The sequence below is a fragment of the Astatotilapia calliptera genome, unplaced genomic scaffold (assembly GCF_900246225.1).
Source record: "Astatotilapia calliptera unplaced genomic scaffold, fAstCal1.2 U_scaffold_9, whole genome shotgun sequence".
In the NCBI taxonomy this organism is placed as follows: domain Eukaryota; kingdom Metazoa; phylum Chordata; class Actinopteri; order Cichliformes; family Cichlidae; genus Astatotilapia; species Astatotilapia calliptera.
Window position 1 is genome coordinate 643,389 of NW_020535833.1, and position 72,089 is coordinate 715,477.

Sequence of the window (72,089 nt, forward strand, 5' to 3'; positions counted from 1 at the left end):
GTAATGGTGTTGTGGTTCTTTTTTGGTTTTTTTTGTTTTGTTTTGTTTGTTTTTCCATAACTTGTGTATCTGCAAATATCTGCAAACCTTCTGTATTTTTCATGTGAAAGAAACTATACTGTGGTGGGGCTTGCTAATTTCTTGTTTTTGATTTATGTATGTTTTGTTTTGTTTTGCTTTACTTTTGTTTCATATGTTGTTTGTTTAATTTAAGACTAAAAAAAATAATTAAATGAATGAGAGGTAAAACTTGAGGGTGTAGGGACAAATAAGTAAATACTTCTGCCAACTCCTTTTCAAACAAATAATGGAATGATATTTTGTAATGATTGTGAAGGCACGTTTGAAATGTTTGAAATAAAAATGAACTGAACTGAAATAAGAGTGTTAGTGAAATGCAGGCATCTTAAAATGTTTAATAAAGGAACTTTTGTTGTGAGAAATGTAAAAGCTGTTTTAGCAGCTCTTCTCTCTTTGTTTGGCTGGAGTCAGAGTATTTCTTTAACAGGAGGACTTTCTTTACACTCAACTCAGCGCAGACACACCGAGGAACCAGGACGGATATAAAACCCAGGATAGAGAGTTTCAGTGAATGTGGTGTTGAAGGTGTGGAGGTGGATCAAAGTGTCAGAGGAGACTCTGTAAAAGGACAAAGTGCCAGCAGGAGAGTCCACATACACTGCTACTCTGTTAGAGACAGAGGAGGAGGAGGAGGAGATGGGGGTGGACGCGAATTCGGTATCGTGGCAGACACAAACAGGACCATCATTAGTGCAGTACAACCTCCAGGATTTATCATTTTGTCCAAACATACAGTCATTACTGCCTCCTTTCCTTTTGATGCTTCTATAACTCACTGATATATTAACGTCTCCTCTCCACTCGACCTCCCAATAACAGCGACCAGTCAGACCATTTTTACACAGCAGCTGTCTCCAGTGATCAAATCTGTCTGGATGATCAGGATAAGACTGAACCTCCTCCACATGTGTCACCTTCCTGTTGTTGTCAGACAGTTTGAGGTTTGTGTGTACTGTGTTTGTGTCGATTGTGAGTTGACAGGAATCTGATGGAGAGAACAAACACAATCCAGCTGCAGTTATTGATCCATCATCTGTTCATTGATTGACACTTTGATGATGACTCCTGACATCAGAGATGTAAATGAGCGATGTGACAGTTTGAAGATGGTTGAATGTGTGCTGCTTTGTTTTTATGAATCACATTAAAAACACACTTACACTTCCTCAGACCTCCACGTCTCAACCATCGGTCTCCAGCAGGCTCCACCCTGAAAGGAGGAGGAGGGTCAGACCAGCACAGTCTCTTTCAGCATGCACACATAGACATTACACAAACTCATACACAAACTATTAGACACTGATAAAGGAACAGTCCAAGATTTTCACAAATACACTTCAATCCATAAGTGGATCAAACTGCTGATGATTTAGACTAATCCTGGATCTGTCAGTACACACTGTATTGAATGAAATATGACTGATTCAAACTGTGACCTTCATTATTTTTATATTCCTGTTTATATTCTGTTTAGCTGGAAAGGACACCTCCCTGCCATTGCAAATATTTGTGAAAGTTGCTAAAATGCTAAAAAAAAATTGCAAAACTTAGCACTTTACGTTACACATAACATCGTTAAATGTCGCCCTTTCTATCTCTCTCGGGAATTCACTGCGGTCATTGCCTACACTGTTTATATTCCGACTTATTCTGACACACTGCCTTATGTGCCTTATGTGAGCTACATGGGGCTGCCTGCTTACAAACAAAGGCTAAAGCAGCAACCACCAATCAGGAGGGAGGTCGCTCGCTGGACGGACCAATCAGTGACCGCGCTGCAGGACGCACTGGATGACGCAGACTGGGGTCGTGTCCAAATTCATGGGCTGCATCCTCCTGAGGCCGCATTTGTAGACCGATTACGTCACAGCGACGCGCCGAAGGCTGTCCAAATTCGTAGACTCCTCCGAATGCAGCCGACAAATGCGTCCTCCTTTTCCCCGAATTTGAAGGATGGGTCGGGTGTGTCCTTCGTGGCCTACCATATCCCAGAATTCATAGTGCGGCCCAGCCAAACTCCAGTTTCCAACAATGGCGGCCGCTACTAAGTTTTAAAATTACTCATACTAATCTTTCTGAGTCACAAAATAAACTTTTAACATATTTTCAGGCGAGAAAGTAGCTGTGTAAACATCAAATATCTGCTCGGTTTATCAAGATATCGCATATTTGCAAAAGTGCTTCGACGTTTTCGGAGACGTCTGCTACCCACCAGCTCGATAGCTAGCCAGGAGCTCGAGGGTTACTGATGCGGCTGAGAACGGCACAACTCCCGGCACATCATTTTCAGATCACCGCGGACTTTCGCTGCTCGGGTTAAACGTAATATATAAGTCACTTAGACAACCTAAAAATGTTATTGTTGGGCTTTTTTCAGTGTTTTGTTTGTTCGTGAGTAAATCGGTTTGGCTGAGATTAAAGTTATTAGATTAGATTAGATAAAATAAAACTTTATTAATCCCCCGGGTGGGTTCCTTTTTGGTTTTTACACAGCTGACTAAACGTCAAACAGAAAACTGATTAAACAGAAGTATGAGACAGTTGAGAATTTACGCCAGTGTCCTGTTATATTTTAGATAGCAAGGAGCAGACGGCTGAGTTTATTAAACTCCACCGAGACAGCGGTGACGCTAATCAGAAGGCTAGACCGTCCAATTTCACGGCCGTTTACTTCCGGCCTACCCGACCTTCTGAGGACCCAGCCCACGTAGACCGCGAAGGCCGGGTCCTCAGGAGGATGCAGCCCATGAATTTGGACACGACCTGGGACATGTTTCGGCACAGCTCTAATGACATCAACATGTTTACGGAAGCGGTTGGGGGATTTATCGGGAAACTAGCGGACAACACAGGAGAAAGATCTATCATCCGAACGTTTCCCAACCAGAAGCCGTGGGTGGATAAAAACATCCGCAACGCTCTGAGATCACGCAGCGCTGCCTACAATGAAGGGCTCGTCTCCGGTAATATGGACCTATACAAGGCTGCAGTTTTATGCTCGCTTCGACGCCGCAGCAATTAAAACAACAAACGGCTGCGCGTCAATGCATTCATCATCACAGAGCATGCCGGGAGGAACACCTTCAGGAGGGTGAACACCAGGAAGGCAGCAGGACCAGATGCAATCCCTGGCCGGGTCCTTAGAGCCTGCGCTGACCAGCTAGCATGGAGATCTTCAACCTCTCCCTGGCCCAAGCTATGGTTCCCACGTGCTTCAAACAGTCCATCATTGTCCCTGTTCCAAAGAAACAACAGCCCGCTTGCCACAATGACTACCGTCCAGTAGTACTGACTTCAATTGTAATGAAGTGTTTTGAAAGACTGATGAGAGATCACATCACTTCTTCACTTCCTGCCACCATCGACTCACTTCAGTTTGCTTACCGGACTAATCGTTCCACAGACGATGCCATATCTCACCTGCTCCACACATCCCTGAGTCACCTGGACACTGGCAGAGGGAATTATGTCAGGATGCTGTTCGTGGACTACAGTTCAGGATTCAACACAATAATTCCCTCTAAGCTTTTCACCAAGTTGACGGATCTAGGACTCAGCTCATCACTGTGTCAGTGGATCCTCAACTTCCTCACAGACAGACCCCAATCGGTGAGGGTGGGAAAACAAGTCTCCCCCTCCATCTCACTCAGCACTGGAGTGCCTCAGGGCTGTGTTTTAAGCCCCCTGCTGTACTCACTGTACACTTATGACTGTGTAGCCACATCAGACACCACCTCCATTGTCAAGTTTGCTGACGACACTGTTGTTGTGGGCCTGATCTCCGACAACATTGAGACGGCCTACCTGGAGGAGATTAGGAACCTGGAGACCTGGTGCCAGGAGAATAACCTCCTCCTAAACGTCAGTAAGACTAAGGAGCTGATCGTGGACTTCACTACAAAGCAGGCGAGGAATTACAAACCCCTCATCATCAGTGGCACGCCAGTGGAGAGAGTAGACAGTTTCCGATACCTGGGTGTCCAGATCACTCAGAACCTGTCAAGGTCCTGTCACATCAACACCCTGGTTAAGAGAGCCCGTCAGCGTCTCTTCTTCCTCAGAAGACTTAGAGACTTCCATCTGCCACTGAGGGTGCTCAACTTTTACTCCTGAACCATCAATAGCGTCCTGATGGGAAACATCTGCACCTGGTTTGGGAACAGCACCAAGCAGGACAGACGAGATGTGCAAAGAGTGGTGTGCTCGGCCGAACACATCATTCAATCAGGGCTCCCTGAACTGCTGTCCATCTACACCAAGCGGTGCAAGACCAAAGCTAGGAAGATTATGATGGACCTCTCCCATCCCAACAATGGACTCTTCTCACTGTTGAGGTCTGGGAAGCGCTTCCGCTCCCTTAAGGCCAAAATAGAGAGAATGAGGAGGAGCTTCTTTCCCCAGGCTATTCGGGCCAGGTGTAGGACTGGACTCTCCCACACACATCACATCACCAAACTCACTCTGGTTTTTCTTCATGCACACTTCCTATAATTTATAATCTCTTACTGCAATTTGCACATTTTTACTGTAAATCTGTAAAAAGTTAAATCTGTAAATTTTTTAATAACCTGTAAATTGTAAATACTGTAAAACCACTGTCATTTAACCCTTTAAGACCTACCATAGAACCAAGTCCACCAGATCTTATATTATATTTTTACATGCTGTAGTGCCATTTTTGGGAGCATTTCAAGTTGCTATACATCAATACAACCATTATAACCCAAATTTTAATAATATGTGTGCATTAAGTGCATAGTAACTACTTAAATTGCAAAAAAGTGCAATAAACTACAAAAAAAAAATTTGAAAATCGTTTTTGTTTTTTTAACATATATTTCTAGTTAGAGAAATTTAAGAGGCTTATCCCTCAAAACTGTAAATACAAAAAAGTTGCACAAAGTAGTTTCCCACCACAAGAAATTTATTTTGAGTGTTTTCATAGTTTTATTTTTGAAATACACCAATTTTATATACTGCAAAAAAAATGAAAATAAATATTGTAATGCAAATTTGGAAAAAAACGGCATATGCATCAAAATAAACAATTTCCAGCAGTGCAATATGAGTCCTAAGCATCCCAGAAATGATACAGAAAGTCATAAAGTCACAGATAACTTTTAAAAACACGAGTATAGGCTTATGAGGCCCTGAAGTTAAAAAAAACCCTACATTTCCGTGAAAATGACCGTCACTTCCGGTTTCGGGCAGGTAATGGCGGACATGCTATAGTTTGCGCTGACGTCTATTCCAACGTAGGAAGTGTTACGAATCGGATCGGCAAAGCCTGTTTCTGGAATATTATGTTTTTGTTACTGCAAGCGCTTTTTATGCAGTTTTTGCAAAGCTATATGTGGAAGGAAATCGTGACCGAGGACAAGCTGATGGCATAAGATGTAAGTACAACTCCTCCGGTTTCATATGCAAAAAAGATTATTGCGCTAGCTCACGTGGTTGCAGTGCTACCAGGATTTAAAAATAGTTACGCAAAACGGAGCGTGCCCGCTCTGACCGGTTTTAAAGGGCTGGGGTCCAGGGTATAATTGGCTACTTTTGATTTCACCTCTATATTTCACCTTTAAAATGTTTTTCTTGCCTTGTTTGGTATCATTATTTTCAGCACAACCTCAAATACCTGAAATTCGAGTCATTTTTTAATTTTGGTATACTATATTAGCACAGTTGATCTAAATTCAGACAAAAAATTCAAAACCCGAGTAGAAAAAAGTTATATTTTTTACTGTAAAACCCATAAACATGTTTAATGAATCATTTTCATAACTTGAAGTAGAAATTGTACATTTCTAAAAATTATGCACAAGTTTTGCAAACAACAAAGTTATATGGTACTATTTACCTAAAAATGCAGCCAAGGCCACAGGCGTTTTTTTTATATAACCATTTAAATCTATTTACAGAACAATCAGGTGTGCTGCATCAAATAAGAAGGCACACAAATCATTTGTGCCAGTCCAAAAAATGTAGTTTGTGTTCAGTATAAGACAGAGGAGAACACCACAGGCCTAAACCCTGGAGGTCTGACAGCAGGAGGTGCATCAGTCCAGTTTTCAATGCGGGAACAGTGTTTACACTGGAATCTGCCTTTGACAGCTTTATTTGGAGAAAATGTGAAATTCAGCAGTCTAACTGACACACAATACAAAACAATAACTACACAACACACTAACTACAGCCTCCAAACACGCTAAACGTCACTAATGTCTCACGTATGAAAACTCGCTCTCTCTCTGTCTTTCGCTCGCCCGCTTTCTGTCGCGGGTGTCACTCCTAAAAACTTCCCCTTCTCCCTAAACAACCAAATGTCACATGTTGCCATATCATTTTTTTTGATTGGCTGACATGGTAAACTCTAACACCAATAGGGTAGGGGTGTTAAGTGGAGTGTTTGCTAGCACTGTCTGTAGAAAACGCTGTTTTTACCATTCTTCCCGCTGTAAACACCACTGTTTTGTTCAGAAAAAAACATCGCGTGTATTTTTTATCATAACTCTGGTTTTACGTGGCCGATCGACACAATTCAAAAACTGGTATATAGTTTAAAGTCTGCACTTTCGACCCAAGTTGAAATGGAGACTGACTTACTGTAGCTGTGTCATCTTAAATTGGTCATGTGATTTTGACACGCCGGCGCATCCGGCGACACCAGAGGGTTAAAATGCACAGTAGAAAAGCACTGAGCAGCACATTTTCACCACACATGAGTGGAAAGAGAGAGGCATGGGGGTCTCCACACCCCTGTTCTCTTTTCGCCATTGGGGCCGGGGCACCGGTAGGAGGTTGGGCCATCTAGTTGGGGTCTGGGATGCTGGGCCTCCCTGCTGCTGCAGGACGGGGGATGGTCTGATTGTCCCCACCCCAGGGTAAAGGGTAATATCTCCTGGGTCTTGGGGCAGATTGCCCCTCTGGGGGTGATGGTACCTGGAGCTGGGGTATAGCTGACTGGGGTCAGCTGGTGGGTAACAGGCATCTCCGAAAATGTTAGAGTACTTTTGCATATATGTGATGTGTTGATAAATCGAGCAGATATTTGAAGTTTAAACAGCAACATTCTCGCCTGAAAATATCTTAAAAGTTTAGGTCTGCAGATGTCTGTGAGCACACAAAGCAGAGATCTGAGCAAGAGCAAATGCCAACAACTCAGCAAGGGGGTCTGTTATTGTGTGTGTATATGGATAATCGCAAACACTGAAATACATTTCTTGCACGCAGAAATGAATTTTGTCCGCTCAATTCAATTCAGTTCAATTCAATTCAATTTTATTTATTTTATTTTATTTTATTTATTTATTTATTTATTTTTATTTAGGCCAAATCACAACAACAGTCGCCTCAAGGCCAATTAAACTTTTGTTCACTCAAAATAATTTTCTCCTCAACATAGAAAGGAAATATTTCCAGCTCTTCCTCCTCTATCAGACATTCTCTCCATACCTGAGAGAAGCCAGTCTCCAGCGTGGATCCTTCTGTCCAGCCAACAGCAACCTCTTTCCTGAGTTTCCTGGATGATTGTAGCTCAGGTCCAGCTCTCTCAGATGGGAGGGGTTGGAGCTCAGAGCTGAGGCCATATAAGTACAGCCTTCCTCTGTGATCAGACAGCCTGACAGACTGCAGGCACAAAAAAAGAAAATAAAGCAGGCACATGGGGGGGAGGGGGAGGGGGCTAGTACATACTGCTAGTGACATATTAAAAATTAAATTTGCAGGTAATTAAAGAGAAAAGCACATGTAGATTAATTTAATGTAATAAATTTTTAATTTGCAACTAGAAAAGTTACATTTCCTGCAAAAATGCAGTGTGAATGCTGTGTAGTGGAAATCGTCTTCCAAAAACAGATGAAGAAGTATCTGCTGAAAGGAGGTATAGAAGCTAAACTGAGAGCGAGAAAGTTTGCAGTTCACACAATTGGCATTTTACATAGATGCTCCGTATCTCATTGTACAACTGTATAGTGACAGTAAACCCATTCTATTCCATTCTATTTATTAATTTATTTTGTTTGTTTAGTTTTCCAAAGTTATTTTTGTATTATTTATTTATTTGTTTATTTATTTATTTTAATTTAAGAAAGTCAAAAAGGATGGATGCGGAAATGTTTAAAATTCTCATCATGTATTCTGCCTAAAACAAACAATTTCATCAGGGAGTAAGGGTTAACATGAATAAATCAAACTCCAATATATATACATATTCTGTAAATAGCTACAGAATACAGAAAAGGAATCATACTGGAAAGTTTTGTTGATGGAAGTAAATAGTTTTGACTTATTGGACAAGATAAAAGTATAATTTGGAGAAACCATGCTATGTACTTCCTTTTAGCCTTTGCTGTTATCTCACAGTGTACCTTCCTTTCATTTTTCTAGGTTTATTGCATAACTTTTGAGTCACTGGTGATGTCCCATGTTTAACTTTTAGACTTGGACTTCCCGTTAAATAAAAGGTCCATTTGCTTCCGCTTATCCTTTTCAGGGTCACTGCCATAGGGCAGGGTACACCCTTGACAGGTCTATCTCAGGGCTTACACATAGAGACAAACAACCATTTGCACTCAAAATTCACACCTGTGGCCCATTTAGAATGACCAATTAACCCCATTAACTGCATGTCTTTGGACTGTGGGATGAAGCCCGTAGTACCCGGAAAGAATAATGGAAGCAGGCAGAACATTCAAACTCCACACAGAAAGGACCCGGTGAGGTGATGGAATTGATCTCAGGACCCGCTAACCACTGTGCCCATGCTGCTGTAAATAAAAGGTTTTAAGTACATTCACTGTAATTCTGTATGAAACACTTTTTACCAATGAAAAGAAACTATGTTATGAATCCAAAATACCTGAAATGTCTCAACAGACCATTGCTTAAAAAGCATGTTATACACACAGGTTAATGCTCAATTATTATTTTAACAATGATATGAAAATGAACAAATACAAAAAATAATTCAGAGACTAATACACCTGAATATGAATAAAATGTCAATCTAGAATTAAACAATATTTTCTTTCAGCAACAGTATAATCCAGATTATGAATATTTTATTACCAACCCCCTTATAGTCCCACGTATTAGATATTTTGTCCTCTGCATTTAACCCATTCACTCATTGATGCAATGGGCAGCTACTAATCCAGCACCTGGGGAGCAGTGTGTAGACACGGTACCTTGCTCGAGGGTACCTCAAGGTAGCTGTTTGGTGGATTTGAACCCCCGACCTTCTAATCATGGGGCGGCCACTCAAACTACTAAGTTATACGTGTCATAGATAATACATTCATAAATGAATAACAAAAAAATAAACCTCACCTGATAGTTTCCAGGGTACAGTTTGGACTCTTCAATCCATCAGACAACAGCTTTATTCCCGAGTCTTTCAGGTCATTGTTACTCAGGTCCAGTTCTCCGAGACTCGAAGACTGGCAGCTGAGAACTGAGCACAGAGCTTCACAGCTTCTCTCTGAGAGGTTACAGCCAGACAGTCTGAAAATCAATTATATTTGTGATCAAATTAAATGTCTTATTTTCAATTTACCACAAACAAAAAACAAACAATTCCATGTCTACTTCATAAATAAGCATACAACTTGTAATTCATTATCACCATTAATTATCACATACTGTACCCTGATGCATTCATCCTTTGTTGGAAACAAACTGCTTTAGCTTCTTCCAAGAATTTTTATTATTGTCTTTATATATATATTAGTTTTTGGAGAGTAAAAGAAAAGCTCTGTGTTGACTTTGATAATGGTTACATCCACAAACTTTTTAGATATGCTAAGACTTCCTGCTGCTATAAACTGTATATTGCAGAAATATTTCAACAACAAAAATGTGCATAGATGTTTACTTACAGAGCTTTGTTGGAGGCTTTGACCACTGGCAGCAGACTCAGAAGAGCCTCCTCTGAAGCAGAGTATTTCTTCAGGTCAAACACATCCAGATCTTTTTGTGATGACAGTAAGATGAAGACCAGAGCTGACCACTGAGCAGGAGACAGTTCATCTGTGGAGAGACTTCCTGATCTCAGAGACTGTTGGATCTCCTCCACTAGAGAATGATCATTCAGTTCATTCAGACAGTGGAACAGATTAATGCTTTTCTCTGCAGACAGATTCTCACTGAGCTTCTCCTTGATGTACTGGACTGTTTCCTGATTGGCCTGGGAGCTACTTCCTGTCTGTGTCAGCAGGCCTTGTAGGAGAATTTGATTGGTCTGCAGTGAAAGACCCAGGAGGAAGCGGAGGAACAAGTCCAGGTGTCCATTTGGACTCTGTAAAGCCTTGTTCAGAGCACTCTGGTACAAGTATTTCTCTGCCAATTCTTTTCTTTCAGACTTCTGGGAGGTTGTTTGTTGTTCTTCCAGCAGATTGAGTCCAGACTTGATGAAGGTCAGATGGACATGAAGAGCAGCCAGAAACTCCTGAACACTCAGATGGATGAAGCAGTACACCTTGTCTTGGTACAGTCCTCCCTCCTCTTTAAAGATCTGTGTGAACACTCCTGAGTACACCGAGGCTGCTTTGATATCGATGCCACACTCTGTCAGGTCTGATTCATAGAAGATCAGGTTTCCTTTCTGCAGATGATCAAAAGCCAGCTTTCCCAGGGACTCAATCATCTTCCTGCTCTCTGGACTCCAATGTGGATCTGTCTCAGCTCCTCCATCATACTTGACCTTCTTCACTTTGGCCTGAACCACCAAGAAGTGGATGTACATTTCAGTCAGGGTCTTGGGCAGCTGTCCTTCCTTTCTGGTTTTCAGCACATCCTCCAGAACTGTAGCAGTGATCCAGCAGAAGACTGGGATGTGACACATGATGTGGAGGCTTCGTGATGTCTTGATGTGGCAGATGATGGTGCTGATCTGCTTCTTCTCTGCAAATCTCTTCCTGAAGTACTCCTCCTTCTGTGGGCCAGTGAACCCTCTGACTTCTGTCACCATGCTGACACAGTCAATAGGAATCTGATTGGCTGCTGCAGGTCGTGTGGTTATCCAAAGACGAGCAGAAGGAAGCAGGTTCCCCCTGATGAGGTTTATCAGCAGCACATCCACTGAGCTGGACTTTCTAGGGTCAGTTAGGATTGTAGTTTTGTGGAAGTCCAGAGGAAGTCGGCACTCATCCAGACCATCAAAGATGAACAGAATCTGGAAGTCTTCAAAGCTGTAGATTCCTGCTTCTTTGGTTTCAGTAAAGAAATAATGAACAAGTTCCACCAAGGTGAACCTTTCCTCTTTCAGCACATTCAGCTCTCTGAAAGTGAATGGAAATATGAATTGGATGTCCTGGTTGGCTTTGTCTTCAGCCCAATCGAGGGTGTATTTCTGTGTTAAGACTGTTTTCCCAATGCCAGCCACTCCCTTTGTCAGCACTGTTCTGATTGGTTCATCTCTTCCAGGTGAAGCTTTAAAGATGTCTTCTTGTGTGATTATTGCTTCTAGACTGTCTGTTTTAATGGATGCTGTTTCAATCTGTCTGACCTCATGTTCATCATTGACCTTTGCTGTTCCTCCCTCTGTGATGTAGAGCTCTGTGTAGATCTGATTCAGAAAGGTTGGGTTTCCTGCTTTAGCGATCCCCTCAAACACACACTGGAACTTCTTCTTCAGTGCAGATTTAAATTCATGCTGTTGCCACCGTAAGTTCCTAGTGAAGGTTCCTGAGTGACCCAGTACACACACACACACACACACACACACACACACACACACACACACACACACACACACACAAAAGAAGGAGTTATGAAGTGCGCATATTTCAAATCTATTTTTGTCTTTTTCTTCAGACATTGTTGAACTTTTTAGCAGCATAAATATTTAGAGAGTAATTCTCACTTCTCAGCAAAAGTTCAGCGAACTTATTCTCCTTCATTCTCTTCAGGAAGTCCACTGTAATAGTCACAAATGCGTCTCTGCTGCTCTTACTCTGTTCTTCATCCACCCTCTGTAATATATCCTCATCCTCACATTGACTCTTAAAACACTGTAGATCATCTGGATTTAGATCTGTCTGGATCTTCTTAAACTCGTTCTTCACAAAAGTGATGATTTTGTCCTCCAGTATCTGGAACACAATATTTTATGAATGACACAAACACAAAAATATTATTTATCATTCCCCGCAGTCGACAATACTACTGTTCTTGTACTAGCTCTGGTTGTATTCCCAATGGATTATTATAGTTTATCCTTTCTAGATTATAGAGACATTTGTTTGATAGACTTCAGCTGGTGCAAAATACAGCTGCTTCTGTCATTAATAGAACCCATTAGTGCTGTCCTTCAACCACTTCACTGGCTTCCTGTGAAAAATCACACTGATTTTAGATTCAGCTTCTTACTTCAAAGTCTCTCCATAAAGTCACACCATCAGGATTTTCTATACAGGCGCTGTGGAGAGCATCCTCACACAGAACATGACATCGTGGTTTGGGAACAGCTGTGTGAAGGACCAAAAAGCTCTCCAGAGAGTGATCCGTACAGCAGAACGCTGCTGCAGGATTGCTCTCCCCCCGCTTCAGGACACCTACACCAGGAGATGCCGGACTAGAGCAGCGCAGATACTGAAGGACCCGTCCCATCCTGGCAACAAACTGTTCCAACTTCTGCAATCAGGTAGAAGGTTCCGCATCTTCCGGGCAAGGACAGAGAGACTCAAGAGGAGCTTCTATCCCCAAGCCATCCGTGCCCTAAACACACACACCCGCCCTCTCACATCATCTATAATTGACTGAGACAGGACTCTCTTCCAGACACTAAACCAAGGCACAATGTACATTCCAAATTCCTTTAATTTTAAATATGTTTATATTGTCTATCCTGTAAAATAGTCAGATGTCTATTCATATTAATGTACAGAATTCACCTGCTTGCTGCTACTACTGCACATTCACCCAGTGTATATACTATATATATATATATTTATAATGTTCTTCCTCTACACCCCCCCCCAAATTTTTGCACATGTCGAGGAGCGTGTCAGGCCACATTTCACTGTGTGTTATACTTGTATAACTATGCATGTGACAAATAAAGAACCTTGAACCTTGAACCTTGAACCTCCATATCTGATCTTCCTCATATCACCACTCCTTCCCGTTCTCAAAGATCATCCTCTTTGGTTACTTTTATTTTTTCCATCTGCTCATATTACCCTTAAGTGCTTTCGGCTGAGTGTCCACTGGAACTTACTCCCACACCACATTCACAACATTAGTTTTTGCACTGAAGTTGCCTTAAAACACGTCTTTTTAAACTTGCCTTTTCTGATTCATTTTATGTTGTATTCACTGCAATACAATCTAATACTATTTAATGTTTTGTAGTATGTTCTCTTTCAAGTGTTATTAGCGATACTGTGATTGGTTTATTTAATTGCTTGTAAGGCTTACTCGATTGATTGAAAGGCGCTTTTAAATAAAATGTTATTTTATTGCATTCATTATTTTTGGCCTGCTGAGCTCCAAAAGTGTAGGCTTTGTTTTTTTTTTCTAAAATACTGAGACATACTTGATATTTGCTGATGTATTTGCAGTTTAGTGGAGGCAGAAATCTGACCACAACATTCTCTTCAAAGGAAAGCTCGCTCTACCTTCTGAGCCAGAACCCAGCATGGAGATGACTGTGAACAGAATAGATGTAAAAATAGTTGTTGTACATGTACATACCATAAATATAGAGTCCAGGTCTGGGTAGACTGACCACTGGGAACCTTTGAGCTCTGCTGGTCCACTCTGTGGAGATATCATAAAGAGTCAGAATAATAACATAACATTATAAATTAAAATGCAACCTGCTGGTCCTGTGAACTAAAAACATAAAATACATTAAAAAAAAACATAAAGAAAAAACATTCCAATTAGGGCTGGGCCAAATCATACCGTTCACGGTAATACCAGTATAATGTTGGGCAATGATAAGAAAATGAAATATCGCGATAGAATATGGGTAAAACGTGCATGCGCAGTGCCTTTTTTTTCATAAGCACATGGCGGAAAAAGCATGGTGGCAACAGAGAATGAGAAGGGTGAAAGTGGATCGTTGAATGAAACGGATGAATCAGAATTGGTGTCTAAAAATGCTGCAACTTCAGTGGTGTGGAACTGGTTTAGCGTTCGTCCGTCAGATACACAACAAAGCACTATTTTTGGTAGAGCATGCTAGCGGGCCGTTGTTATTACCGTTTTTTTCTGAAAATACGGTACATTTAAAATCAATCCTTTGATTTTTTCTGAAAATCGACAGAGCCCCTTATAATCCCATGTGCCTTATGTATGAATTCTGGTTGTGTTTACTGACCTCGAAACGATTTTATGTCATACGAAAATCGAAAATCTGTCAAATGTTTTAGTACGACTTTGCTAAGCTACAAACCCACACCGCTTGATGGATTGTGGAAGCATTACGGCTATCGTAGGCAGGAGCCTCGCGGAGTGATACGTACTGTGCTTCAACATAATATTACCGTATTGTGTGTGTATAACCTCTTTTTAAGTTTTGTGGATATTATACATGGTTATGCTGAGGATATGTCGGCCAGTTTCCACTGGAAATGCCTTTTGGTTAAACTGTCAGCAAGGAATTTGCATTTGCACTGTTAATTTTTATATAACTTTAATGCACATAAAAAACAGCTGCTCGTTTAAGTGAAAATAAATTGGCTTTTTTTGCACTAATAAAGTTGTGAAGTTGTAAAGTATTTTGTCTTGTGTCAATTATATCGTCAGTTATATCGGTATCGCAAATTTTCAAATGTATATCATGATAAATATTTTTGGTCATATCGCCCTGCTCTAATTCCAATTTGGTAATGCCTGGCACTCTGATGATATCATATCTGACAGAAAGCCATCATGTCAGTTCTCTTATCTTTTTTTTTTTTTTTTATATTCTTTATTTCTACAATATTACTTCACAAAGGTGATTACAGGCATTAATTAACACAGTTTACAAGAGAAAAACAAAACAAAACGAGAAGGAAGAAAGAAAGACAGGAAAAAAATAAAAATAAAAAAAAATTTAAAAAAAAAGGGGGAAAAATTATATATATATAAAATAAAAGGAGAAAACTCAGTCAGGAGTGAGCAATTAACTAGATTGGTGGTTTCAAGCTTTAAAAAGAAAATTCGGTTTATGGGTATTGACGTATTGGACCCACTTATCCCAACACCAGTTCTGCGGTATACAGCCAAAAAAAAAAATTGTCTTCATATCCTGAGGGAATGTACAGTTAAAAATGCCTTGTAATATACCATGAATGTCTTTCCAGTAAGTCCGTAGCCCAGGACAGTCCCACATAATATGGGTGTGATGTGCTCGTTGGTGTCCACAGTTTCTCCAGCACACGGGAGGATTCCCATCATAGTGAGCCTTTTTACACGGAGTGATAAAGAACCTTATCAGAGTTTTCCATCCGAACTCCCTCCAGCTTTTGGAGGAAGTACTCCTCCATTGCCATTCCCACATCTGAGTCCATTCATCCCTAGAAATACACATCCCTCCCTCCTTTTCCCATAACATCTTCACATAATCAGTTGAGTGTGGAAGCTTATTTATAAGAAAATTATACCAAAAAGAAATGAGTCTTGTATCAACATCCCCACTGTACGCCTGTCTAAATAAAGTTGCCAGTTCCACATTAGTGTTTGACATCAGACCGATTGTTGTCTTTATATAGTGTCTTATTTGCAAGTATCGATAAAAATCCTGTTTTTCTAGATTGTGTCTCTGTTTCAGCGTGTCAAAACTAATAAGATTCCCATCCTTTATCAAACTATCAAATGTAGATAACCCTTTAGCAGGCCAACTTTTGAAACGTGAGTCCAATTTATTCGGGGCAAAGTCAGAATCATATCCATACCATTTGAATAAAGCCAAATCCTGTTCAAGTTTGAATTCTTTCACGACTTTTCTCCATATATTAAGTGTGCACGACACCCAGGGGTTATGAATCTTGTCAATATATTTTCGAATATTCGAGTCCATCAGGACAGCTTGTATTGGGGAGGAAAACATATTCTCCTCTATAGTCTTCCAGTGTGCTTGGTAGCTTGTATCACACCAATTAACCACCGTCTTCAACTGAGCAGCCCGATAATAATTTTTTAGTGACGGCAACCCCCATCCTCCCACCTTCTTATATAATTGTAAAGTTTTAAAACAAACCCTCGGCCGCTTCCCCCCCCCCCCCATATAAACCGCGATATTATTTTATCCCATTCATTGAAACGACTTGGATCAATGGATATTGGTAGTGTTTGGAATAAATATAATATTCTTGGCAAAATGTTCATTTTAATAGATTCAACTCGTGAGTGTAAAGAAAGAAAGGGGATCATGTTCCATCGCCCAATATCGCCCACTATTCTCCTTTGTAGAGAACCAAAATTCTCCTCAGATAGTTTAGTTAAATCCTTGGGAATAACAACTCCTAGATTTTTCAATGATTGTGCTTGCCAATTCATTGGATATTGAACAACCAAGTGAGCTGGGGGGTTGTAGTTATAGCTGAGAATTTGAGTTTTAGACATATTAATTTTATATCCAGAGAGTTTCCCAAATTTTTGACACAGATTCATCAGCAAAGGCAAGGAGTTAGTGGGCTGATCTAAGTAGATCAATATGTCGTCCGCATAACAAGCGAGCTTGTGTTCCTGTCCTGCAATAGTGATTCCCTTAATGTCTTTATTTTGTCTAATTGATTGTGCCAAGGGTTCTAAGTACAATGCAAACAGGAGCGGGGACCAAGCACAGCCTTGTTTATTTCCTCTCTGCAGAACAGCTATTTGAGAGAGAACCATTAACTTTAATTCTTGCGGTGGGGTTAGTGTATAATGCCCTCACCATATCAACAATTCCCTTATGTAAGCTGAATTTATCCAAGACTTTATATAGAAAGTCCCAATTTACGGAATCAAAGGCTTTTTCTGCATCAATACTCATAAGCATGGCTGTACTCTTAGATGTCTGTATCTGATGTATTACATGAAGAGTTCTACGTATATTATCCTGGGTCTGTCGTCGTCTTATAAACCCTGTTTGATCATTGCTAATCAAGTCAGGTAAAAATTCTTCCATTCTCCTGGCCATTATCGAGGTAAACAATCTATAATCTATGTTAAGGACAGAAATAGGTCTATATGAGCCACACTCCATTTTGTCTTTCCCTTCTTTCGGAATAGCCGAAATAATTGCCTCCTTCCAACTTGGTGGAATTTGCGCTGTTTTTAACACCCAGTTAAAAGTAGTAAGTAGTGTAGGGATCAAGTCCTGTTTGAATTCCCGATACCACTCCGCGGTGTAACCATCGGAGCCTGGTGACTTATTTGATTTCAGCCTATTGATGGCATTCATAAGTTCAGCTTCCGTCACCTCCGCTATCATCATTTTATTTTGTTCCTCGTTAAAGCTTGGTAGGCATAAAGGGTTCAGGAAGTTGTCCATTTCGTGTTCAGCCCCCCCTGGGACTCTCGCATATGTTTTATAGAATGATACAAAAGCGTTCTGTATCTTGCAAGGATGAGTCATTATATTCCCCTTCTCTGGGTGTTTGATTTTAGTTACAGTATTCTCCGCTATCTTCTTCTTAAGCTTCCATGCTAAAATTTTCATTGATTGCGATCCTCCATCATAATGTTTCTGTTTCAAGTATAACAATTTTCTCTTTATCGTTTGTATACTCTGCATATTTATTTTATTTCGAATCATTGTTAATTTCTGCAAGGTGCCCGCTGAAGGCTTATGTTTGTGCTCACTTTCTAATTGTTTTTGAATCGCTTGTAATTCTTCCATTTTTTTCTCTCTTGCTTTTTTTTGGAAGGAGGCAAAGGCTATAATCTTCCCCCTCATAACAGCTTTTAATGCATCCCATAGTATCGGGGGTAACACCTCCCCATTATCATTAATTTCAAGGTAGTCTTTGAGCTCTGCCTTTATTACTTTCCTAAATTCCACATCTTTAAGCAGGGATGAATTCAATCTCCAAATTGAAATTTTGGGGTGTACGTTCATATCAATCGTTAGGTACAGCGGTGCGTGATCACTTATATCAATCAAGCCCATCTTGCATGTTAAGATTTTATCCCTATCTCTTCCAAACATTAAAAAATAATCTATCCTCGTGTAGAGTGAGTGTGGTGAGTGTGTTCTCTTATCTTAACATTCTCTTGTTATTATAATATTCTCTTGATATCTGACAATGGGTTAACACCCTAACAACATGCAACTCCAGTCACTGTATGAATCCAAACTCGGATAATAAAAGCTGAACAGTGATTTTCTGTTTTATAAAAATACTGTTAACAAAAAAAATGGCTATTAAAAAATATGAAAAGCATTCAGTATTTTCAAAGAATTTGCCATAAAACTATGAAATCTCAGACCGTTCTCACTCCCGAATTATAACATACCGACGATTTGTCACATGCCGAGGCGTCCCATGGCAACGCGAAAGGTAACCTTCTGCATTCCTATGATAGGCGCTGGGTTGTGGATGGAATCCAATAGAATGACACTCCTGGTAGTAACACACATCAGCCGTGTATTCTGGCCCTAACCCTAACCGAACAATAACCTTATCTCTAACCTTAACCATAACCTTAATCATGTTAGACAGTGTTTTCCAAAGTGATTCATGATGAGAAAGTAAAATAAATGTGCATGTGCAGATTCAGTCCAAATAGTTCTCATGTTTCCTCATTTTTCCGAACACGTAACATAGAAACATGTTGGGTGGCCAAAAGCATAACATACCGACGATTTGTCAAATAGCGTGTTATGTTATGTGTTGGGAGTGAGAATGTGTTGGAGAACTTGTCAAAGACAGCAAGAGCAGCACCACTGATTTCAGTGTTTTTTTTTTGTATGTCTGGAATGTCACGGCAAACCACTTCTTAAACAGAACTGGCTGCTTTTATATTATTTTTTTGCATTTCTGCACACAGACATCAGCAGGGTACCTGATCACAAGCAGGACGTAGGTGTTTATAATCCGTATCTTGTTCATATCACTCAGTTGACTCCTCAGGACTTGCCTGACCCTTTGCAGGTACTTGGTGGTTGCAACTGTCCTGGTGGCCTCTTCATGGTTCCCATTTGTCTGGGGGATCCCCAGGTACTTGTAGCTGTCTTCAATCTCTACAATGTTACCCTCCAGTAGTTCGATTTCTTCAATTCTGACTACCTTCCCTCACTTTGTTGTCATCCAACTATACTTCTTCAGTCCCAACAACTGTCAGTGTTGGGAAGGTTACTTTTAAAATGTATTCCATTATCCAGAATACAGAATACATGCCCCAAAATGTATTCTGTAACGTATTCCGTTACGTTACTCAATGACAGTAACGTATTCTGAATACTTTGGATTACTTAATATATTATCATGCTTTTTACAACAACGTGAATGTACTATTGCTGTGTGATTTATTACTATTACTGAAGGTCCGCGACTCCGAACTGTAGTAAAGGGACCTCTGACTAATACGGCGGGGTCCCTGTCGGCTCGTAGCCGACAACTAGCTTTACTTTGTTGTGTGGGTCAACTTTTCTTGCGAGAGACAGAGAGAGGCGTTGAAAGGCTGCTCCAACGGAACTTATTGTTTTCGGAGGAAAACACGAACACGGTGTACAGTCGAGTCTTAATAGCTTACTTACAACTGGGCTCATCAGGCTCTCTTCTTGGCTGAAGTGGTTATTATTATATTTACATGCTTCCAGCTCCCGTTTTTCCTCGATGACAACTCGTACCTTTCCACTTCCCTTTTTCTCCCTCCTCGTGCTCACAGACCCATAACGTGTATGGCAGTCCATTCTCCCTGCAACACGGACTACACTGCCCATGATGCTACATTCTTTAGAGCTATGCTTGTAGCATTCTGCCTGTTAGCTTAGCACAACAACAACAACAACGAAAAGGCGCTCTCTCACCCAGGAAACACACAGTCGCAGAGAGAGAGAGAGCGTCACCCTGTAACCATGGCAACCGTAACGCTGCCGCCTGGAACAAAAGAACGTAGCTGTCAAACAAAACCCAAACAGTCCTGACCCGCGACAATATGAAACAGGAAAGTACCGCAGTGTAATCCATTTATTTCAACAAAGTAACTGTATTCTGAATACCACCTGTTTAAACGGTAACTGTAACGGAATACAGTTACTCATATTTTGTATTTTAAATACGTAACGGCGGTACATGTATTCCGTTACTCCCCAACACTGACAACTGTAAATGTATATCAGGTAGCTTGAAATCCACTGAGGGGTTACACAGACAGGCTGGAACTGAGAGGTTACAGTCTACAGGTCTACAGCAGTGTGGAAAGTTCCTCCCTACACCTTTTGAAGCAAAGCACAAAGGAGACACCTGCTGGAGCAGCTGGAGTCCTACAGACACTCAGCTACTTCACAACAGAAACACCTCCTACAACATCCATTCTTTACACTCTGACTGCTGTGTTTGTGGAAACAGTCCAACACACACAAAAAGAGCTGAGCTGACATTAAACATGATGGAGGATTTGTTCACAAACACTGAGTCAAAACAACATTTAGACACAAATTACCTCTGGGGGAGGACACACTGATTTGAAGTCAATATGATCATGCTTTGACTGGTCACTGTGTAAGGACACACAGCTGGTTGGAGGTCCAGGTTGGTTCCTGTGAATCATGATGAAGCAGTGATGTGAGTGCTGCGCTGTGACATGGAGAAGAGTCATGGACAGTTAGAGATGGTCATCTTACCTCTGAGCTTTGGTTTGACTCTGATGTTCCCCACACAGAGTAGTTTTAGAGGGAGGGACTCCCTCCTCTCTGTCCTCACATTGATTCATGCTGCTGAATTCACATCCACATCAGCTCACACACACTTTCTACTTTCACCTGCAGAGGAAATACAAATCATTCATGTGCACATCAACTGAAATCCTCCTTTCCATTATTTGTGGTGTCCAAATATCAGCTGCTTCTTTTCTGCTTCATCTCACTGTCAGCTGGATGCAGTCAGACAGCAGTGTGAGGCAGAGGAAGCTGCCATCAGCTGCTCTACTTCTACTATCAGTCCACTAAATGGAGCCATGAAGCACACACGACACATTCACTGATAATAAGAAAAATAAGAAGTGACAGTTTAATTCTGTAATTTCAGGACAATTGGGGACAGCAAAGCAAAGGAAGGAGGGGGAGGCAGGTTTTAACAATAACAGCAGTTTGTTTTCATTTTCCGTTGACTGTGTAGCTTTTATTTAAAGATGAGGTTAAGTTTAGGGGTTACAGGTCTTTCTCCAGTACTGCCTCCCTTCTCCACAGAAGCTGGAGGTGGCAGAGTTAAAGACTAAGATTTTCATTGGGAGTGACTGACAGAATTAAAAATGGGTATATCAGACAAAAACAGCTGAGGTCAAACACTTAGGACAGACAGTGAGACTGTTGTCTGGGCTTTGGTTCAAATCATGTCTGTGTAAACAGAAATCAATAACTCTTATTTGGTATTATCACATAAAATAAGATTCTAATTTTTAATATTAAACCTTACTAAAACATATTTAAAAATACTACATCCATGTTATTTATTTCAAACATGTTTTCAGTAATTTAATATACACTCAACAAAAATATAAACGCAACACCTTTGTTACTGCTCCCATTCCCCATGGGATGGACGTAGAGACCTAAAATTCATTCCAGATACACAATATAACCATCCCTCCCAAACAGTGGTCACAAATCAGTCCAAATGTGTGGTAGTGGGCACATCTGCCATATTGAGATAATCCATCCCACCTCACAGGTGTGCCACATCAGGATGCTGATCTGACATCATGAGTAGTGCACAGGTGTACCTCAGACTGCCCACAACAAATATATATACCTGCACTGTAATTATAAAGATCCTAAACCTCCAACAGTTGCTGACACTATAACTGGTTATGGTCAAACAGATGTGTCAGTCTGACAGCAGTTACTGTGGTGCAGCAGCTCCTTTCCACCTACTCCACAGACTAATGGAGACAGGAAAATCACTCTGGATTCAACTGATGAACAGATCAGATCAGTTTACAGCCATGGAGCTGACACGTGTCACTTTTACTAAATCCTGAAATCTCATGAATGAAGAATTCCACTAACAACTTTTCCCTCATGTACAGTATGTCACCAAAGTGAGTACACCCCTCACATGTTTGTAAATATTTTATTATATTGTTTCATGAGACAACATTGAAGATATGACACTTTGATACGATGTAAAGTAGTCAGTGTACAGCTTGTATAACACAGCCATTATTGCCTAGACCGCTAGAAACAAAAGTGAGTACAATAGAAAGACCTCGAGGGTGAGAACTTTAAATTAACACTGTGGCAGGTACATACGCATATTTAAATGATCTCAGTCACTAACAGACAAATGAAGGAAGACATCTGTGGTGGCTGAAACCCCCACCTGACACATATCCACAGCCAGCAGTTATAGTTTTTTTTTTTTTAATGTCTAATTAGCTTTTACTTGTATTTCTTTTTCACTTTGTGTTTTTAATTCAATTTAGTTTCAGTTAGTTTGCTTGTTTCAGTTTATATTTCATGTTTTATTCATTATTGTATTTATGGTGTATGTCAGAGGCTAGACTGATTTAGATTAATGCCGATTTTATAACAAAACTGAACACTAACAGGACATTTCACAATAACTTTTGTGTGTTTTGTAACACTTCTTCCTGTTGGAGTGGAGCCAGCAGTTTGTGACGCAGTATTTTAAAGACTGACATATTGAATCTATATCTAACACACATCTACAGAAAATATTCATTTACAAATTCCGCTGCTGTCCCTGTAATATAAACACCGGGAACTCAGAGGTTCAAGCTCAGGACACATTCAGTGTGTTTAGTCTGATTCCCGGTCTCTGATCAGACGCACAGAGGTAAAATACTGGTGGACACACTTGGGCTCGTCGGAAAACATTACACACTGACTTAAGTGGAGAGACTGGAAATAAAAACAGAACAAACAAAAAGCTGAACAAACAGTAAAGTTCCTAAAAACAAACTGTTAAAGGAGGAAACAAAGTGAACTTACAGTTTTTTTCACACACACGCACACCAACAGCAAACTCCACTCCACGAAGTTCAGCAAAGTGAAAGTAAACTTTGAGCAGGAAGGAAACACCGAATGCGGCGTTTGAGGACACTCGGGACAAACACTGTGTGCTGCGTTCCAGCAAACCTCGGAAACTCCCTCTGGCAGGTCTTAATTTATTTCTGCTGGTTTTCCTGTTTGAAATAAACGTGTGTTATCACTTTGTTGTTCTTCTTCCGGCAGCGTTTGAATATTTCAGCACTAAACTGATGTTTCTTCAAAGCTCATTTCAACATGTTGAAGTCATGAATGAAAGTGCAGACTGTGGGTATGAGCCAAAGAGAACGTTTATGTTTTGTTTATTTGTTATGGTGGCACAGGTGTTTAGATTTTCCTGCACCTCAGGTGATTGCATGGGGGGTGTGGTCGCATGTTATTTACCTGACAGAGAGCGTCAGGTGTATTTATTTACCTGAAATAAATACACAAAACACAAGATTGGAGACGAGTCACAGTTTAAAAAGCAACTCAGTCAGCAGTGGCTTTAATTGTGGATGGAAGTTGCAACACTGAGAGTGGATCACATGATGTTAAAGGTGTGTCAGGTGACATGTACAGTATCGTATATATATATATATATGTATATATATATATATACATACATACATACATACATATACATACATATACACACACATATCTAGATTGTCCCTGATATGATAACTGCTCAAACATTGATGATTATATCTGAAGAATTATTACTGATGGCAACAAAGTTTGAATGGAGTTCTCTGTCTAAGCTGATTTGTCGCCCTTTGGAGGTCAAAACACAAACTGCATGATTTCACTGTTAACCACCAGAGTGACATGAAGTGTTTTTAAATGATGAAATATGATGCTGGTTTATCACAGATGTTCAGGCTTCATGTTGACATGAATCAAAGCGAAAACAGAAAAAATGTAATGAATCAGGTGTTGTAGAAGATGGAGAAACAGGTTGGAGAGCGGATGTTGCTCGTTCTTTGAGCCTGAGATCAAACATGTCGTGTTGTTCACAAGAAACCATGGAAACAAAGATGCTCAAAAGTTCTTTGAAAACAAAGTAAGAAAATGAGTGTGAGAGAATCAGTCAGTCACCACTGAGAAACTGAGCACTCCACCATCTGCTCCAAATACACTCACTCCAAACAGGCCAACTTTTATATCCAGTCTAGGCTCTGGTCTCCTGCAGCCTCTCCTTTAAAATTCTGAGGCTTTCAGGCTGTGTCCCAATCCAGCGACCGCACACTTTGTAGTACGCGCACTTCATGGACTATGTACGGCGGGTACAACGAAGTACAAGAAGTGCGGAAGTGAGATGCTTGTGAAATGGGACAGTGTAGCCTTGGTTGCGTTGCCTAGCAACCATGATACTAACCGCGAGAAACGTTTCATACAGCATTGTTTGACAGAAATGAAGGAGAAAAAATGTTTTTTGTTCATTCATTTTTATGACATCACTTTGATTAGTTGAGTATCTGAGGCTGAGACCGCGGGACTGTAAAAACATGAGTGCTGGGCTTCATTTCTGTGCTGAACAGTCATTTTAAGATTATTTAGTAAATAACAATTAGCTAATGTTGGTCATGAGACTAAAGTCATCTCACTTTGGTAATGTAAATATATGGCCAATATTACAGTTATTATATTAAACATTATTAGTTATTACAGCAGTGAGCTTGAACTGTCACGGTTCTGGGTCATTCTGACCCAGCTTCTTCAGTTCTTTATATTTTGGTATGTTTCTATAGTGTTGATTATTATTCTAGATTAAGTGCAGTGTCTTCTGCCTCCTCACAAGTTGTTTCTGGTTTCCTGTTTTACTTTGGAGGTTCGTGTCTGGCGTCAGTGTGTTCGGTTTACTATTCCCCTGTCTCGTCAGTTGTGATTTCTCCCAGGTGTGTTCCCTTCCTGTGCCTCATCCCTTGATTACTGCCGTGTGTATATTAGCCCTGTGTTACCTGTGTTCACTGTCGCATCGTTAATGTCTACTCACCTTCATTCTGTACTCTGTTTTCCGTCCGTGTGTATCTGCCTGTTAGTTTGTATTTTCCCAGTTTAGTTGGTCCGCTGTTTACTGGCAACCTGCTAATAAAGCGGTTACTTTGAGTTCCACTTCGCCTCACTGAAACCTGCATTTTGGGTCCTTCTCTCCTTGCCTGCCGGTACTCGAACATGACATGAACTCTGTCAAATACTGAGCTTCAGTAAAGATTCAAGTTGTAGTTATTTATATTTCCTATCACCTTAAATCTTTACTCAAAGACAAGTATCTTTGACAGTGTGTGTATTATATATAAGAAACAAATATTGCTCGGTTAAGGGGCGATCGTGGCTCAAGAGTTGGCAGTTCATCTTGTAATCAGAAGGTTGCCGTTTGAGCCCCGGCTCGGACAGTCTCGGTCGTTGTGTCCTTGGGCAAGACACTTCACCCCGCTGCCTACTGGTGGTGGGCAGAGGGCCCAGTGGTGCCAGTGTCTGGCAGCCTCGCCTCTGTCAGTGTGCCCCAGGGTGGCTGTGGCTACAATGTAGCTTACCATCACCAGTGTGTGAATGGGTGGATGACTGAATATAGTGTAAAGCGTGTTGGGGTCCTTAAGGACTAAGTGAAGCGCTATAGAAATACAGGCCATTTATCATTTTACCATTTAATATGTTGGCATTATTACATTTGGCTCAATGCTTACATATATGTGTAAAAAAAAAAAAAAAAAAAAAAAAAATGTACGAGCTGTGATAACTGTTTCTGACAGAATGAAGAGTAGACTGATATATTAAATATTCCTTTATTGGGTATTAAACAATTACAGCAATATGATGCAACAAACACAGCAGTGCTACTAATCCAAAATACTCAAAGCTTCATATAACTGAAACAAACATTTATTTTTAAGTCTCACCTGGGCTCCTGCTGCACTTCTTCATATGCTTGCTTGCCAGCCTGCTCGCCTGCCTGCCTTCCAGTCTGCCCTACACCCAGACTCTGTTAACTCTTACTCCCCTCCTCAGAGCTTTCAAACCCGGACCTGCAAGTAAGGAAAATAACTCACCAGCAATCGTTTCTCAGTCACCAGCTCCTTACCTAGATGTTATTTCTGTCTTAGTCTGTGGCAGAATCTTCTTTCACCCGTGACCCAGTTTCCTAGGACCCCCACTTCCTCACCATTTTGCCAAAAGAAAGGACGTTGCCTAATAATTATGCACACCTGATATAGGGTGTTGATGTCATTAGACCACACCCCTTCTCATTACAGAGATTCACATCACCTAATATGCTTAATTGGTAGTAGGCTTTCGAGCCTATACAGCTTTGAGTAAGACAACATGCATGAAGAGGCAAAATGGGTCAAAAGGACTTGACAGGCTCAGAAAAGTCAAAAATAGTGAGATATCTTGCAGAGGGATGCAGCAGTCTCAAAACTGCAAAGCTTCTGAAGCGTGATCATCGAACAATCAAGCGTTTCATTCAAAATAGTCAACAGGGTCGCAAGAAGCGTGTGGAAAAACCAAGGCGCAAAATAACTGCCCATAAACTGAGAAAAGTCAAGCGTGCAGCTGCCAAGATGCCACTTGCCACCAGTTTGGCCATATTTCAGAGCTGCAACATCACTGGAGTGCCCAAAAGTAGTGATGGGCAGATGAAGCCTCATGAAGCACTGAAGCTTTTCATCCAATTGGTTCACCCCAACGCGAAGCTTCTTGAAGCTTCATTTGCTCTAGCAGGACACCTACTGGACGTAAAAATATTAGTTGGCATGAATTGGAAGAGTGTGGCATTTTGCACACAGCCTGTAAATGTCAACAACAAAAGGAGTGTGTAAAACATCTATATTGTAGTGATGGCAGTATACTGTGTATATTTATGCTGGCAGTATGGAAAATGATTATTTGGAAATGCCTAAAATGGAAATGATCATATACTGTGAGGTGAGGTGTGGACAGTGGTTGCGCTTTTGTAACATTGAGGCAAGGACAGTGATTAGTGTTTAGGGGACACATCATTGGTTTTTATTTAAAAACAACAGTTTCTCCACTGTGGCAGGTCGTAGGCGATTTCTTTTTTTGGACAATATTTCCCCTGCCTTTGAAAACACTCGCTCACAGGGCACAGATGAGGCAGGAGTACACAGGTATGTCAGTGCTAACTTATATAACTGAGGGTAGACATATTTCTGTCTCTCCCAGTATTTAAGGGGGTCCTCCAGCCTTCCAATATTTGGCTCCATCAGGTACCGTTGGACCTCAATATTTGCGTCTGCTGTCACATTTTGTGTCTGTGTCTGCCTGACACTCTCATCCAGGCGACGCCACAGGTTGTTACCTAAACAAAAAGGAGAGTCTTATGAGATACTACCAATTCAATTTACAATTCAATGTTATGTCTATAGTGCCAAATAACAACAACAGTCGCCTCAAGGCTCATTATATTGTACAGTAGATCATACAATAATAGATACAGTGGAAAACCCAACATTCAGTTTATATAAATGCAACTAAAATGCAATAACAATGGTACCGTGGGAAACAGCCTCAACAGATTGTGACGTTGATGGCTGTGGTGGTGGTGGTGCAGAGGAAGAGGTGGTGGTGGAGGCCCTCATTACAGAAGCACATTCTGCTTTCAGTCTTTTTTCTGCTTCGCTAGCTCTTGCAGGGTTGAGAAACCCGAGTTTTCTGAACCTTGGGTCCAGCAGTGTCGCAAGGATATATTTTTATATATTTGTATATTTTTATATATTTTATTTATTGTTTACTCTATTTAATTTGTAAAATATGTGCACACACACACACACACACACACACACACACACACACACACACACACACACACAGGAAAATATTTAGTATGCGCATCCAGAAATGCATATACTATTATATATTGTACATATATTTATTAGTTTCAGATGTAGCCATTCTTGTATTTTGCTTGTTTACATTATTGCATTTTGCACAACTCTGTTGCTTGTGAGGCTCGCACACAAGAATTTCACTCACATGTGCTGTACCAATGTACCTGCACATGTGATGTGACAATAAAAGTGATTTGATTTGATTTGAACATAATGCTCATGGTCTGTATTTTATCTAGCCTCTCTCTCAATAGCATCCTAAGCTTCTGAGCCAGGGAAGATCCAATGGATGGTGGTTTTTCCATTTGTTCATTGAGGCAATGATCCAGCATAGTGAGCAAAGGTATGACCTTTGACCCAGACACCCTTTTTTCCTGAGAGAGCTCAGTGGTTGCATCGTTAAATGGTGCTAGGACAACCAGACACTCTGAAATTATACCAAATTCCTCAGATGACATAGGTGGGATGTCTGTTGTGAGACTTGCCAAAGCAGCACCCACTGGCTCCCTTTGCTCGAAAAGTCTTTGCAGCATATTGTAAGTGCTGTTCCAGCGGGTTTCCACCTCCTGTAGTAGTTTGAGTTGAGTCTTCCTTAGTTGTTCCTGCACGACTGAAAGCCTCTCCTTACAAAATACAATTTAAAAAAGCATACATTAGATTGTCAAGGGACCAGAACTATACACATAAGTAGCATCAAAGAAACTGTAATTAAGCCACTTAAGAACTTACCTTTGCAGAGGTACTGCTCCTGAAATATCCCACGATCTTCCTGGACTTGGCTCGGATGTCAGAGAGCTCAGGGGTCTGGTCAAGGGCCTTCTTCACCACTAAGTTCAGGGTGTGAGCTATGCATATGGCATGTTTAAGTCTTAGCTCCCTTGCACAAGCCCCCATATTGGCAGCCCCATCTGTTACTAGGCATGTGACTTTGTCAGTAATTGCCCATTCTGCCATGAGTGAGCTTTTCACCTGTGCAGTGTTTTCTGCAGTGTGTGCATTAGGAAAATATTGCACTCCTAAAACAACGGTGTTTAATGTGCTGGACTCATCAACAAAATGGCAGGTGACTGCAAGATAGGCCTCTGTGTTGATGGAGGTCCACATATCTGATGTCAGACTCACAGCTGCTGCCTTCTCAACGCTGGCCTTAGCGTTCTCCTTCATCTCCTGGTACCTGGCCTCTACCATGACTTTCAGGGCCTAAAGGAAAGTAAAACACATTTTGTTCTAAAGTACGACGTGGCTGTGAAGCAGTGTGTAGTGTAGCTACACACTGAGGCTTTGAGCCTCAGTCCTGCCTGTTCACATTTAACTCTGTAGAAACTAAATTTTCACTGCTTTATGACCTTTTTAGTGGGGAGAACATAACTAGGATTTAATGACTTAACAAATCTTTTAAATCCTTTGTCCTCCACAATGCTAAATGGCTGGGAGTCCTCAATCACCATGGTAACCAGGTCTTCATCTATTTGAGATTGTTCTCCTGAGGAAAGACAATAAAGACAAAGTACAAATATAAATATCACACACGTCACTTATTGCATTGTATGATATTGTTATATCATTTAGTAACATTACTGCATGCTATATTATCATGGCATTTGATGGCTCACCTGGTCTTGCTCCACAATCGGTGTTCCCCTTATTCTCATGCATAGCTCTGTAGTGCCTAAGCATGGATGAGGTGTTGTTGTTATATCCCAGCTCCCTGGCACATAGCAAACACCTCACCTTGTACAAAAGTACAGACAGCTTAACATAGGTTTTATTGCACCATCAGTATTATGAAAATACATCTTATGTGGAAATTTACATACCTTGTTGGGAGATATAAGCTCAAAATGTTCCCACACAGGGGAGGATATCCTTCTCTTCGTAGCTGGCTCCATTCTCTCCTGACTTTCTCTCCTCACTCTCCTAAACCTCCAAACTCTCTCCAAACTGTGTCTAACTCTCACTAACCGCAACTCTCCATCAAACGCCCACATTTTGAATGGGGTCTGAGGGGTTTATATCGCTGTCATAGCTCGCGGCAAAGTTCGAACCGCTTCCTGAACCAGTCACGTGGTACAGCCGGGCAGCGAGGCTTCGGATGTCATCATTTTCAGCTCCTCCCATAAATGAAGCAAGCCTCGATACGCGCTTCGCGGAAACGCCCCCTCCATTACTCGACACACGCTTCGAAGCCTCGATACAGAACGTCACATCACTACCCAAAAGCACAAGGTGTGCAATACTCAGAGACATGGCCAAGGTAAGAAAGGCTGAAAGACGACCACCACTGAACAAGACACACAAGCTGAAACGTCAAGACTGGGCCAAGAAATATCTCAAGACTGATTTTTCTAAGGTTTTATGGACTGATGAAATGAGAGTGAGTCTTGATGGGCCAGATGGATGGGCCCGTGGCTGGATTGGTAAAGGGCAGAGAGCTCCAGTCCGACTCAGACGCCAGCAAGGTGGAGGTGGAGTACTGGTTTGGGCTGGTATCATCAAAGATGAGCTTGTGGGGCCTTTTCGGGTTGAGGATGGAGTCAAGCTCAACTCCCAGTCCTACTGCCAGTTTCTGGAAGACACCTTCTTCAAGCAGTGGTACAGGAAGAAGTCTGCATCCTTCAAGAAAAACATGATTTCCATGCAGGACAATGCTCCATCACACGCGTCCAAGTACTCCACAGCGTGGCTGGCAAGAAAGGGTATAAAAGAAGAAAAACTAATGACATGGCCTCCTTGTTCACCTGATCTGAACCCCATTGAGAACCTGTGGTCCATCATCAAATGTGAGATTTACAAGGAGGGAAAACAGTACACCTCTCTGAACAGTGTCTGGGAGGCTGTGGTTGCTGCTGCACGCAATGTTGATGGTGAACAGATCAAAACACTGACAGAATCCATGGATGGCAGGCTTTTGAGTGTCCTTGCAAAGAAAGGTGGCTATATTGGTCGCTGATTTGTTTTTGTTTTGTTTTTGAATGTCAGAAATGTATATTTGTGAATGTGGAGATGTTATATTGGTTTCACTGGTAAAAATAAATAATTGAAATGGGTATATATTTGTTTTTTGTTAAGTTGCCTAATAATTATGCACAGTAATAGTCACCTGCACACACAGATATCCCCCCAAAATAGCTAAAACTAAAAACAAACTAAAAACTACTTCCAAGCACATTCAGCTTTGATATTAATCAGTTTTTTGGGTTCATTGAGAACATGGTTGTTGTTCAATAATAAAATTATTCCTCAAAAATACAACTTCTGCACTCCCTGTAAACACAACACCATCGTGATACTCTATGTGTATATAACAGTAAATATTAAATATTATTATGCAGCACGTAAGATTTACAGCGCAAAGTGTGCTTTGAGGTAGGAGCCAAAAAGGGTGCATTATGTGTCTGTGAGCACCCGTGTGCACACCTGTGTGCATGACCGTGCTTGTATTTAAAAGGTTCCTTCATGTAATGATCTGCTAGAGGGTGTGGGGAGGATCTCATCTCTCTCAGAGGAACTCATCTGGACGACCAACTGCTCCAAGTTAGTCAAGAAGGCTCACCATGTGCCTCTTCTTCCTGAGGACTCTGAGGAAGAACCACTTGTCCTCAGACATCCTGGTGAACTTCTACCACTGCACCATCGAGAGCATCCTGACCAACTGTATAACAGTCCGGAAGGCGTTGCAGAGGGTTGTGAAAACCGCCCAGCGCATCGCTGGAGCACCACTTCCTGCCATACAAGACATCTACAGGAAGCGGTGTCTGAAAAGGAAAATCATCAAAGACCCCAGTCACCCATCACATGGACTCTTCACCCTCCTGCCCTCAGAGAGGCGCTACAGGAGCCTCCGGACTAAGACCACCAGGTACCGGAACAGCTTCTTCCCCACAGCTGTCAGACTCCTAAACTCTGCCTCCTGACATCTGACCCACATTAAACTCATGGACTGAAAATACACACAATGGACAAAAACAACAAATGGCCAACTGTACCCTCTGAACCACCACTCACAACCACTAGCACTTTATATAACCTCAGCAGAAATTATCCATATGATCTAAACTGCACTACTATAAATTCTGTATAGACAATCATTCTGTACAATACAATAATTATAGTTCTACAACTGTTTACAATTGTTTGCAGCTGTTTATAACTGTTTATTAATACTCACAATTTTATATCTACAATCTGTATAGTTTTCATATTTTAACCATATTTATATCCTGTTCATAGCTTGTACACTCACTGCAGCCAGTACATACTTATAGTTATAGAATATTCATAACATGCCTTCATACCGTGTACATTGTAACATACCTATAATAGATCCATATTTTGTAATATATCTATATTATGGCTAAAGCACTTTCTGGATGGATGCAAACTGCATTTGTTTGCCTTGTACTTGTGACATGTGCAATGAAAATAAAGTTGAATTCTATTCTATACTATTCTATTCAGTTGGAGGTTTGTCAGAGTGAGGCTGAGGTTTCTAGTTGAATTTAGTCCAAAACAAACAAACCACCACTGATGGGACTAAGAAGCAGTCCAACAGCTATTGATGGTTTTCACTCTCAAGACTGATCTTCATGTGTTCATATTCAGACTCACTGCTTGGTGGAATTCAATTTGCTGATGATGATGTGGTCATGGTGGCTTCACTGAGTGATGTCCTGGAGTGCGTTGCAGTCTGTCATGAGGTACGTCTGAGCTCAAGGCCATGATGTTCTTTTGGAGGCACAGTTTCATTTGAACAAAAAGGTGAAGTTTTATTTTATCAGCTAACAGACGCTGAGTAACTCCAGTCAGGAAGTACAGCTGAACAGTAACCATGTCCACAGCCTGTTTTCACTGCTTATTCTCAACACGTTTAAATGAAGATACCGTAATTGTCGGGCTATAAGCCGCTACTTTTTGCACAAGCTTTGAACCCTGCGGCTTTTAGTCAGGTGCGGCTTTTCTATAGATTGTCCATGATTTTTGTGATATCGTAAGACGATTTGTTTTGTTTGTTCCGCTGTTGTACGGCACTACGTTTCCTGGCGGAAGGATCGGGGTTCAAGAGTGGTATGTTGGTCACATGTCCATCCGCCAGGCAACATAGTGCCGTACAAGTAGCGCGAAAAACAAACTTCAAAGTAGCGCTATGCGTTCAGCGGGAGTCGTGGATGACGAGCGGCGATAAACTTGCGAAAAGCAAGTTGTGCTCAACTCTACCGGTGGATTCTGACAGCGTGGAAAAGTGTGCAAACATCCACGATCACCAACGGATTTCGAAGGGCTGGACTGCTGCATGATGAAGAGGAGGACACCGCCACGGCCCTTCAGAGGGTGTTCGACTCTGACACTGACAATGACAATGAGGATTATCTTTGGTTTTGAAAGTGACAACGAAGGAGAGAAGCGGAGAGTGGATGACGAAGCCATCCTGAGCCTGTTCGTTTCCGACACTGGAGAAGAGGACTTTGGTGGTTTTAGTGCGCAGGAAGATGGTGGTGAATGACTGACTTTTCTTCTTGTTAAAGCCGTGTCACTGCACCTGAGCCTAAAAGGTAGTCTGAATCTATTTTTCTGGTGTGCTGTAGGTTATTGTTATGTACTACATTTGTTACTCATTTATGAAGCACAGCACATGTGCAAATATGTACCCATAACTTGATTTTCAAAATATTAATAAAAGGGGTGTGTCTCCAAACAGCCATCTCTTTCCTGACAATTCCCTTTGTGCATATTCTCTTACATATGATAAGTCAATATTGAAACACCTGCGGCTTTTGGTCAGGTGCGGCTAATGTATGTACAAAACAGGATTTTCCCCTGATTTTAGCTTGTGCGGCTAATATTCAGGTGCGCTTTGTAGTCCGGGAAATACGGTAATCTTTATAAACAGTTAAATACAGGCATTTCATTAGGAGCCAGTATGGTGTAGTAATAATAATAATAATAATAATAATAATAACAACAACAACAATAACTGTGGAAGCATCTGCTTGTATCCATGTTAGTATTTAAAGTCCAACATCTCCCTATAGTGGCCACATATAAATCATGTGTGAGGATGGTGTTAATGTAAAATTCCAGTCAGTCATCAGTGTGTCTCTGCACAGCTGTAATTAAAATGTGTTCAGAGGGCCTCAGTGTCTGAATGGTTCAGTTCCATAGCAGCAGGATGAGGGAGAGAGAAGATATACCCTACAGCAAAACGTGATTTCTGGCCCGCCTGTCAAATGATTTATGACAGGGAAGTAATGAAAATGTACTAAACAGATAGTCATAATTTTTATGACTCATAACATTATTATAGTTCATAGTAGGGTGATAACAATATGATAATGAAAATAGGATGAATAATATGTTTGAGATATCCATCTTCTTCAGCTTATCGTTTCAGGGTTGCAGTCAGTTTAAGCAAAAAAAAGTTTACGTTTTAGACAGAAAAATTCAACTTCTTTTAGGCAACGGTTTGTGGTTGTGTGTGTTAAACGATAATAAAAGGGATATTTGTAATTAAACAGGTGCTTTTGGCTCAAGCTGCAACTTGGAGCTCCTCCCTGAACCAATTTAAAATAGAACTGGCCCAACCCTTTAATAATGAGAAAACCTATAACCAATATGATAATTAAGAGATAGGGAGGCTCTCGCTTTGATCAGTGAGAGACCAACCATTTTTTGTGTTTTTCCACCTGAAACACTACGAGATATTTTGTGATGAACTGACAAAGAGCCAGTTTTACCCTCGAATACAGAAGACTGCATTTGGATTGAACAGCACAACACAGGAGAGCAGCAGACACAAGTGATTGTGAATTACAAGAAGACATTTGACAACAGGTCTGAGATTACTTTGTATTAGGGGTGGGCGGTATAAACGGCAAACGGTAGAAACGATATAAATTTGCCCAACGCTATACTGCTCTACAGCGATAGCGCATGTTGATGGTGTCATCAAGCTGCGCCTGTTTTGGTCGAAAGCATGGCAGCGGCTGCAAACAACATCTGCAAATTATGCTGGGCGACAGTAATAGCAAAGACACGAAGCACTTTTGGAATATAGGGAAAGCCAAAAACTGCGCTTCCTCCACTTCCATACCATTGATTCATTGATGTTGAATTCTCTCGCAGCTGCCCAACTTCAGTAACCCTACAAAAGTCAAGGCTGTTTAGTTTCCTGTCTTCTTTTATGTTGGAAGTGATAGCAGAGCTGTACATTTTAATTTGTTTCAAAAATCTCTCAGTCAGCCCGTGGTATGTCATGTTTAGGTGGAAACTAGCGAGCTAACTTCTTGCTAACTTCTAACTCCGTTAAATTTAAAAAAAATAATAAATTCTGTTTTCATGGATGCCTGGATGTTAAATTTAATTGTTACACCTGGTAAGGCAGCAACGCTGATCATTTTATTAAAGATGAAAGAATTTAGACAGTTTTTAACTCTCAGTGTTCATTTGAGTTTGGGACCTGAAGCAGACGGAGTTTTGAACCCAGATTAAGGCTCCTGACTACGGCAGCCATAATGCAATCCATCAAGCGGTGCGGCTTCATAGCTTATCAAAGTCGAACTAAAACATTTTTTGACAGATTTCTGCACCGTGTACTACATAAAATCGGTTCTTGGTTAGTAAGCACAACCATAATTCATACATAAGGCACACTGTCGATTTTTGAGAAAATTAAAGGATTTTAAGTGTGCCTTTTAGTGTGGAAAATACGTTATACAGAAGAAAAGAATATATCGCGACATATATCGTTACCACATGTGCTTCAAATTAATCAAATTAATCCCAACAACATCCCAACAATGGACTCTTCTCACTGTTGAGGTCTGGGAAGCGCTTCCGCTCCCTTAAGGCCAAAACAGAGAGAATGAGGAGGAGCTTCTTCCCCCAGGCTATTCGGGCCCTGAACCAGGTGTAGGACTGGACTCTCCCAAACACGTCACCACACGCACCACCACACATTTCCTATAATCCTATAATTTATAATCTTTATAATCTTTATAATCTCTTCTGCTATTTGCACATTCTTTACTGTAAATTCCTAAGTTAATTTGTAAATTCTGTAGTAAACTGTAAATTGTAAATATTGTAAAACTTTTCTTCTGTCATTTAATGGTCGGGCATTGTACAGCTACAAGCATTTCACCCCCATGTCATACTGTGTATGGTTGTGTGTGTGTGACAAATAAAATTTGAATTTGAAATTATACCGCAATATGGATTTTAGACCATATCGCCCAGCCCTACTTTGTATTAATTTGTCTGACTGTCACGATCCTGGGCCATTTTGACCCAGCGTTTTGATTTTTATTTTGTTTTTATGTTTAAGTCCTTTTGGTTTTTTGCACATCAGAAAAATAAGAACACCAAGGAGGATACAAAAAATTAGGATTGCTGCCAGTACATAATGCCCTTGAGTTAGTCCTGCTTCCTTCCCTCCTTCCTCTGTATCTCCTCCTGTCTGACCTGACATGAACCCTGATTTTGTGTTTTTTTACATATTCTGTAGATCAAACAACCAAAAACAGCAAGAAGCACAGCAGAAACTGACAGACCAACGACCAGTCCAACAGCTCCATCCTCTGTGTGTCCTCCTGTCTGACCTGCAGGTGAGAAACAGGTGTGAGGTGTGAGCTGTCAGGTAGGTGATGAGTGAAGAACAGAACAGAATCCATTTCCTCTTCAAACTGCTGTCAGACATTATCTACTGCACTCTGATCACATCACTCAGACCAGCTGCTTTCTACAAAGTCTCATCAACAACATCTTTAGAAACAAACATCAACAACCAGGAAGCAGCTTCACCTCTGATCACACACACACTCAACTCTACTCACTCACCTGGAGGATCAACACTCAGGTTGATGATGCTGATGATGGATTTCCAAGGGTGTTTCTCATTCATGAAGACACGACATTGGTATGTTCCAGTGTCATTAATCGTCACATCCTTCAGAATCAAAGACACGTCTCCATCCTTCATCTGTCTGTCCTGCAGATCCACCCGGTTCATAAAAGATGGATGCTGGAAATATGTAACAATCCCCTTCTCCCAATACAAAAGGACAGACTGTGTCTCCAGATCACGTCTGCTCCACTCTACAGCTGGTATCAGGAGGGTGTTTGGAGCTCGACATGGAAGAATGACATTCTGTCCAGACTCAGCTGTGATGTTGACAACTTTCTGGTCTGAAATGACAAAAAGAAGAAGAGAGGTTAAAGAAGTGTTTTACTACAGCAGTCAAGCAGAGAGTGACTTGTGGTTCCAAACTTTGAAGCCATCATGAGAACCTTATCCCACCAATGATGTGGTGGTCCAGCTTTTTTAGATCCAATAAAAATCCATTCACTCAAAAAGATCCTCTGGAAAAGAGTACAATTCTTTGAACAGAGTTTATTAAACAGTGCCATATCAACAGCAGAACAGTACATGTACAGCAAAATAATAGCAGAAAGCAAAGCGAAGTGAACCTCGGGGTGAAGAGCCTGTAAGCACAAACAGCAGAGACACACAAAATGCCAGATAGAGGGAAAAAAAAAGGGGAAAAAAAAAGGGGGAAAAAAAAAAAAAAAAAAAAAAAAAAGAGCTGGTTGGGGCATATCTGACCCTCCATTATATATGATCAGTGACCTCTCCTCCTGCTGCTAGGTAACTTTCCATTCCTTGTTTTGTACTCGCACCATATTAATTTTGAACTAATAAGTATTTTCTCAGGTCTACAAAGGTCAATATTATCTCATTATCGATCTAATGTTTGTCAATACTTTTCCCCAATCATTTGTCAATTTGCATTTTGTTCTTCTTTCATCTCCGACACTTGTGTTACATAACTTTCTGGCACTACTCCATAACTGTCTGAGCGCTGTTCCCACCATCCATCATTCTTAATTGGGTCCCTTTGACAGTTTTATGGCCAAAGTAAGTAAGTAAGTAAGTAAAATTTATTTATATAGCGCTTTTCACAGATAAAAATCACAAAGTGCTTTACAACACAGAAAATGGGAATATAAAAACAATATAACAGTAAATAAAACAATGTAAAACAATAAAACTATAAAAACAGCATAAGAAGAAATTAATCAAATGCTTTTCTAAATAAAAACGTCTTCAGCTGTTTCTTAAAAGAATCAATGGAGTCCGTGCAGCGAAGAGACAGTGGGAGAGAATTCCACAACCGTGGTGCCACAGTCTGAAAGGCCCGATCACCACGAGTTTTAAAACGAGTGCGTGGTACCACCAGCAGTCTCTGATCTAATGACCTTAAAACCCAAGAAGATGTATGTGGTTTCAGCAGGTCAGATAAATATTGAGGAGCCTGACCATGCAGGGCCCTAAAGGTTAGAACTAAAATTTTAAACTGAAACCTAAAATTTACAGGCAACCAGTGAAGGGAGGCCAAGACTGGAGTGATATGCGATCTTCTCTTGGTGCCTGTTAAGAGACGTGCTGCAGCATTCTGCACAGTCTGAAGACGATTTAAGGCTGATTTGTTAAAACAAGTAAAAAGGCCATTACAATAGTCTAAACGAGAAGAAATAAAAGCATGAATAATAAAAGTGAGTCCAAAAGATATCAAACCGACTGCAGAACAAAAACAATTAATCCTCCTGACAACTTTATTGAGTTTGTTGCCAGGGGTATACTACTATATCCATTAAGGAAGGGTTTTTCCACAACTTTGGGCAACAGAGAAAGGCAAAAAGTGGCCCAGGTGCACTCTCAGCCAGGCCAGTTTTGTTTACCATAACAAACTTGGCCACACACACACGGCAGGTTTTATTTTATTCTCTGTTGATAAAAAATAAAATATTAATAAAAATGACCACAAAAAACAATTTCAAGTGAAAAATAAACACTTCTGTTAAATTATTGCAGTGTGTCCACATTGTAAACAAACAAAATAACTGAAGTATTTTGCACTGCCTCCAGCTTATTTACAGACAGACAGACAGACAGACAGACAGACAGACACTGAACTATTTGGGACTCTCTCCAGCTTTCAGATTGAAAAGAAACCCCACTAAGAATATAATAAATAAAAATTAGGTTTCAGAATAAACAAAACAAAACTATCTGGCACTGTCTACAGGTTTCAGATTCACATAACATTAATGAACCACCTATTGCAGTGTCCACATTTTAATCAAACAAAACAACTTCAGTCAGCAAGCGATGGTGTTACCTCTGAACTAAGCTGTTTTTGAGAGGCAGGTTCTTTTTGATGAAAAGAATAACCTCTGCAAGATCAGCTGTGAGCCCGTTTCTGCTTTCATTCACAATGTGTAACACTGAGCTGAACAGCCTTTCACTATCTACACTTGTGCATGGTGCCGAAAGGTATCTGCCCGCCAGTTTAGCCAGGTTTGAGAACCGCACTTTATTAACCATCCAGTATTGTAGAGGTTTGTCTTCTCATAAAATTGCAGCCTATCCAAGATATGTCTCTAACTCTACACTAGAACCTACCGCACCTCTGCCCACCGATGCTGATGTCTGCTCATCTGCAATTTCATCAAACATGCTGTCCAGATTAGTAATGGGCTGGTCACTGCGTGACTTTCTTGATGGTGGTTCATTCAGGTCATTATCCTCCTGCTTGTCTCTGGGTAACCTTAGCAGCTCAAGTTTCAGCATCTCTTTGGCATTTGCAGCAGTTATGGTGCAGTTTGATCCCTTGGTCTTCATCAGTCTCCCTTGTTAGAAATCTGTGGAGCACAGTGACTGCTGGAATGACATCTGCAACCATGGCATCTGAGGAGCTGACTTTTTGAGTTAACTCCTCGAATGGACCCAGAACAGATATCACCTTTTTCAGCAGTGTCCACTGGTGAGCCATGAGCGTATCAGGGAGTCCATATTCAGACATGAATATTCCCAGAGCCCGTTTCTACTCGATCAATGACTGTATCATATAAAATTTGCTGTTCCAGCGGGTCTGAACGTCTTGCTGGAGCCGCCTCGCAGGCTGGTTGATTCTTAATTGAATGTCCTCGAGATGGGAGCTGGCCAGAGCAGAATGTTTAACATGTCCAACTATTATGTGGCCAACTGCCACCACATCAGCAACACTCTTCTGTGACAGAAGGCCCTCATGAACAACTAGCTGTAGAGTGTGAGCAGTACAAGGTAGGCTGGGCAGCTCAGCATCACTCGTGGCTTTTATCATATTTCTTGCGTTGTCCCGGAGCGCTACGTGGACGGACATCTTCGGTATATCCCAGGTCTGAAGCATGCTATCGAAAGCAGCTGCGATGGTTTGGCTGGTGTGTGAGCCCCTGAACGACTTTGCATGTAGTGTGACTTGATGATGAACAAACTCCTCATCAATCCACTGCGCTGTTAAACTGAGGAGTGACATCGGGGACACACTGCTTGTCCAAATGTTGGTAGTGAAACTTACAGCTGAAACCTCCTGTATGAGGTTATGGACTTTTTTTTTTTTTAACTCTTCAAAAAGTTTTGGCACCATTATGTCCGTGATGTATGGGCGCCTGGAAATCTCATATCGTGGCTCGAGTATGCTGAGAAGACAGTGAAATCCTACATTTTCCACTGGCTGGTCATCCAAAGCGATAAAATGCCCGTGGATTTTCCTCTTGACATTTTTCATCACTTTTCCAAAACCTGAGTTAAAGTTGGCTGTTCTGGTCTAGTGTTAGCCTTAGCAAACTCAGTTTACTGCAGCGCATGATGTGTTCTCAGGTGTTTTATTAAATTGCTTGTATTGTACCATGTACAAGTCCACACTGCTGACATTTTGTTTAGCGTAAATACAGGAGCCGCCAGTCTCACTCGCCTAACCCCATAGCGATATATCCCCCTACCAGCTAAACTAAAAAAAATTACAACCGAAATGACAAGCCACCCTCTGACTCATGAAATAAGTTGGTATCGGTTCATGATATCGGTTAACGTTTACAAGTATGAGTACACGCACATTTTACGGTATTGGCCTTGATATCGGTATCGGTGTCGGCACATTCCTAGTAACAATGACTAACATGTCTGAATTGGAGACAACAGGGATTCACTCCTTATACTGCATAAGACTTTGAGAGCTCTTCTTCAGCTTACATCATTTATTGTGTTTACTCTGGACATTTTTATAAAAAGCTATTTTTTATGTCACTATGGCACTGAGCACTTTCTGTGTTTTGTTTATATTCACAATATCAATCTGTGGCTCTTTGCTTACTGTATCAATACTTATTTTTAATCTCTGGCTCTCTTCCACAGCATGTCTTTGTCTTGTCTTCCTCCCATCAACCTAACAGATGGCCCCGCCCCTCACTGAGCCTGGTTCTGCTGGAGGTTTCTTCCTATTAAAATTGAGTTTTTTTCTTCCCACCGTTGCCAAAGTGCTTGCTCATAATGAGCCATATCGTTTGTGGGTTTTTTTCTATATGTATTATTGTAGTCTACATTATAATGTAAACCAACCTGATGTGACTGTTGTTTATTTATAAGGAACCCCATTAGCTTCCACAACAGTGGTTGCTAGTCTTCCTGGGGCCCAAACCATCAAATACCACCAAATAAAATGTTACACAATGAGTTGGATGCAAATTGTCAACATAATTTGGCTCTTACATCTACAATAAGGTTTTACAATTCTGAAAATGTAAACATGTGAATATTAAAAATTTATAAAAAACAAACAAACAAAAAAACAAAACACTCAAACAAAATACACAATTTCCATTACAAGTGACATTACCCTCTACAATTTTTACAAATAAATTAAAAACTGCCTAAATAGGCTTTTAGGTGATTTTTAAAATTATGAATAGAAGCCAATTCTCTAATTGCATAAGGCAACTTATTCCACTGAAAAGATGTTCTAAATACAGGGAGTGCAGAATTATTAGGCAAGTTGTATTTTTGAGGAATAATTTTATTATTGAACAACAACCATGTTCTCAATGAACCCAAAAAACTCATTAATATCAAAGCTGAATGTTTTTGGAAGTAGTTTTCAGTTTGTTTTTAGTTTTAGCTATTTTAGGGGGATATCTGTGTGTGCAGGTGACTATTACTGTGCATAATTATTAGGCAACTTAACAAAAAACAAATATATACCCATTTCAATTATTTATTCTTACCAGTGAAACCAATATAACATCTCCACATTCACAAATATACATTTCTGACATTCAAAAACAAAACAAAAACAAATCAGCGACCAATATAGCCACCTTTCTTTGCAAGGACACTCAAAAGCCTGCCATCCATGGATTCTGTCAGTGTTTTGATCTGTTCACCATCAACATTGCGTGCAGCAGCAACCACAGCCTCCCAGACACTGTTCAGAGAGGTGTACTGTTTTCCCTCCTTGTAAATCTCACATTTGATGATGGACCACAGGTTCTCAATGGGGTTCAGATCAGGTGAACAAGGTGGCCATGTCATTAGTTTTTCTTCTTTTATACCCTTTCTTGCCAGCCACGCTGTGGAGTACTTGGAAGCGTGTGATGGAGCATTGTCCTGCATGAAAATCATGTTTTTCTTGAAGGATGCAGACTTCTTCCTGTACCACTGCTTGAAGAAGGTGTCTTCCAGAAACTGGCAGTAGGACTGGGAGTTGAGCTTGACTCCATCCTCAAACCGAAAAGGCTCCACAAGCTCATCTTTGATGATACCAGCCCAAACCAGTACTCCACCTCCACCTTGCTGGCGTCTGAGTCGGACTGGAGCTCTCTGCCCTTTACCAATCCAGCCACGGGCCCATCCATCTGGCCCATCAAGACTCACTCTCATTTCATCAGTCCATAAAACCTTAGAAAAATCAGTCTTGAGATATTTCTTGGCCCAGTCTTGACGTTTCAGCTTGTGTGTCTTGTTCAGTGGTGGTTGTCTTTCAGCCTTTCTTACCTCAGCCATGTCTCTGAGTATTGCACACCTTGTGCTTTTGGGCACTCCAGTGATGTTGCAGCTCTGAAATATGGCCAAACTGGTGGCAAGTGGCATCTTGGCAGCTGCACGCTTGACTTTTCTCAGTTCATGGGCAGTTATTTTGCGCCTTGGTTTTTCCACACGCTTCTTGCGACCCTGTTGACTATTTTGAATGAAACGCTTGATTGTTCGATGATCACGCTTCAGAAGCTTTGCAATTTTGAGACTGCTGCATCCCTCTGCAAGATATCTCACTATTTTTGACTTTTCTGAGCCTGTCAAGTCCTTCTTTTGACCCATTTTGCCAAAGGAAAGAACGTTGCCTAATAATTATGCACACCTGATATAGGGTGTTGATGTCATTAGACCACACCCCTTCTCATTACAGAGATGCACATCACCTAATATGCTTAATTGGTAGTAGGCTTTCGAGCCTATACAGCTTGGAGTAAGACAACATGCATGGAGAGGATGTTGTGGACAAAATACTCATTTGCCTAATAATTCTGCACTCCCTGTATAACAGTTTTTCAAAAAGTTACTTTTAACTCGAGGAGTTACTAAATTGTGGTTAGTTGAGAATCGTGTAGCATGATTATGTATTTCATCTGGATACTGCAACTGAGCATAAAAAAAAAGTGTGGTGTGTTTACCAATATTGCTTTCTTTAAAAATACAAGTAAGCCATAGTATAATTTAGCTTGTACAGAAAGCCAAGAAAGTTTATCGTGCAATTTATCAATACTTGTATAATATGAACACCTTAACACTAATCTGGCCGCCCTATTTTGGACTAACTGAAGTCTGTTCAGATCTGTCTTATTAGCTGCTGACCAAATGATTGAGCAGTACTCAATACATAATACATAGTGACATCTTTCATAATTGAAGAAGTAATATAAAAGGAGCATTTCCTAGCTATAGCTATGTCCTGTCCCATTTTCTTAATAACAGAGTTGATGTGCTGAGACCATGAAAGGTGGTGGTTTATGGTAACACCAAGTAATTTAATCTGGGTGACCTGTTCTAATACCGATCCAGCTATGGAAAGATTTAGTTGTGGGCTGTTGACTAAGCGTACTCTACTTCCTATTAACATGGATTTGGATTTAGACACGTTTAAAATCATGTTGTTTTTACTTATCCAATCAAACACGTTCAGCAAATCTAGTTGTAATACGCTTGTCAATTCAGAGTGGCTACTAGCTGAATAAAACATGGTGGAATCATCAGCATACATTACAAGATGAGATTTATCCAGGACATACGGCAAATCATTTGTAAAGACTGAGTAGAGAAGTGGACCGAAGCAGCTGCCTTGGGGTAGACCACAGTTCATTTCACAGCCCTCCGAGAAATAACCATTATAATAAACCTTTTGCCTTCTTCCAGACAGATAACTTTCCATCCAGCACAAAGCAGCTGGTGAAAATCCATAACATTTTAGTTTATCTATCAAAAGATTATGATTTATCAAATCAAATGCAGCACTAAAATCCAAAAATACCACCCTGGCCAAATTCCCATTATCTAGATATTTGTACCAGTTATCCGTCATGTGAATAAGAGCTGAACTGGTGGAATAACCAGGTTTGTAGGCATGTTGAAACTAAGTGAGTAACTGATTTTATGTTAGGTAATGTTGAATTTGTTCATAGGCAATCCTCTCCATAATTTTACTTAGAACGGGGAGTAGACTAATAGGTCTGCTATTGACACCATTAAAAACGTCATTCTTGTTTTTAGGAATGGGAATTATTTTCGATTCTTTCCACTGCAATGGAAATAAGCTGCATGCCAAAGATCTATTACATATGGGACATATAGGAAGGGACACAAACTTGGCTGCAAGTTTGAGCAGTTTACTGTCTATGTTATCAGAGCCGGAGGATGTATCGTCAGGAAGTGATATCAATAAGCGCTCTACCATCTGCACGTTCACTGCCTCAAACTTAAATTGGCATAGCTTATTATTCATGATAACATCCTGTATAAGACGACGTGATAAGGTGGGATTGCCTTTGCTCATATTAGATTTTAAATTTGTTATTTTATTGCTGTAATAATTCGCAAAATAATTGGCTATGTCCTTAGCTTTACTTATAAACCTACCACCCGTGTAGATGTGAGACATCACCATAGCAAGATCTCTACCCATTATATTATTTAAAACTTTCCACACCTTTTTGCTGTCCTTATTGGCCTCCTTGAGCTTAAGTTGATAATATTCTTTCTTCTTGCGCCTATTCAATTTAGTTACTTGATTTCTTAACTCATGATATCTTGCCCACTTTTGTGGACTGACAGACTTATGTGCTTTTGCTATATCCCTTTCTGACATTGCAACCTTAAGTTCATTATCTAACCAAGGTGCGTAGTTCTTTTTAACAGTAAATCTTTTTAAGGGGGCATGTTTGTCAGCCAGGTAGCAAAAGTTTTCAATAAACATAAATAATGCCATATCAGGGTCACTCTCGAGGCAGATGTCAGTCCAGTGAATCTCTTTTACGTCATTAATATACTTATCTACATTGAAATTTTTGTATGATCTATGAAAAAAAATAATCTTTTGTGCAGTTTTCAGTGGTTTCATTTTCTTGGTCAAACCTACAAGATTATGGTCACTATAACCAACTGGAATAGAAACAATATTAGAGCAATGCTCAGGAACATTTGTGTGTGTGTGTGTGTGTGTGTGTGTGTGTGTGTGTGTGTGTGTGTGTGTGTGTGTGTGTGTGTGTGTGTGTGTATATATATATGATCAATACATGATGATGACCTATGACCTCCTGCATTGACCGTGACCCGGGTGGGAATGGTGATCATCTGAGACAGGCAACAAGCCAACGCTGATGAACTTATCTTTTTCCTTAAAGGACAAGAAGGAGCTGACCAATTGATATTAAAGTCTCCTAATAAGAACATGTCTTTGTTTTCCTCAGTTACTCTTTCCAGCATTTCACAGATTCGTTTTACATACAACATATTACTATTTGGGGGTCTATAGCAGCAACCTGCTGATACAGGCCTGACATAGAGTGGGTGTAACTGAACCCACACAATTTCCAGGTCATTAAACATTAAGTCCATACGTAGTTTGCTTGCCGTATTATCATTAATGTATAGGGCTACGCCCCCTCCAAATCTGTTTCTGTCCTTCCTATACAACTTATAACCGTTTATGGTAAATGGCCTGTATTTATATAGCGCTTTACAAGCATTTATTTCAAATTCATTATTCTCAAAGGCAGCATCTAAATGTGTCTCAGAAATAGCCAGCACACTTATCATATTTGTTGACAACAGTGACTGAATTTCCTGAATCTTATATTCAAGGCTACAAATATTGACATGAGCCACTGAAAAATCTTTACCGGAGAATCCGGGAATAAGTATAGGGTCAGACATTTGCAGACCGATCGATCTCAACAGCTACAAATGGCAACATTGCTGAAGTCTAAATATTAATTCTGGCGTTCTGTGGCCTCGGTTTAACAATTAATTTGTCATATTTCAGGACGGCAGTATCACCTCTGTCTCTGGCCGCTCTTAGCTGTGGTAACAGTTCTTTCCTCTTCTTCCTGATGGACTGAGAAATCTTCATTGATGTAAAGATTGGTACCTTTCAGTTTTTTGGCAGATGAGAAAATTAATTGTTTATCTTTAAATCTTTGTAGTCTGACCACAATCGGCCTGGCTCGTCCATTTTCCTTGTATGTGATTTGGTATTAAAAAAATCGAACTATTTCTGTGCTACATTTGTGTTCCTCATATCTGCTCTACAGACCACTTCTCTGTAGCCACAAAAGGAATAAATAAATGGACCAAAATTTTGCACCGCTACATTTTTAGTAAGAAGACATTTCTATCTCAGGTCAAAAACAAGGAAACAGTTTTACCACTGATAACAGACTGACCTGGAAGAACAACACTTAGGTTGATGATGATAGGACGAGTCTTTAGATGTACTCTCCTCCCATGGTTTGTTTCTGTCTGGAAAACACGACACTCGTATGTTCCAGTGTCAGCAATCATCACATCCTTCAGAATCAAAGACACGTCTCCATCCTTCATCTGTCTGTCCTGCAGATCCACCCGGTTCTTAAAAGATGGATGCTGATTTTCTGGATCAAACTGCTCATCCCGGTACAAAAGGACATATTCTGTGTCTAGGTCACGTCTGCGCCACTCTACAACTATGATATGTCTGTGTTTTGGAGCTTGACATGGCAGAGTGACCGTCTGTCCAGGCACTGCTTTGATGTTTTTCTGGTCTGAGAGAAGGAACAACAGAGCAAAGAGGTTAAAAGGCAAGGCAAGGCAAGGCAAGTTTATTTGTATAGCACAATTCAACAACAAGGTGATTCAAAGTGCTTTACAGAGACATTAGAAACAAAAACAAATAAAAAGCATGATTTAAAATTGATTAAAACAAGCAAATAAACTAACTAACTAATTAACAAACAAACAAACAAAACAGTATATAAAATCAAAACAGATAAAATCAGAACAGTAGATAAAATCAGTAGTTAAATGTAAGTTTTGAAATTTAAGCTTAAAGTGTGGATTTGGTGCTTTATTCAAATGCAGCTGAGAACAGGTGAGTCTTCAACCTGGATTTAAATAAACTGAGTGTTTCAGCTGATCTGAGGCTTTCTGGGAGTTTGTTCCAGATATAAGGAGCATAAAAGCTGAATGCAGCTTCTCCGTGTCTGGTTCTGACTCTGGGAACTGATAAAAGACCGGATCCAGATGACCTGAGGGATCAAAAGCATCAAAGTACAATTGTTCATGTCACAGTTATATGATAATAAAATGTATTTTACTTTTAGCCAACAACATGTCAATTCATTATCCAGTTGGACAGTGTCAGATCCAAATGAGTAGCTTTTAATTAACCTTTATGTTTCAGAGGGGTTTTAAGGTACAGTTGGGTTTTTTTTTTTTTTTAGGAATAAACTACAGAAATGGGTGGTTAAAGGTATTTTCTCCCATGAACTTATAAGCTTAACATTTTTTTGTCCATTTTGTAATCCTATAAATATATAATGCCTGTGATATTCTACTCTATTTGTGTGATATGTATGATTTTTATGTCACATTGTGAATTTGATTTGTATTTATTTACTTAAACCTCACCCCTACTTGCATCCCAACATGAAGAAATATAATACAATTTGGCACTTGAAGTTACTTTTTTGTTAGGGAGGATTTGTTTGTTGTTGAGTGCAATGTTAAAACAAGTTCTTTAAAAAGAAAAAAAATATTTAATATGAAGGCAATATGAGCAGAGCGTGCAAACATGTTTTGGGATATGGCTATGTTAGTTCAGTTGGTGAGCTATTTGTAAAGAAAACAAGTTTCACTAGTAGTCAGTATCTAATGTGTACACTTATGTCTGCATTTTCATTTTGTTAAATATGAAAAGAAAAATATGTGTTCAGTTTTGTCTTGTTATACGATATTTGAAATAAGAATAAATAATAAATAAAGTGTGAGACTCCTGGTCTAAAGGTTTAATAGACTACTTTCATGTAAACTGTGACAGCTACAGTAGGCTAATATATTCCAAACAGCTCCACCATGCCCAGAGATCGCTGTCTCTAGCCTTACATTGATAACTGACTGCTACATTTTAAATGTTTGTAAAGCATTTTAACTTCTGCAGAAGACCACTGTAACAGACACAGGGCCCACGCCGTTACAAGTTGACTGATGATTACTGATAAGCGTAGTTAGACACACTTTGCTAGCGCAGCTTTCCCGACCTGGCACTTAAATACACTTTTAAAACATCAGTACGAAGGGAATTCTTAGTGGTGTTACTTTATAAATCAGTTATTTTGTAAATCAGGAAGGCCAGTTGAATTTAAAGTTTAATCTTACCTGCAGAGATAAACAGGAAGCAGATAGAGAATAAAGTGCAGCAGAGCGACGCAGAGGTTAAAGCAGGCATTTCCTCGTCATCTGAAAGTATGAAGACTTCCAAATGCTGGCAATATAACACAATAACTAAATATCTGAGTTTAAGTTATGTCTACATTAAGCTAACGTTTTTAAATACAGCTGAAAGTGTCTGAGTGTCATGACAGGTGTGTTCTTTCTTCTTCTTCTTCTTTCTTACATTTGTATTGGCGGTTGGCAAACAATTGAAAGGTGCATTACCGCCACCAATTGGTATGGAGTATGGTCTGGAACGACGCTCAAAAAATAAATAAATAAATAAATAAAAATCCTCAAATCCTTCCAAACAGGTTCCCCTCTTTTAAAAACTGAAATAAGGCCTGATAACTTTTACTTCCCGATTCCTTTCGCAACAAATCAACAAGACCCAGTTCGATTTGTAGGTTACTGAGATTTTGAATCAATTGTCTCCTCTCAACCTGATACCTCTGACACTGCAACATGACATGTTCTACAGTTTCCTCTACCCCACAGTAATCACATTTTCCGGTACTATGTTTCCCTATCATGAATAATGTATTATTCAAGCCAGTATGTCCAAATCTCAGTCTGGATATGATCACCTCCTCCCTCCTAGTCCGTCCTGCGTTTCTCATTCCTCCCACTCTCCTTTGAATCTTATACAACCATCGTCCCTTCCTTTCCTCCTCCCACTGCTTTTGCCATCTTGCTCTCATATCTTGCCTTACCATACTCCTAATCTCTGCTTGGCCAAAACTAACAGCCATGTCAACCACCCCATGTTTTACGGCCTCCTTTGCTACTCTATCTGCCTTTTTGTTCGCCCACACGCCATAGTGTGCTGGCACCCACAAAAACACGACTGCAAGTCCCATCATGCGTATCCGGAAAAGTGACTGCTGAATTTCCGCCAAAACATCTGCTCTACTGTCTGAGTGACTATGCTGTAGACTGACCAATAATGAACTTGAATCTGAACAAATGACAGCATGTAATGGTCTCACATCCTCCACCCACTGAACAGCTAATAATATTGCGATCATTTCCCCGGTGTACACAGAAATCCCATCACTAATCCTTTTACCCATTTCCACCGAAAACTCTGGGACCACGACTGCAACACCGGTTTGACCGGTTGTGTTCTTTGAGGTGTCTGTATATATTTGAACATAACTATAATATTAGTCAATGTAAACCTGTACCACATGAGAGTTCAAAGTAAATGCCCTATCCTCATTCTTCTTGTTCAACAATGTTAAGTCTACTGTAGCATCAGGAAGTAGCCATGGAGGTACTGCCGGTAACGGCACTCTGTGACTAATGTTTAACTGATCCAGATTAAATGCTGTTGCTTGTCTCCCCACAATCCATCCAAAGCTCTTCTTTTCCCTCCTTTCTTTCTCCCAGCAAGGTTTAAGTACTTCATGCGTCGGGTGATCCTGCCCGTGGCCCTGTAAATTAGCCCAATAATTAAGTGTGAGCTGCTCCCTTTTCAGTCCCAATGGCATCTCTCCCATCTCCACCTGTAAAGCTGCTGTTGGAGTTGTTTTAAATGCTTTTTTTTTAATGTTTTAAATATTCGTAGTGCCTGATACTGAATATGGTCTAACTTTACCAGAGTTGTGTCTGCTGCTGAGTTATATGCTACACACCCATAATCCAACAGTGATCTGACCAACCCAGTGTATATGGCCCTCAAAGACTTTCTATCCGCTCCCCAGTCCCTCCCAACTAAACACCTCATTATATTCAACACTTTTTTACACTTGTCCACCACCTTCTGAATATGCGCAGCCCATGTTAACCTTTCATCAAACCACAATCCAAGAAACTTAAATTTACTCACCCTTTCTAATTTGTGATCATACAACTTAAGCTTGATGTCTTTACCAACTCTCTTCCTCGTAAAAAACATCACCTTGGTTTTATCAACCGAAAATTTAAAACCCCACTTATAAGACCACTCTTCGACTCTGCTAATCGTTCCCTGCAGTTTCTTCACAACATACTCTATATTTTTCCCTCTCTTCCATATTGCTCCATCATCAGCAAAAAGTGAACACCCCACCCTGCCTCTATATCATTAAACACATCATCTATCATCAAAGAAAATAACATAGGGCTTTCTTTGCAGCTTGTTCCATTTTGCTTGTTTTATTTGCATGGTAATAAATGGGTGGAGCCATGAAAACCCTCCTCAAACTCTGTATTTCACACCTGAGCTCTTAGGTCTGAATAAAGCAGGATTTACTGTGTGCATTCCTGTTGCACAGAAAGTCTGAATTTTAACTTTACTGATACTTTTTACCAGCGCAGATCTTTATTAGTAAAATCAGTGGTCCTTTTTCTCAGATATGACTGTTATACATTTGATATTTTTGCTAACATGGCATGATTTGAACCATGCAATCAGGACTGTTTTAATGCAGCGTTGCCCCCAGGCAACGCTGCATTAAACCTGGACAGAAACGTTCTGTCCAGGTTTTTCAGCCTTGATCCTTCCCTGCATACTCTGAATCTTTGAATGGCCTGTGAAGATGAGGGAATCCAGTTTACTGTTCACTTCCCAGGCTTCTTTCACCTGTATGCTACATTATTTGCAAAATATTTTTCTTAGCTGTGCTGTAGTTGAATGTAACATGAGAGCAACAGTCTGTATGGGATAATTGATTGTAAGTAAGGACTAAAAATGTCTTAATAATGTTCATATTGAAAGTTGGTGTGGGAAACACTAGTTTGACTGGGATTATAATATGTCCTGTTATATCACTTGACTGCTTTGCTCTTTGTTACAGTGAATACAGAAATATCTCAGTTGTTCTCCTGGTTTTTGTTGTGTTTGATGTCAGTGTCTGCAGGCATGAAACATTCCTCAGCAGCATTCTTTACAAGGACTGAATTAAAAAAAAAATGAGCCTCAGATACTGATATGCCATGACCTAACTGACCAACGTTGAACTAAACCTGCAAGAAACAGAAAGTTAGTTGTTGACATATTCACAATAAACAGAGTCAGAGTGTTGATTCAGTTTAAATGTTATACTGAGCTTTATTCCAGGAAGCAGGTTCAGCTGACAATTCTGAGTTTTTCCTCACTGATATTACACAGTGGGGCTGTGTGGGTATATACATGTAGTGCTGCTTTCTTTCTGCTCATTGTTACAGTTTGTTTTCCTCAGTCTGCAACTGGATTTATTTAGTAATTAATCCTCAAACACGGCTCAACACGGCTAGTTGAGATCCATCGTGAGGTTATAGTTGGTTCTCTGTTTGCTCCTTTTTTCTCTGCTTTCTAGAGTGTGAGATCCACTTAAGAAAGAGAGCCCCAGCGGTGTTTTTCGAGTTTCTGATTTTGGGAGCAACATGAATAATTGTGTGGGCCTGTTGGTTGTTGTTTCTGTTCTCCCTCCCTTTAGTTTGTGTTGTGACTTTTCTTTTTGTTCTTTTTGATATAGCTTTGTTGCTCTTTCATTGTGTTTAGACCTATTAAAAATGCTGCTTATTTTTTAACCTCTCTTCTGTTTGGCTTCTTTTTGTTTTCTTATTTACTGTTGATCTCCACACTCCCTCATCACATGACACCTGAGCAATATGCAGTGTGTGAGATTATTATATTCAAACTGCTCATATATTTATGATGACTATACTTTCTCCAACTGAATTAAATAATTGTGGAACCTAATTTGTTCATCTCCCTTAACTTTCATCCCAACAGGTTTCCTATGAAATCATTTGTAATTTAGATCAGTGGGTCTTAACAGATACTTCCTTAATTTGAACAACTGGAGAACGAAACTTCAAAAGGTGTCCTTTTTTCAAAAGTGTATCATATTTGATACATGAAATTTTGAGTTTTTGAGACTACTACATCATCACTGATTTTTTTTCCCCCCACAAAATTCTCACATTCTAAATTTTACAAAAGTCCTCGATAGTGTAAAAAATTTTGTTTTTGATATTTAGGTATTTGTGTGTTTGTCGTAAAGTTCAATAAAGAGCCCAGTTCCAAAAAATGAATTTTATTTTTCTGGCAATTTTCTTTTTTAAAAAAAGACAAGTAACACATGAATGTTGACAGCACATTCTTTTCAGACTCAGAACACAAAAGGTGAATCTGTTCACCTTCTCTACTATCCACATGTTGAACGGGTTATGCCTTAATGAGCCCTGTGGTAACATGAGACAAACAACAAATATATAACCTTATATTCATACATGGCTGCAGGAAAATAGGTCAGATAATTAAAGAGGAGTTTCTGCTGAGAATAACTTTCAGAAGTTGTGACTCATTACTTTGAATGTGACTAACTGTCACATAATCCACAACAACAATGCACTAAGTGGCTTTAAATTTATATATAAAATGTATATACTATATTCCAATGTATACTATAATAACCTTTGCTGCATTGTTGTAGGAAGCATTTGAATTAATTAAAACTTTACTAACAGCATGAATTCATTTTTTTATATAGCACCAAATCACAAAAAGAGTCACCACACGGCGCTTTATATTGTAAGGTAGACTCTACAGTAATACATACAGAGAAAAACACAACAGTCAAATGACCCCCTATGAGCAAGCACTTTGGCGACAGTGGGAAGGAAAAACTCCCTTTTAACAGGAAGAAACCTCTGGCAGAACCAGGCTCAGGGAGGGGCGGCCATCTGCTGCGACCGGTTGGGGTGAGAGAAGGAAAATAGGATAAAAGACATGCTGTGGAAGAGAGACAGAGGTTAATAACAGATATGATTCAATGCAGAGAGGTCTGTTAATACATGGTTCAGTAAGGACAGATCATTAGAAAGAATTAACATGATTTATTGATTAAGAGAATATAGATAAAAGTTTTTTGTTGATTAGACTCTGATGGCTTGTCTTGGCAGAATGGAACCCCAGCTGTGAAAGGGATTAGAGCAGAACCCCCCCGGAGTCTAGATGCTTGTGGTGGAGATCCAGGTGGCTTGAATGGAGCTTGAGTAATGAGAGGTGGAGATGGGGAGGAGGTGGGTGCTATAAAGGCGTCTGCAAAGGAGAATGACCAATGTGCAATAAGATTTAAAGTACGCGGCATGAATGCTGATTGGCCTGGAGAAGGTGATTGGACTAGATGACACAAACAGTTTGACAGGGTGGGAAAGTGGAAGTGATACAGCTTATATTCAGCAGGCACCTCAGAGCTGAGGGATGTGAGAGGCCATTCTTTATTAAACTTGCTTCATTGAGTAAGAAAGGTGACTGAAGAAGAAACACTCAGCGCAACATGGGAATCCATCCAGCCGTCCACACCTATTGCAGCATAACTAAGGGAGGATTCAGGGTCACCTGATCCAGCCCTAACTATGTGCTTTAGGAAAAAGGAATATAATTTGTTTAGCCTAGCATAATAACTGGAAACTGGTTGAGCAGCTAGCTTGTCTGTATTCAAAATTAAAGATAAAGATCAGCTGTACCTGGGCCTCCTTGTTCTGATGATTGTTTGCCCATAACTGATGTTTTCAGGTCTCACTGCTGAGTCCACTGAATCAGTCACTGCACAATAACATACATTTAATTTAGTGAGGTACAACAACTGCAAATCTATACTATTATCACACACAGCTATAGCAACACTTAATTTACTTTCTGTAGCATTATGAAACAATTAAGTGATGATGTTTACAAACTGCATCAGCTTTTCAGTTTCCTCCTCTAAACACCTGCTGTTGACCACAAAGCATTGGGGGGCATTTCTGAGAAAAAGAAGCTGGACGACCACAAAGCTGCCATCTTGTTTCAGTGCAGCCGGAGATACTTCACCACAGAGCACAAAGCAAACACTTTCTCACAGCATGAATAATATTATTAACAAACCAGCACACACTGCAGTGAGAGGTCTGATCAGATTGACAGCAGGAAGTAGCTGCTGTGGTTTTACATGCAGAACTTTAAAAATGATTCATGCATTGAAGGACAGTTTGAGAGGCTGGAAATGAACAGTTAATGCCATTTCTTTAATGATCTGTCTTTTCAGTCTCTCTGTTTATGTCTTATAATAAAAGTCAATTATTCCTGATAATAAAGCTAACAGCTAGTGTTAGACAGAGATTACAGACACATCTGAGCTGCTTTTAGTGATTATCAGTTATTTCTAACATTATTGAATATCCTGTGTGGTCTCTGCACACATCTTTCATCTATTTATATTCCTACCCTGTTTATTCTCCTGCTGTAACTATGTGAATATACCAAGTCTGGAACTAATAAATGCCATCTTATGTTTTATTCTCCATAAAACACAGCAGTGAGTGCCACTGATAAACTGGCAGATATGTTGATGCATTTCTGTGAACATAAATAGGAATGAAGTAAAAAACGTTTAACATATTATTTTTACTAAGTATTTTCTGTCTGACCCTCTGTCTCTAAATCTAGATCAGCTGGTTTAGGAAAACGAATTAATTGTGATTGTAAAATAAAGTTTTATGTGTTCAGCGGGAGCCACAGAGCAGAGAAACAGGAAGTGTTCTTGGTTTAAGATACACTGTAACAGAAAAAAAAGGAACCACTAAACAGTTTTAAACGTTATAACACAAAATCAGTTACACTTCAGGGATGTCAGGAAAACGAAACCATTGTGTGTCTATTTCAGCTGCTTCAGTGCAAATCAAGGTGTCAGCAGTGGAGACACAACAAGAAGTTAAACTCAAAAAGGTGAATGGTTTAGTCAATGGTTCTCACAGATCATTGCTCTGTTCTGATGTCTGACTGATGTTTCTCAGTTTTGCTTTTTCCTGCTGTTCTTGTCACTGTTCAGACAACCTCTGAACTCTGATCTGCACAGTGCTGGGTTGTGAGCACAGGTCCCACTGAAATAATGTCAGCACCTGATACCAGTGAGAGTTTAGTAGGTTTCTGGTAGGAACATAAAGGAGCAAAGTCAGTACTGCTGCTGGGCTGATGCTCTGTCTCATCTCCAGGTATTTTACCTACTGGAGTCTGTGAGGCTTTGTTATGATTTGGCACTATATAAATAACACTGAACAAAGCAAACCTTGTTACAGCACATGTGAATCTACCCTCCTGAAGGTGCTTGACTACCAGAATGGGCTGCAGGGACCACCTCATGCTACCATTAAACACAAGCAAAGAATTATACTCTGTGTACATCTTCTTTCCCTTTTTTATTTTTAAATAAACAGCTTTAAAACAGGATAGCATTTAAGGAAAGTATGAGTAAGGGTGTTTAAATAAATTAAAACCATGTAACAAGTGTTATGTGTCTCTGCCACGGTACTGGGTCTATGACCCAGTGTTTTGTGTTTGCTTAATTTATATTGCTTGATTATTTGTGATTCATGGCTTTGGTTTCTTGCTGGGTTTCTGTGCATATTATATGTCTCTATATGTCATGACTCTGAGTCTGCGTCTTTCTGAATGTCTTGTGCTTCCTGTTTTATTTTGATAGTCCTTGTCCTATGTCAGTGTATTCTGCTCTGCTTCCTTTGTCTCGTTATGGCAGATCAATTCCAGCTGTGTTCCCACTTGTTCCCCATCCTCTGGTCCTCCTGTCTGTGTATTTAAGCCCTGTGTTGTCCTCTGCTTGTTCCTGGCTTGTCTGCTTGTCTTCCCCTGTTGGTCCCTCTGTGTTTCAAGTTTTTCTTAGATCTTTGTCGCTGGTTGCATGTTCCTTGTTAGCTTTCCCAGTTTAGGTTTTTCTTAGTTTAAGTTATAGCCATTTCCTGGCTTGGTTTATATGTTGCTTTCCACTATAAAAAAAACCCCTCACTCAGTAAGTTGTCAGTGCCTGGACCAGGTTCACAATCCTCTTTAAACTTAATCTTTTCAAATCTCTTAGACTGAGTTTCTGAAGTGTTTTTTTCTTTCTTTCTATCAGGATGCTGGACGACTGCAGAGCTGTTAGCTTCAGTTAACCACAGACCACACAAACACAGTCCAGCTCACAGTGAACAACACTCAGTAAGTGCAGAGTTAAACACATGATTACATCTGAAAAAGATCAAATATCACAAAAAATAAAAACTTGAACATTGTGAATTCCAGTTTTGATAACACTAAATCAGGAAAATGTCCGTTTACTTTTCCTAGAATCCACATTTACTATACATCACTATATACTTCTGATCATCCCTCACATACTCTATAGTGACCTTAAAATCATTAATCATATAATTAAAGTCAAGATCAGGCTTCAAAAACCTACATCTGATTCTGCACTCATTAAATTCAGTTTAAGATACAAGAAGCAGAAAATGTCAGAGAAAACATCTTCATAATAAAGACTGTCATCACAATGTACATGTATGGCCTCACTTCAAAACTGGGAAACTCCACTGAAGTCCTTCTAGAAGCAACTCTTAACTCTTATTGCTCACTAGGTTTTTGGAAATTACGTCCCTAATCTGTGTGAAGTAGTGCGTTATACAGCTTCCATTGAGATTTATTTATTTAGTGGCAATTCAACAGTAATTTAAATATAATTTCTGCTGATCAAACTGAAGTAAAGAGATACAAATCTCAAAAATAAGCAGATGCAGTTCCTCTATTGTCCTCTTGAAGCATCAATAGTGAGTCAGCCCCCAAAGACTAACAGAATTAGTTCACTTTAGTGATTAAAAAAAAAAGAACACTAACTAACTTTACTACATTACAAATGGCTTGAGGAAAATATGTAAACTCAAATATTACCTCTGCTTCATCAGATTGGCTTTTGTTATCTTGACAGTGTTGTACATGACATGAGTGATGATGTCATCTTCTCCAACTTCTGCTTGATCTGCTGAAATGATGCAAAATGAACAAAATATAAATTAAATATATAAACAGAAATTAAATTTAATAAAAGTTGTTACTGTGATCATAATGAATGTGAACTTTATTCTACTAAAGAAACTCAAACCTGAAAGTTCAGGAAGTCTGAGTCTCACCTTCAGGTTTCCTGTGAACACATCGTCTCACCAGCAGAACCAGTAACACCAGTAGAACCACAACACACACTGGTCCAACACATGACAACACAGAGAGAACAGGAGGAGAGAGTGATGGAGGAAGAGTGATGGAGGTGGAGTTAGGAGCAGAGGATGTAGGTGGAGGTGTGGTGGTTTGTTCCCCTAAAATAAAGCAAACACAGTCATTAAGTTGTCGTCACATTGTGAATGTTGAAAGCTGCAGAAACACAGACAGGTGAGTGTGTCACCTGTGACAGTGATCCAGCTGGATGGAGACTCTCCATGACCGCTGATGTCACACTTGTAGAGGCCTTCATCAGACCTGGAAACATGCTGGATGGTCATGTGACCTGTAGGCTGCTTCCTGATGAGGGAGCCATCTTTATAGAAAGCAGCTGGGAGGTTGGAGGGAGTGGTCTTTGTTTTACAGAGCAGAGTGACGTCATCTCCCTCCATCACAGGGAGGACAGGACTCTGCAGGATCACTGATCCACCTCAACACAGAGACAAACTACAGCATTTCATCCATTTACACACAGCTTCATCAAAACTAACTCCACACACTCAGCTTACCAGTGACTGTCAGGTTAACCATGTTACTGATGGGACCCTCTCTGGACTCACACCAGTAAACTCCACTGTCCAACTGGAGAACACCACTAATGTTGCACGTAGAACCAGCTGGTTTTCCCCACCCATCTCTACACTGACTCCTCTGTTGTTTGCTTGTGTTTCTCCTCAGAGTCCATCCAGCAGAGCTGTCGTCCTCCTCACAGCTCAGAGACACAAAGTCTCCTTCAAAGAACTGAGAGCTGCTGGGACTCACAGTCAGACGAGCTGTGAGGGTTAAAGTGAAAAACTGATGATTTCTTATACAGTGGAACCTCGACTTACAAATACCCCATTTAACGAAAAATTCAAGTGACGAAGGCACTTAACGGCAATATTTCTGCCCCTGTTACGGCAAAATGCCCGGTATACGAAATCCGCTGGCTCTGATTGAATGAGCCCAGAATGCTGATGCATACAATCCGAATCATGTGACAACCCTCTTGGCTTTCATACTTGCGCTTTGCTGTTCCACTTGAACGACGTATTGTTGTTGCAGTTAGCAATTAGTTCACTCAAGAGGCGCGATGGGTGCTTCGACTTACGAAAATTTTCGACTTACGAAAGACCCTCGGGAACGAATTAATTTCGTAAGTCAGGGTTCCACTGAACTTTTTTTTTTCAGAACTGAGCTCCATTGTGAAACATGAACCCAATCAGGTCATATCAGTGAGCATTTCTCAGGTTTAAACTGTGACAGAAGAAGCTTACTGACCTTGGTTTGTTGTGCAGCTCAGCAGTGAGATCAGAACTAAAGAGAAATGACACTCAGGTTGATTTGAGGCGAACATAAAGAAAAACTCCACACAAACAGCTGACAAACACATCTCTGCAACATGTTTCAATGAAGTTTGGACAACAAAAGTCTGAAAAAGTAAGTCCCACAAAGTTATGTGTCCACTGTGCAGCTGTGTTGATATAATGAGTGAATGATTTGATCTTTTCACTGCCTGCTGTGTTTCCTCGACTCCTGAGCAAAGATAAAGAGTCAGTTCAGACCTGCAGTTGGTCCTCGTGGTGTTTGAACTTGAATTCAGCCTGATTTGTTTTTCATGTCTTCTCCTCCATCATCAGTTATCAGGAGAGCAGACAGTCAAAGTACAAGAATTCAAACAAACACAGAGATTCTACTTACAGAGCAGACACAGCACAGATGTTTCCTTCATCGTCCTTCTCACTCATTTGAGCTTTTTTTCATTTCTGTCACTGACACCAAGCAAAGCCCGCCCTCTTCCTCTGAGCACCAGCTTTTTTATTGGTTCAAACACAGTTTTGGGGGACTCACTTTTTTCTTTGTGGAAAGACACAAGTGGTACATTATAAATTCACATAACTGTCGAGGTCTCTCGTATACGGTATGTCTTTTTAAAAAAAGTCTTTCAGCTGTGCAGAGACACAGGAGGACAGAGTGGAACATTGATTCAAATGCCATAAGAGGGGGATGTTTGACTTCTACGTGGACTTTGCACAATTACTCCAGCATTTAAGATGTGTTTATCAATAACATGCCTGTTAGTTTCAGCATGTTTAGGTTACACAGGCACATCAGAGGATGGCACATCTTTACATGCTGTAACAAGTTTTACTGCGTCTGCCAGAATAATCTCAAGAGTTTGAAAAAGAGGACACACGAACAGGGCTGTAGATTGGATTCAGGACAGGCATCTGTGTGAGGGTGAACAGAGACACTGCCAGAGATCTGATAAATAACTTCTAGCAGCTACAGATGTCGGACAAGATGGGGCCGTGTTTGGCTCCGCCACTGGCTATCGTCGCTTGCAATATTATTTTTACTCTTTTGTGTCTAAACTTTGTTTCTGCTGCTAGAATTTACGATCAGGGCACGCTGTTGCACATTAAAGATTCAATGGAGAGCTACAGATGGGACAGTTACAGGAAAACTTTTCCTCCTCCTTTTATATGTTCCTCACCTGATTGCACGCTACTGTACATACCGGTGGGATTCAACCCGAAAAAATGAAGGAGGGGAACCAGGACTGGTGTCAAGGTGAAGTACCGAAAGTTAGCTTCTTGCTGTGGGGAGATTCCAGGTTCCTGCGAGTAGTCCATTTAGTGTCACCTGGGGACGCTACTCCTCAGTCTGCAGCCCAGTATTCATGGCTTGATGGCAGCATGCGCACCTTTCGTCAGTCATCTGTCCGCCGCTTTGCTGGCAGTAGCGATAGATAACCATGGATGTTAGCTTCGCCTAGCCTTGGAGTCACCGCCCATCGCGGCAGGTACGCAGGTGTGCACAGGTGTTTAATTCAAGTGCCACAGCACTCAGCTGTTGAGTGTGCCAACCGAGCGTCATCAATTTGGTTTTCCCTGCTTAACGCTCGTTCAAATCGTTTATTTTAAACGATCACTTCGTGAAGGAATCTCTAAACTTTATGTGTTAAACTTAGACGTGGCAGCAAAGCATGTATTCACTTGAAGGAAATCTACTTGGCTGGAAGCGCCGACATCGCTTGAGCTGCAGATAGTGATGGGCAGATGAAGCTTCATGAAGCACTGAAGCTTTTCATCCAATTGGTTCACCCCAGTGCAAAGCTTCTTGAAGCTTCATTTGCTCTAGTAGGACACCTACTGGACGTAAAAATATTAGTTGGCATGAATTTGAAGAGTGTGGCCTTTTGCACACAGCCTGTAAATGTCAACAACAAAAGGAGTGTGTAAAACATCTATATTGTAGTGATGGCAGTATACTGTGTATATTTATACTGGCAGTATGGAAAAAGATTATTTGGAAATGCTTAAAATGGAAATGATCATTTACTGTGAGGTGAGGTGTGGTTGGGGTGTGGACAGTGGTTGTGCTTTTGCAACGTTGAGGTATGGACAGCTACACAAAGTCCTGCCTGTTCACATTTTATTCTGTAAAAACTAAATTTTCACTGCTTTTATGACCTTTTTAGTGGGGAGAACATAGCTAGGATTTAATGATTTAACTAATCTTTTAAATCCTTTGTCCTCCACAATGCTAAATCAAACACCCACATTTTGGATGAAGTCTGAGGGGTTTATATCTAGCTCGCGGCAAAGTCCGAACCACTTCCTGAAGAAGTCACGTGGTACAGCCGGGCAGCGAGGTTTCGGACGTCATCATTTTCAGCTCCTCCCATAAATGAAGCTCGCGGAAACGCCCCCTCCATTACTCGACATAAGCTTTGAAGCCTCCATACAGAACGTCACATCACTAGCTGCAGATGATTAAGGTCGGTTCTTTGCGAACCCTTTATTGAATTTTAATTAACCAAACTCCTGGACTTGCTGGGGTCTTTGTCTAACTGAATTTAACGACCTTCTGACATCCGTTAATAAATTGGAGAAGGCTGGGAGATTCATATTGATGATGCATCCTGTAACATAGCTACTGAAGTCTTTTGACTTTTGGCAGCATTTTTTCAGAGCTAGAACGTTTATGGAAGGCTTCCAAGCTTGAGGTTCACAGGTTACATCTTAAAGAATCTATTTTCTTACTAAATGACATGTGGAAAAATGTCAGAACAGAGTATTTTGCACACCTTATAGCTTTATAAAAAAAAAATCAGAAACTGTTGTTTAACACAATTAATTCTCCCTCTGTTCCTCATGCACCAGTTTACTCAACGTCTGATTGTAACGAGTTTTTGAATTATTTCACAAATAAGCTCACTGCCATCAGGTCAAATATCTCTCCATCATCTTCTCAGTATCAAGCTTACAATTTGCTTACCTTTGATACTTGGTCTTCCTTTACTCCTGTTACATTACAGGACATCTGTGCTTTGCTTGGTCATATGAAACCAACGTCAAGCCCCCTACATGTCCTTCGTGCCCCATTTTTCATTAGTGTGTTTGACTATTGGTCCCTGTATTTTGAAAATGATAAATATTTCTCTTCTTACTGGCTTAGTTCCCAGTTTCTTTAAACAAGCTGTTGTTGAGCCAATATTAAAGAAACCTAATCTGGATCCATCCTTGTCAAACAGTTACAGGCCAATTTCCAAATTGCTTTTTATATCAAAGATCTTGGAAAGAAACAGTAGCAGAATAACTGAACTATTTCCTGGAGAAAATGATGTCATGGATGTTTTCCAGTCGGGATTTCACAAATGACACTCTACTAAAACGGCTTTACTTAAAGTATCTAGTGACATTTTGATGGCAGCAAACTCCAGAGAGTACACAGGTCTGGTTCTGTTGGATCTCACCACTGCTTTTGATACTGGAGATCACAGTATCATAACAAACAGGCTTAAGGATATTTCGGGATGATGGGTGTTGTTTGAAAATGGTTCATGTCCTATTTATCTGAAAGCTCTTTTTCTGTTCGTGTAAATCAAGTAATCAACAGTTCAATCAACAGTTCTGACATGTGGGGTACCCCGGGGATCTGTCCTGGGTAGGGATGGGTATCGTTTAGGTTTTATCCGATACTGGTGCCAAATCGGTACTTTTGAAACGGTGCCGGTGCTCAAACAGTGCTCAAACCGGTGCTTAAAGAATGGAGAACACAAAATTGGTCCAAAAACCTCTCATGTTCAGTTGGTTTTTTTATAAAAAGATAACAATGTTAGCCTTTTCTGCAGCTATGGGGCATATATGGTATCACTCTTGGCTGGAAGCAGTGCTTAAACAATGGAAAAAACACAAACTTTGTCCAAAAACCTCTCATATTTAGCTGTTTCCCTCTTTTTCTTTGGTCATTTTAGCCTTTTTGGCCAGGGTGAAGGGAGTATCTGCCATCAAACAAGAAGACAGCCGCATGTAGCTATGATGATGTTTGCTAGTTCACCTTACATGCATTAATGTAATAACGTGGTTAGCCTACTCAATGTAAATTACACACGAACAACATTAAGCTACTCACGCAGAGAAGAACGGCTGCTGCTGCATCATCATCCATCATCATTTCTGCTACACTGGCAGGGCTAGGGGCCAGGACTCTCCTCTTCGGGTTTTTGGGGATGTTGCTAAATCCGGGTCCGATAACTGGCAACCCACCCGCAGTAGATGTGCTCGGTGTGAGGTCTCGCAGCAAGCTATCAAATACGGCGCATTTCTCGGCTTTAAAAAAAACCCGCTATGTGTCGCCAGGTGTTTCATCGGATTCTTGGTGTTACCTCCTTTGACAGCATCACAGTATCAGCTTAAAGCTCTTGTTGCAGGCTGCTGAGTTTGCATATTTTGCTGTGAAGTACAGCCAGACTTTTGACCGCTTCGCCTTGGGCATTTTTAATCTGTAGCTCTGCTCTAAAAGAACGTACGTACCTGGCCCCGCCTACTATCCTCGGAAACGTAAAATGATTGGCTAGAAGTGTATCACAGCTCAGGAAAAAAAAAGCACCGAAATAAAGCACCGAAATGTGCGCTGCTTTTCGGTCTGGTTACTACCGTTTATGTACCCATCCCTAGTCCTGGGTCCAATTCTCTTTGTACTCTATATATTCCCCCTAGGCCAAATTATTAGGCACTACAATAATATCTCCTATAATCTCTATGCTGATGGCATTTAATTATACTGTTTTTACAAAGTCTCTGAGTTTTATAAACTGTCCGGTTTAAGTAATTGCCTGAAAGAAATCAAGCAATTTTTAAACAACAACTTCCTCCAGCTAAACTCTGATTAAAGAGAAACTTTAATTGTTGCTCCTGACCATATGATTCCAGAAATGAGGCGGCATATCAGCTTAGAGCCTTCTGTTAAATTGAGCCTTAGAAACCTCAGTGTCATATTTGACAGCTCAGTGAAATCAGCATGTTGTAATAAAAACATCATTATCATTGAAGTTTTAGTAAAGGGTGTCCTTGCCCTATAGGGGTAGGTCTCTCAGTTCTTGGTTACACACACACATGCGTGTCCGCAAGACAACTCAAGTTTCCGGGCATGGAATACAGGGATATACGGAAATGGCTGCTCAAACATCTATCCCCATTTCTGGTTGGGTTACTTATATGTCATCGTGTTTGTGTCTGCAGGTGAGAAACAAAAGTGTTTAACATAGGGAGGTATGAGCCAGAGTTATTTAACAATACATTATATATATATATATATATATATATATACACATACATATACATACATATACATGTATCTCTTGGTCTCAACTTGGTCTTGTCTTGGGCAGTCTTGACTACATGTCTATCCAGTTGCACCGGCTCCCCATAAAATTCAGAATCCACTTCAAGATTTTGACTTTGATATTCAGGCTCTGCATGGACAAGCACCAACCTATATCAGAGATCTTTTACATCAGTACATCCCCAGCAGGTCCCTGAGGTCATGTGATCAGCTGGTCGTCCAACATAAAAGGCTGAAAACGAAAAAGCATTTGTAATTGTAGGCCCCAGACTCTGGAACTCCCTTCCTTTAAGCCTGTAAATCTGTGGACTCAGTGGTTTCATTTAAAAAACAGCTAAAAAACCATCTTTTAAAAATTGCTTTGGCTTGATTTATGTTTTTATGTTTGAGTTCTTCTGTGAAGCACTTTGTGATTTTTGTCTTGATATCTTGAAGGTGATGTACATGACATGAGTGATAATGTCATCTTCTCCAGCTTCTTTCTGATCTGCTAAAACAACAATCAGTAATATAAATTAAATGCATAAACAGAGATTACATTTAATAAAAGTTATGAACCTGGAACCTTCTTCTACTGACAATACAACACTGACACTGTAACACACCCTGGACGACAATGGGGGAGATTTCTGATGCTTCCACAAGATTTTTTCCCCTCAGGTAGGAAGTATGTAATCTTTTTCATTTGTTTGTTTATCTGTTAGAAATCTAGCATCAACTCTGATGATCGTGGATACCAATAACACCTCTAGCTGATTTCATTTCACTGAAAAATGGACCAAGGCTGCACCAAATATGAAAATTAGTAAAAGTTTGATATTACCACATTGTTTTTATGGAGCATCTTTAAACTTCACAACAGTATACTAGGACATGGTGGACATGAGTACCTAGGTTTGCTAAGCACTGACCAACCTTGCCCTCCGTTGCTCATGACTCAGGTCAAAGTTGACCTTGAAAAACAAGCTAAAACATACTAAGTAATATATCATATGAAAGAACATGAAGACAGCTGTACAAAACACTTATTTTTAAATACTACTGGTCATGTGATCAGTAGTATTAACAGGCCATAAGAGGCTGATGTCAGCATGTTACAATGAAAACATCTTAAAACATCAAAGTTTTGGTAAAGACCTTGCCCTATAGGGGGAGTCTTTCTCAGTTCTTACACACACATGCGCGTCCGCAAAACAACTCGGGTTTTCGGGCATGGAATACACGGATATACGGAAATGGCTGCTCTAACATCTACGCCCTTGTTCTGGTTTGGCTACTTGTGTGTCGTCCTGTTTGTGTCTGCAGGTGAGAAACAAAAACAACATTCCTCTTTAACATATGAGCCAGAGTTATATAACAATACATTATTTAAATACTATCCATACCGATCATGTTTGAAACACTGGCGCTAATCTCTCCGATCGAAACTATTCTCGGTACGCCTGGAAACAGAACTGCAGACGGACTAATGCTGACGCCGTTTCTGCGCATAACGAAGTCAGACTTTCTCTTATAAAGTGAAAATATAATACCTTTTTTTGTCTTCGTAGTGAGCTCGTCTTTGTCTCTTCCATACCGTCGTGATGACAAACCAGAATGTGAACTATCTAAAGCCGTGATCAGAGTCGAGGTGGCTGCATTCTCTGAATACTGAAAACAAAAGCTTCGTTGCTTTATTTTACATGACTTTATTATCTTCTTCTCTGAACCACTGTTTATGAAAGGAGATGAGTTAATATATTAGTTCATACTAACCAATGACCATCAGACCAACTGATCAAGATAACAGTCAAGCAGATGATATACTTTAGGTTTGCTGTGGGTTTGTTTGCATTGATAATGTCCATTTTTAAATTTCCAGCCTTTAGGATTTGTATTGAATGCGGTCTGACCTACTAAAAACAACACAGCGAGTACACACTGGGCTGAAGTCAGATATGCATTTTGCAGTCAATCTTCTAATGAATTCTCCACATCTTTCATTGACTTCATGAAGTTTTACATCAAATTTACATCAAAGTCAATAATTCACATCACTTTTTGAATATTGAATAACTGATGGACGGAGAAGCTTTCAAAGTGAAACTGGTGTAAATATCAAACAGCTTCTTGTTCATCTTCTCAGCGACTTTGTCAGACCTTCTAGCAAGAAGGTTGGCTTGAACCCATGACCTCTGACTCAGCAGCTAACTGTTTACACACTCAAACCTTTCCATCACAGGAGTTAAAATGTTATTACTGGGGTGCAGAGGGGAGATATTTTTCTCAGACAATTCACCATTCAACAAATGTATATTGCTTAGGAAATACTCCGTGTACATGGAAAAGATCTGTGGTTGAATAACCAAAATTATTATTTTTTTCTATTAACAATAATCGTCAACAACATAAAGTGTGACATTTCATTCAAGCTTTCCTTTGAAAATTGATACATTAAAAGATGTAACAAATACACACAGACTGCATTGTAACAGAAAACATGTCAACTAAATGAAAGATAAGCTCTTTGTATAAACAAGAACAAATATGTATCTTAGAGGCTGCTTAAAAAAACATAAAATAAAAATTCAACTAATCATTTCATTTTTTACACAGTGTAAAACTCATTAAAATGTTAGCCAAATGAAAATTTGACACCCTAGTACACACTCAGTTCCAGCTCTTTGGGTACTGAAAGGGTTACTATGAAAAATACTTATAGTATGAAGGTAAAATCATTGATGGTAAATGTAGCCTGAAAATTATATTGTGATATTTTAAAAAACTAAGATAAACAATATAAAAAAAGCAATAATTATAAGTAAATGAAGGAGATTATCATATTCTTTTTCAAGTGGCACTTTGGTGGACGTGTTATATTTAGGTCACATATCACCAGGTGCTAGCATCTTGAGTACAGCCTCGTGTTCAGATGTCACTGATGTCATGTTTTTGCTTCAAGCAGTGAAACACAATTTAATATTTCCATCTTAAGCAGGATAATATTTGAAAATGACTGCACTTTGTTCCAAGTTGTTGAAACAGCTCCCTGTTTCATTTTTAAATTGTCAAAGGAAGCAGAATAACAGCTCTATGGAACATAACCTCATGGCATTTCTATGGCAATAATATTAAAATATGACTTTTTTATATTACAAAAAATGTTTATCTGTATTATTGTGAATGATATGATATGGCACAGCCTTGGGTGTAATGTTGCATGTTTTTTTTAAATATAGTAAAGTTGCTGTAAAAAAATAATCCTTAATTCTGAGAGGTTAGACATTCATTGGCCTTTTTTTTATTGTGATCCACTGATTCACTTTGAAAGGCAGCATTACTCAGACAAAAAACAATGTCATAGTTTTCCATGTGGGCACATCACAGTACATAGTATACAGTACAAACTTGTGTTGATTGGTGTTCAGAAAGGTTGTCGACCTTCTAAAGGAAGTTTATATGTTAAATAAACAAATTTATATCAAAAATCTTATTTGAGTAAATTAAAAAAATATATATTTCTTGATGATCAAAAAAGTGTTGGAGGGTTTCAGAACAGCATTACTTGTTTAAAATTACATTTTTTAGGTAATCTGACAGGTTGACTGAAGTCTGTGAGCTTCAGTAGATTAACAGATTGTTCATGTTAATCCATCTGAACCAGGATTAAAGCTTCACTTTACTGGTTATAGATGAATATCATGTGTAGTTAGTGTGAAGTATTTGATTTGCTGTTGGCTGGTTTCATCTGTGAAAACACATCATATGAAATTAATTCAGTGTGTTTCATCAGCTGAAGAACCTATAAGCTGTCAGACTTTATCTGACACAATATAAAGAAGAAAATTACCTGAATAAAAACAGAAAGTGTACTGAGTTACTCTCTGATTACAGTCATATGATTTCAGGAAGTGCTGCAGAAGCTGCATGCTCGCTCCCCCTGCAGACTATTTGCTGCTGCCTGTCTCTACGTTTCCTCTGTGTGTGTTTCTGTTGCTTCTTTGTCCTCACTGTAAACAGATGTACTGAGAGACTCCTGCACTGATGTTTTATAGGAAAGTCTAAACAGCCTCACTGGTTCTCCATAAAGAACAAAGATTTGCTCTCTGTGGCTCCAACACAACTTAAAGACAATCAAAGGTGGACAAAGTTCTCCAGAACAGCTGTGGTTTTATGGAGGCTACAGCTAAATGCTGCCTCCTCCATAGTACAATATACATGTTTATACAGAGATGTCATTTTGAAGTTCTTTGGCTGATGATGGTCTTTAGTATGTAGCTGATGATTGATGATGAGATGTTTGTCTTGTTCTGTGGAGATCATTCAAGAACTGAACCTGTTAAACACTCAGACCCACTTTAGATTTCACCACTTTAGTTATGACGCACTTATATGTGAGCATCTTTTATTCCAGCTAATGGTCACTCTAACACCACTTCCTGAAAGAAATTAGATTGGACCACAGCGAGCTGCCGTTGAAACACAGTTCTGATCTCTCTCTCAGTGACTTTCAGCTTTATTGAAAGAGAGAGATCAGTAGGTATAGCGTGTGCCCCATGATCGGAAGTTTGGGGATTCAAATCTACCAAGTGGCTACCCTGAGGTACCCCTGAGCAAGGTACCGTCTTTACACACTGCTCCCCAGGTACTGGATTGGTAGCTGCCCACTGCTTCACTGTGTGAATGGGTTAAATGCAGAGGACTAAGCAATTCCCTGGAGTTAATAAAGTATACATTATTATTATCATTATTGTTAAAACATGTAAACATGTGCGTGATGTAGGGCTGGGCGATATGACCCAAAATTCATATCTCGATATTTTTTAGCTGGATGGCGATATAAGATATATCTCGATATTTTTTTAAAGCCATAAAGTAAGAACAAAAAGAGAGTTCTTAGTCAAAGCTGTGTCCCAGATGTCACACAGGCACTTTTATTAACACAGAGCAGATGTACATAACATTTACTCAAAAATAAATTATGAGCATTTATTAAATAATAATGCTCCATAAATAAAAGAAAACAATGTTGTTTTTGTGCATAACAAAAAGCTCACAATTGTGCAGTCAAAATGTAAACTAAAAGACGCTGAGCACAATAACAAAGACAGATTTCACAGCTGCTCTGTTCCCAACTTGTACTGCGTGACTGACAGCCTGGAGTTTGAAATCCTCTTCGTAACCACGTCTCTTAACAGGTGCCATTTATGGTCCTTATACACAGTAGGGTAATATTACGTTGAAGCACAGTACGTATCACTCCGCGAGGCTCAGCCGTAATGCTCCGACAATCCATCAAGCGGTGCAGCTCCGTAGCTTACTAAAGTCGTACTAAAACATTTTTTGACAGATTGCTGAGCGCCGTGTTCCACATAAAATCGGTTCGCGGCCATCAAGCACAACCAGAATTCATACATAAGGCGCGCTGTCAACTTTTGAGAAAATGAAAGGATTTTAGTCCGTGCAGCACCTCTGGGCTGCATGGCGTTAGCGTGGTTAGCTCGTTAGCGTGGTTAGCTAGCTAACACATTGACGCCGTCCAGCCCCACGCACGGGGCGATGCGCAGTAACTCGTTAACGGAGATTTGCCGTGTCCATCTTGTCGCTTCCTGCAGGTGAAGCGATGGGGGAGGAGGGGGAGTTGTGTTCAGTGAAGGAGAGGCGAGGCGGAGTAACGTTGCGTAAAGACGAAAGTGGACGAAAGAGAGGCAAACTTGCGGCTCCACAAATATAATTATAACGTAACATAGACTATATCGATATAAAGGATATTGTCACATCTTATATCTCGTATAAAAATATATCGATATGTTTTAAAAACTCGATATATCGCCCAGCTCTAGCGTGATGGTATCTTTGCATCTGTCTGAACATGGGAGATTAAGCTTTTATAAACCAAACGACAGTTATGTTTGGTTTATAAAAGAAAAAGCATCACTCTGGTTTACATGTTAATAAGAGTTAAGAGTTATTTTTATACTGATTTGGTTTTTCCGTGTGTTAAAGCAAATACACACGGAAAATTGTTTATAGCATTTGTATTCTATTTTATTCTGTACAAGTTATAGTTAATAGTAGCTAATAGTTAATTCAATTTGGTTTAAAACTTAATTTCATTAAAATGTAATTAAAAAAGAAATTCCAACATTATAATTGTTTATTTTCTGGAAACATTGAGTTTTTAATATACTAAAGATCTGTACTGATAAGAATGTCTTTGTGACTGAGTGTATATTCAAGCCGGAGCTCAGTGTGCTCTGTGTTTCACCTTACTCTGATTGGCTGCTGAGGAAATGAACAGTTGACCTTTAACCTCGCTGCTCTGTGTTTTTTTTCCTCTTTCAGACCAGAAAATCATCACAGCTGAGTCTGGTCTGAACATCATTCTGCCATGTCAAGCTCTGAACAACAACAACATAGTTGTGGAGTGGAGCAGATCTGTGCAGGATAAACAATATGTCTTTGTTTATCGGGATGAGCAGTTTGATCCAGACAACCAGCATCCATCTTTTAAGAACCGGGTGGATCTGCAGGACAGACAGATGAAGGATGGAGACGTGTCTTTGATTCTGAAGAATGTGACGATTAATGATAGTGGAAACTATGAGTGTCGTGTTTTAATGAGAGAAACACGATCATGGAAATCAATCAACAACATCACCCTGAGAGTTGTTGTTCCTCCAGGTGAGTGAGTAGAGTTGAGTGTGTGTGTGATCAGAGGTGAAGCTGCTTCCTGGTTGTTGATGTTTGTTTGTAAAGATGTTGTTGATGAGACTTTGTAGAAAGCAGCTGGTCTGAGTGATGTGATCAGAGTGCAGTAGATAATGTCTGACAGCAGTTTGAAGAGGAAATGGATTCTGTTCTGTTCTTCACTCATCACCTACCTGACAGCTGACACCTCACACCTGTTTCTCACCTGCAGGTCAGACAGGAGGATCTGTTGGACTGGTCGTTGGTCTGTCAGTTTCTGCTGTGCTTCTTGCTGTTTTTGGTTGTTTGATCTACAGAATACGTAAAAAAACACAAAATCAGGGTTCATACTAAGATCTCTTTGGATCTACAGAAATCATAAACAGAGCCACATTTCATATGAGCCTCGAGATGAAACTAAAATCAATGGATATGTTCGTCACAAAATTATTTAAAAAAGAAAAATAATTAAGCCAAAGACCAGTTTAAAAAAAGTAGAGAGTCATTGCATGTACCTACATATATATGAATATATATATATATAAAATTATATATGGTTGCTATCCAAATGGTTGCTATGACCATCTGGAGCTGAAGCTTAATAAATGAGCAGCCTAGACCAGAAATTTTGAAACACTCCAAAAACTCAGGGCTACAACTTTTTGTTTTGTCATTTTAAGATTATGATTATTTATTTCAATTTCTTTTTCTATAAGTGCAAAATTATCAAACAAATTTGCATTCTAATCCACTACATTCTCCATTTCATGTTTCATCTGTAAATATTTTTAAACATTTCAAATGTAGAAGTGATTATATTTACATTTCTTTTCTTATAAGTGTAAAATCCAACTATCAAACACATTTGCATTGTAATCCACTACTGTCTCCATTTTACTTTTCATATGTTTTAAACATTTCAAA

At 40.0% G+C, this 72,089-nt stretch overlaps 3 protein-coding genes across 3 annotated transcripts in view; 1 reads left to right on the forward strand and 2 right to left on the reverse strand.

Moving 5' to 3' along the window:
* Positions 1 to 341: 341 nt before the first annotated feature.
* On the reverse strand, positions 342 to 20,816 carry LOC113018470 (NACHT, LRR and PYD domains-containing protein 4-like). Its single transcript, XM_026161535.1, has 8 exons — positions 20,665 to 20,816; positions 13,774 to 13,839; positions 11,942 to 12,170; positions 9,957 to 11,763; positions 9,409 to 9,582; positions 7,534 to 7,707; positions 1,242 to 1,291; positions 342 to 1,066 (listed from the first exon to the last, which is right to left on the reverse strand). Exons 1-8 carry the CDS (start codon positions 20,770 to 20,772, stop codon positions 531 to 533), a joined length of 3,144 nt encoding a protein of 1,047 aa, XP_026017320.1. The 5' UTR covers positions 20,773 to 20,816; the 3' UTR covers positions 342 to 530.
* A 15,534-nt stretch (positions 20,817 to 36,350) lies between these two features.
* On the reverse strand, positions 36,351 to 46,996 carry LOC113018482 (hepatitis A virus cellular receptor 2-like). Its single transcript, XM_026161550.1, has 3 exons — positions 46,864 to 46,996; positions 36,895 to 37,242; positions 36,351 to 36,656 (listed from the first exon to the last, which is right to left on the reverse strand). The coding sequence occupies exons 1-3, from the start codon at positions 46,979 to 46,981 to the stop codon at positions 36,472 to 36,474; spliced, it is 651 nt and encodes a 216-aa protein (XP_026017335.1). The 5' UTR covers positions 46,982 to 46,996; the 3' UTR covers positions 36,351 to 36,471.
* Positions 46,997 to 65,709: 18,713 nt separating this feature from the next.
* The window catches only part of LOC113018484 (cell surface A33 antigen-like), a 6,787-nt gene continuing 407 nt past the window's right edge, over positions 65,710 to 72,089 (forward strand). The window contains exons 1-3 of the mRNA XM_026161554.1: positions 65,710 to 65,801; positions 70,821 to 71,159; positions 71,398 to 72,089. The exon at positions 71,398 to 72,089 is cut by the window's right edge and continues 407 nt beyond it. Of these exons, the coding sequence (XP_026017339.1) occupies positions 65,732 to 65,801; positions 70,821 to 71,159; positions 71,398 to 71,519 (531 nt within the window). The 5' untranslated portion in view covers positions 65,710 to 65,731 and the 3' untranslated portion in view covers positions 71,520 to 72,089. The remainder of the gene's footprint in view (positions 65,802 to 70,820; positions 71,160 to 71,397) is intronic.

Coding starts and splice junctions, on each gene's coding strand:
- LOC113018482 (XM_026161550.1), bottom strand. CDS start 46,981: ATGATTGCTGACACTGGAACATACGAGTGTCGTGTTTTCCAGACAGAA. Junction 37,243..46,863: donor CCTAAGTGTTGTTCTTCCAG/GTCAGTCTGTTA, acceptor TTGTCATTTCAG/ACCAGAAAGTTGTCAACATC. Junction 36,657..36,894: donor CCTGAGTGTTGATCCTCCAG/GTGAGTGAGTAG, acceptor TCTCACCTGCAG/GTCAGACAGGAGGACACACA.
- LOC113018470 (XM_026161535.1), bottom strand. CDS start 20,772: ATGATTCACAGGAACCAACCTGGACCTCCAACCAGCTGTGTGTCCTTA. Junction 13,840..20,664: donor CAGTGTGTCCTCCCCCAGAG/GTAATTTGTGTC, acceptor ATATCTCCACAG/AGTGGACCAGCAGAGCTCAA. Junction 7,708..9,408: donor TGTACCCTGGAAACTATCAG/GTGAGGTTTATT, acceptor TTGTGCCTGCAG/TCTGTCAGGCTGTCTGATCA.